General features: G+C 40.4%; 1 protein-coding gene across 1 annotated transcript; it reads right to left on the bottom strand.

Moving 5' to 3' along the window:
• Positions 1 to 13117: 13117 nt before the first annotated feature.
• Positions 13118 to 67924, bottom strand: LOC132365783 (Fc receptor-like protein 2). Its single transcript, XM_059922543.1, has 5 exons — positions 67871 to 67924; positions 18755 to 18950; positions 17148 to 17435; positions 16432 to 16716; positions 13118 to 13446 (listed from the first exon to the last, which is right to left on the bottom strand). Exons 1-5 carry the CDS (start codon positions 67922 to 67924, stop codon positions 13118 to 13120), a joined length of 1152 nt encoding a protein of 383 aa, XP_059778526.1.
• Between the last annotated feature and the right edge of the window lie 4165 nt (positions 67925 to 72089).

The following is a 72089-nucleotide window of genomic DNA, read 5'->3' as shown; positions in this document are numbered from 1 at the left end:
CTGGTGCCTTCTGCGCATGGTGAAAGATGGGTTAAGGTATAATGACTGTCATCAGGGCTGATGGACTCTGCACTGCTGGCCTGGGCTTGGGAAAAGTGTGTTACCTGTGTTCTCAACCTCCTCATCAGTCTCTCTACTCTTCAGACTCTCCATACACCCACCAACAGGGTATTCGTAAAATAGGATGAACAGTGTTTCATATTCTCTTATCAACCTTCAGAGGTTTCCTGCACCAACGAAGTCAAGAGCTCCTTATTGGAGCATTCAGTGCCCTTTACAGTCAAGTTCCAACTTGCCTGTCTAATGTCTCTGTATCATTTTACTCATTGACCTCTGTATCTGTCAGCCCAGGATGCCATACTGAATACCACACACTGGGTGGCTTAAAAAACAGAAATTAATTTTCTCCCAGTTCTGGAGGCTGGAAGTCCAAGATCAAGGGGCCATCAGGGCTGGTTTCTGGTGAGGCCTCTCCTCCTGGCTTGCAGGTGGCCGCCTTCTCACCGTGTCCTCACAGGGCATTTCCTCTGTGCAAGCACACTCTTGGTGCCAGTTCTTCTTCTTCTAAGGACACCAGTCATATTGGTGTCCTTACGACCTCATTTAACCTCAGTTACCTCCTTAAAGATCCAGTCTCCAAATACAATCACATTGGGGGTTGGGGCTTCAACATATGAATGGTGGGTGAGGCACAATTCAGTCCATAACAACCTCTAAACACATTGTGACTTTTCATATTTCTGTGGCTTTTTCGCCTGCCAGTCCCAAATGGTACTATCTTGTTCCTTATTTCCTATTTACTGAACTTTTACTTACTCTGCCCAGTTTAAACGTACCTTTGAGAAAGCCATAGAAAGCAGTGGTTACCAGCTGGGGAGACAGACCTTAGTGTGAACCCTAGCCCACCATCTCTAGTCATGAGACTTTGAACAGGTTACCTACTTCTTGCTTTACAAAAATGGAAAGAACATAATTTTCCTTAGAGGGCTGTTCTGATGGTTAAAAGTCATAATGTTGGTAAAGTTGCTCATCCCAGTGTGGGCACACAGTAAGCCTCTAAGAGAACTATTCTTAGTGATTTTATAGAACTTTAATAAAATTCACTGTCTGTAAAGATAGATTCTATTTCTGTCAGAACACTGCATTTATTTATTTATTTATTTATTTTGGCTATGCCACGTAGCTTTCGGGATCATAGTTCCCTGACCAAGGATTGAACCTGGGCCATGGCAGGGAGAGCGCCAAGCCCTAACCACTGGACCACCAGGGAACTCCAGAACACTGGATTTAAAGAGGAATCTTTACATATACGTGTCTGATACTAGATTATGAAACTCCCTAACAGTGAAGAACTATGTCTGACTCATCTTTCTCTCTCTATACCTTAGGCCATGCATATTATATAACAGAAGTTTCATAACAACAGCTCCAAAGAGTTTGCAGTTGGTAAGTCAGTTCTGAACATTCCAGCAGACGTTTAGCACCGAAAACATCACTTTCTCTTTGAGTATCTATTCAGTTCTTTGCTTGCAGAGTCATGAAGACAAGAATCTGTTGAAGAATGCCTTCTGCATTCTCCCTCCTTTTGCATAGGGAGAAGGCAGGTCTGTTCAGGGCAGCTCCAGTATCTAAGAACAGAAGCCACTGGTAGCTATGGTCAGCCTGACACAAAAGGACAGCTTAACTTAATGTGACCTCTGTAAAAACTGAGAAACAATGTGCCCTTTCAGGATAAGTTTTCTCTACTTAGCATCTGGTTGCTTATTTTACCATCCAGGCTTAGGAAGGGAGAGAAAGAGGTGTTTTGAGATTGATTTTTCTTGCCTTGCTCACCGAAACCGACTCTGTGAGAGAATGGAAGTTCTCAAGAAGATTGAGGGATGTGGGTTAGATATCTGATCACTTGGAAGACAGAGATTCAATCAACTCCCACCTCAACACACACTAGTGCCCTTTTTCTTGCAGAGTGGAACTGTCCATGTTCAGCTGTGTGAGTCAAGGGCGGAGGTTCATGTCCCCCATAGGGACTATGTCGTGTGAGTTGGAGGGGTTCAGTAGCCCACTCTGTGGTTCCCATGGGGCTCAGAGCTCACAGATTTGAGCTAGTGGGGACCACAGACAGACTCCCTGATCTAAGAGAGAACTTCAGTCTCTGTGCTGATGGGGACACTTTTCTAGGAGTGACAATGATACAGGGAAGAGGGGAGAACTATGATGAAGGGAGATTGACAAGAGTTTAGAATAAAAGGTAGTGACAAATGCTGTCCTTACTGACTTGAGGCAAGGAACAGGAAAGGATAGGAGTGACTCAGAGATGGCAGCTGGGGCCAGTGAGAGAATGTTGAAATCTACAACAGAAATAGGACATGAGGAAGGGAACTAGTTCTGTAGAAGAAGAGGTTTTTGATTCTAGATGAGATGACTGAAGTTGAGATGACTGAAATGCCTGAACAAAACTTCTAGTAGTGGAACATTCCTTTAAACATGGAGCTCAGGAAAGAAGTTAGGGGATACAGATTTTTGAATTATTTGCATAGAAGCCATAGTTAAAGCTTTGAAAGTGATGGGATTCTTGAGAGTAGAAAGGCTAGAGGGAAGAATCAGGCCCTGAGAAACAATCCGTCAAAAGGATGAAGAAGTCCACAAAGGACAGAGCAAATGTGAGGTTGGAGTAAGACTGAGCCCCGAGAGATTTAGGGGAGCAAGGGAAAGATTTGCTAGAGAGATGAGGTTGCAAACTAATAGTCAGTCGCTGCAGAGAAGGTAAGAATGGGAAGTCCTATCAGGCTATTGTGGTTAGACATTAGGTGGTCATGAGTAAGCTTTAAATTGACCAACAGGATATAACAGAGGAGACTTGCTATGGGCTGAGTCATACACTCCAGAAATTCATGTGTTGAAGTCCTAACCCGTAGGACCTCAGAATGTGACTGTATTTAGAGATAGAACCTTTAAAGAGGCAATTAAGTTAAAATGAGACTATTAGGGTGGGATGTAATCCCAATATGACTGGTGTCCTTATAACAAGAGGACATTTGGATACAGACACATACAGAGAGAAGCCCATGTGAAGACACAGGAAGACCATGACCATCTGCAAGTCAAGGAGAGAGGCCTCAGAAGAAACCAACCCTGCCAACACCTTGACCTTGGACTTTCAGCCTCCAGAATTGTGAGAAAGTAAATTTCTATTGTTTAAGCCACCCAGACCCTGGTACTTTGTTACGGCAGTCCTGGAAAACGAATGCAAGATCAAATATAGTTTACTCATCACTCTCTTTTCTGGATCCAAAGAAAATCAGAATATCAGCAGCGTGGAGGATGATCTAGTGAATGACGACACAATCCGTCTCAGGGCCAGCAATCAATGCAGGGGTCTGTAAGATCTTAAGTAGTTTTCAGTTTGTCTAAATATTAGAATCACCTGGGGAATAAAATGAATTAGAAAATCTTGATTCCCGGGCATCACGTCAGATTCTTAAAGAATTTGGAAGGGAGACCCAAGCATCCATACCTTTTAAAGCCCCTCAGTGATTCCAATATGCAGTCAAGATTGAACAAATGACCTCATGAGATATGCATCCACCACAGGCCAGGGAAACAGACTGCATGTCTGAAAGTCCCCTCAGGCGGTGAAGGCCTAGCCATGCTGGGAAGTCCACAGGGCCTGGGAACTCTAGGAGACACAGACTCAATGATCACTGCATTTGGAAGGCCCATGGCATGGGTAGGACTTTTAGGTGATACAAGACACACTCTTTCTTTGTCCCCCAGAATGTAGTGAATCTTTGAGAAGTTGTCAGGAGGAAAAGGTGACAGGTGCGGACTGAGCAATAAAGATAATATTTAATCTTTACTCCAGTAGCCTCTAAGAGAATCAATAATTGGTGGAAAAGAAAGAGAACCAATGCTTAGTAAGGCAGTTTGTATCTTCACATTCAAGTCCATTTCCCATTTAACAAACTAGGAATTGACATGCCCGTGTTATAGAAGAGGAAGCTGAAAGGCTCTGCAGGATTAGATAATTTTCCTAAAGACACATGTCTGGTAGAGATGGATTTTGAATCCAAGTCTGTCTGACTAAAAAAATTCATGATATTGCCATCATATCGTGCTTCCTCCCCAGTTAGGGGGAGTAGCTCAGGATGGGAAGTGTGGTAGACTTACACTGTGTCAACTTAGTTAAGCAGGAATTAAATTTCCCAGAATTCCCTCCCCTGCATAGTTCCACGTAAGTGTGGACCACACGAGATATTTGTGCAAGGTTCGCAAGGTGGAAGTAAAGTAGTGGCTCTCTATTCTTTTTCTGCTTTGAGAGGCATAGCTGTACCCAAGGCCCTGTGTGGTCCTCTCTCTAGTAGCTCACTTTGCTGGTGTGGGGCAGCAGCCTGCAGCTCAGCTCCTACCAGATCGTCTCCTTCAGCTCTCTGACTCCTGGGCCTCGTTCACGTCTAGCTTAGTGATGAAGGGTGCTGACTTCTCCTGCAGGGCAACCTCATCATCAAAGTGAGTGGTTTGCAATTCTCAGCGACTAATGCAGGTCTCAGCTCATTCTCATAGGTGCTACTCATTCGTGCAGGTTCCAGAGTGCCCTTGCTTCTCCTAAATGCCTGCTCTGTGGACTTCAGGCTGCCACACCAGACACAGAAAGCTCTTTAACCAGTCCATCTTCAACCCAACCATAGAAAGTTTGACAGTTCCCAAAATTGTGTAATGCCAAATCCCTACAGTAATATACTTTAGTCTATATATTGCCTAGTGGTTCTGTTTCTTTAACTGAGACCCGATGACACAGGAAGCATGGTGCCCAAAGCTTTTTGAGTGCGCAAGCTAGAATCACTATACTGAGAAATCTTGTTCTTAGATATCTCTCACTTGGGCAACTTGTCAGAGGTACTGCCACATGTTCTCAAATCAGACAGTAGTTTTGGGCCACAAGGGTAGAAATTATGTGTCAGATCAGTGGCTTGTGGCTCATGGCCCAGGGATAGCCAACCAGTGACAAAAAGTGTCTCTGCTTCACTGCACTGGGTCCTGGGGCCTTTGTCAGCCTCACAGGCGTAGTTCCCAGACGCTCTGGGTCAGAGAGAGGTCAAAGGATGGTCCTTCTCCAAAAGGGGCTGAAATGCTCCCCGGGGTGACATCCTCATGATAAAACTGAATACAAGATTGAGGGAGAGACTCTCTCTTTAGGCCTGGCAGTGAAGCTCCACCATGTCCCCCATGTCATTCTGAATCCCAGGAGCCCTGATGGTTATGGCAGAGTGAGAATCTGGAGATGACAGAGATAAAGGAGCTGTTAGAAAAGCCCTCACTGTTTCCACAAATATCCCGTCCCATCTCTCCATCTACTCAAGGGGGCTAGAGTAGGCAAATAGTCCATTCCTAATATACAGCATCCCACAGTCCTGACCTTACGTTCAGAGCAATCACCCCTAGAGCTCTTATGAGGAATTTTGGACAGCATTTTTCTGTGCAACCCTCCTGATCTTGGATTTCCATAAATTCCACATGGCGATCTTCCCAGGGCCCTTCAGTACCTTTTTTTACCATCACCACAAATAATAGCAGTAGCACCAAGGAGGTAGCAAGGTATCTCATAGGCTCTGCCATGTAAAGTAGCTAAATGTGGACTTCGCTGGTGGTCCAGTGGTTGACTCCGCGCTCCCAATACAGGGGCCTTGGGTTCGATCCCTGGTTGAGGAACTAAGATACCGCATGCTGCACGGCGTGGCCTGAAAAAAGAAAAAAGTAGCTAAATGTGTTCTATAGGACTGGTCTCTGGGTCATCCTTGAAAAGTTCTCATGATCTCTCTGGGGACAATGACCCTAGTTTGGGAATTGCTGGTTGAGATGAGTGAACGCAAATGTACTTCTCATAGTGACATTTACCCATCCCCTAAAAATATGGTCATGGCTATTCCCAGCTGCACAGAATCACTCTCCCTCACAACAGTTCACTCTCTGGAAGTACCGAGTGCTCCTCCCCAGAAATTCTCTCTGCCTGCTGTGCACCAGGAGAACGTGTTGTTCTTTTTCACTGAGAAGACAAGAAAAAGCTTCTCTCAATAACTTACCCCTGCTCTGGGGAAGGGGCTGGGCTGGGACTCAATGATCACTCTAGATTCAGAGCTCACTGGGTGAGCACAAGATGTCACAGGTTGGGTTTCCAGAGAAGCAGACCTTGACATGGAAATTAGCATGTAGGAAATTCATCAGGGAGTGATCTCAGTGTCAAAAATTGCCAAAGGAAGCAAGCTTGTATAGAGGGAGAAGCTGAAGCTGAGCTTTGAAGCGGTCTCCACAAAGGTCTCAGCCAGCCCCCATAGATAGCGTGGGCTGGGATGTTCTCTCAAAGTGGTCCTGAGTTGGAGTGAAGGGGTTCTGCTTCTATACCACAGTGACTGATGATCAACCATTGGATGCATTACTGTGGGAAAGGAAAGTGATCTTAAATAAAGTGACCAAGGCACTTTCCCAAGAGGGCCGATGACTGCAGGCTTATCTGCCAGTGGAAATCCCAGCACCTGGGGGAATAAGTCCTCCATTCCTGACAGGATCTGGGTGGTGTATCACAGCATCCATTACACAAAATCAGAGGCAATTTAAAACATATATCTGTGGAGATGGGCGGAATTCTTACCTCCTTGTTTAGGAACATATGGCCTCCTGAAACAAGAACTCATTTCAGGAATTCTGATTTCCCTAGGAGGGTCAGGGTGAGCAGCTACAGTGACATCATTGGGCATGTGCCTGGGGGCTTATCGGGTAGATCTGGGGGAGGACACTGGACGACATTAACCCTCATTTGAAGGACACCCCAAAGACCATAAATCCCTCTTTCTTCTCATGTTTCCACACTTAGCTCAAGCCCAAGTGTTTCAAGTGTGGCCATGACCCCGTCTTCTCTCTGCTCCAGTCTATACTGTCTCTCTCTCTTCTGTAATGTTCCAGGTTTGTGAGTGGTGGCTCCCAATTGTTTTCCAGCTTAGTGTCGGGAGGGATCACTCCTCATACCCCCACAACCTCTGTGGTCAGCTGATGGGCACCCCATCCCCATAATTACGGTAAATACTTGGTGGTTTGACTGATTGGAAGGATCAAGGTTATAGGGATGCAGAGGAATGATAAATCTTGAGATTACTGTAATATCATGATAGCTTCCCCAGTTTTATGCACCGATGGGAAATAGAGGAGACCAGGATGGCTGACAGGACCTATCTGCTTTTAAGCAGAGTCCTGTTTCCAAGACCGAAACTGAAAAAGAAGAAACAAATACAGTCCCCCTCTTCTCAGCGCCAGTCTGGCAGACTGGTCCCTCCGACACTGCTTATATGAGCCTGGGATTATTGACTCTCTTCCCATACCCGGTGAGCTTTGCATTCTCTCCCAGTCATCACTACGCCAGAGGCTTTTTTCCCCTCTATCCCCAGAATGTGAAGCTCCTGGGGTTTGCTTCAGCCTTTTGCCACAGCTCTGCCCTTTTTGCAGGATCTGGAGTAAAGTTGAGTTACTCATATCTGTAAGAATCTGGTGCTTGAACTCCTCCATAGACTACTAGTATCTGAATATATATATATATCTGAATCATTTTGCTGTACACCTGAAACTAACACAACACTGTAAATTAACTATACTTCAATTAAAAAAAGGTTTAAAAAATGGGCAAGCAGTTATTTCATAGAAGAGGAAACCCAGAAGGCTAACAAGCATGTGATAATTAGAAAAATGGAAACAAAAATGCCACTGAGATCTCTCTTTATGCCCACTGAGTTGGCAAAATTGAATCACTAATTAATGCCAAGGGTTACTTGGGATGTCAGGTTAGGGGATGGTCATGCACTGATAGAGGCAGTAGCAATTTGGGGGACCACTTGTCAGTACTTGTTGCATTAATCCCACTCCTGGATATATATTCAGAGAAATTCTCACACAGGTCCTTGGTGGGACATGAAAAAGGAAGTTTGTCAGTGTTTGCAGTAGTGACAAGTTGGGGATAATCTAGGTGTCCATCACTGGGGGATTAGATAAGGAAAGTGTGGTGGAATAATGTGCAGAAGTTAGGAGCAATGAACTAGATGTACACACAGCAACATGGGTAGATCAAAAAATAGCACCAAGTGAAAAACAGAGCAATACCATAGGTAAATAAAATATTTAGACTCACCGAAAATAATATTCAACACATGTAAGTGAAGGAAACACATCAAACATATTAGAATGATTGGAGGCTAAGGAATGAGAATAACAACTAAAGATACAAGGCCGTAAATAAGGAAAACTAGAGAAAATAGGTATGGCCCCACAGCGGGAGTGAGCATGAGCTGAGAAGTGCGATTAACTAGGCACCAGAGGTGACAAAATAGAGAGGAAGGAAAACAAAACAAACACAAAAATGAAGGAAGTAATAAGAAGAGAAAATATAGAATAAAAAAGCAAACTGTTAATAAAATAAATGTTGTATTCAGTACAAAACCAAAAAACTATATGTTACATTAACACAACACTGTAAATCAACTATACTTGGATAAAATCAATTAAAAACCAAAACCAAAACCAAAAAAAAAAAAACCTATATGCTACATATAAGAGACATATCTAAAGGAAAGTTGCTCAGAAAGTTAGAAGTGAAAGATTGGACAGAGACATATGAAGGCAAAAAGCACTGAATGAGAGTGGAAAAGGCTAAAATATGTGAGAAAGCTCTAAGCCTCATAAATCTTTGGAATTAAATATCATGCCATCAAAATACTTGACACATGGGCTGCAGGAAATGGAAGGAGAAATAAACTTAATCACAACGACAAAAACAAATGATGCCTGTAGACCCACAGCAGATCAAGTAGATAAAAAATAAGGGTGCATATGATTCTAATGATATATGATTAATAAGAAGTTCCTAATGAATATATATTGAACTTCTGATTCTGGTAACAGAGAATTCACTTTCTTTTAAGTACTCATAGATGATCTATCAAAATTGACCATATTTTAGGTCACAAAGAAAACCTTTAAATATTATAAAAGCAATCAAATTATTTTAAAAATCACAAAATTAAGGGAAAAATCCTTTCATCAGGTGATTAAAAAAAATCCCTCTTTTAAATAATTTTCAAGGTCAAAGAAGAAAATAAAACTGATATTACAGACTTGAAAATAATTATAATCAAAACACTACCTATCAAAACTTATGGGATATGATTAAAACTGGTCTTTAAACAATTGGAAAGAGTACCAACAAGGAAAAATGAAAAGAAATGAACTAAGCATTGAAATTAAGAACAGGAAAATATCAACAAAACTAATTAAGATAAAAGCAAACATTACTGAATAAAACAAACAGAAAAATGCCAACAGAATATATGAATAAGCTCAAAAGCTTTTCTATGAAAAATAGATACACCACTGAATAGACTGATCAAGAAAGAGGGGACAGGGCTTCCCTGGTGGCGCAGTGGTTGAGAGGCTGCCTGCCAGTGCAGGGGACACGGGTTCAAGCCCTGGTCTGGGAAGATCCCACATGCCGCGGAGCAACTAGGCCCGTGAGCCACAACTACTGAGCCTGTGCGTCTGGAGCCTGTGCTCCACAACGAGAGAGGCCACGATAGTGAGAGGCCCGCGCACCGCAATGAAGAGTGGCCCCCGCTTGCCGCAACTAGAGGAAGCCCTCGCACGGAAACGAAGACTCAACACAGCCATAAATAAAATAAATTAAAAAAAAAAAAAAGAAAGAGGGGACAATGAGTAAATACACAACTTTTGAAAACCTACATTAAATGGATGACTTTCTAAAAAATATAAATTACTTTTTTTTTTTTTTGGCAAGTAGAGGCAGTTAAATAAACAGAACAATAATCATGAAAAACAATGAGAACATTGTTAGGAGCCACATGTACGAACATATCAAGCCAGATGGTTTCACACACTAATATTAATTAGTCTTCAAGGAAAAGACAAATTTAGTAGTATTTAAAATTTTTTTGAGCAATCACAGAGAAAGAAAACTTCCAAAATAATAAGAAACCCTAATATGTATAAAATGGAAAACTAATAAGAACCTGCTGTATAAAAAAACAAATAAAATACAATTCAAAAAAAAAAAAGAAACCAACACAGCATTGATCAAAGCTTTTCAAAGAAAGCATAAAAAGCTACAGAGAAATCCTCATTATGAATATCTATGCGAAAGTTTTACGTAAGATATCAATACTATCAAATTGGATTCAGTAGGATATTAATATATGTCACAGCCAGGTAAGATTGTGATAATTATTCATTATTAGGAAAACTGTTAATGAAGGAATATATATTTTCAGTTTTCTTCTTCCCATATCCACTAAGATTCAAAACTTAGTTACAAATTTCTAAAAGAAAACACCCACTCAAATATTTTTTGAGACTTAGACACTACTGAAGTTTTGGGGGGCTCACAGGATGGGTTACATCATGGAGCACATGGCTTTTTCCTTTTCTTCAGTTTGCACACCCAAATCCAATCAAGATACTCAGCAGAATAAAAGACCTTATGAATCAACATTCTCCTGAGGGGAGCGATCAAGATGGTTGAATAGTAGGACATGAAGCTCACCTCCTCCCACAAACACATCAAAAATACATCTACTGATACATGTGGAATGATTCTCACAGAATATCTACTGAATGCTGGCAAAAGATCTCAGACTTCCAAAAGGGCAAGAAAATTTCCACGTAACTGGGTAGGACAAGATTCTCCTGAGAGGTCAGTTTTTGTGAAAACACACACACACACACACACACACACACACACACACACACACACATATGTATAAAATATAAAAACACATATACTCATTCATATATATTTATATATTCATAGAACATTTTAGAATTATCAGAATATTAACAGCAGTTACTTCTGAGTATTAAAATGTTGGCTAATTTTCATTTTCTTTTTTGTATACTATTCTTTTTATAATACGCTTTATATTTGTAATTTAAGAAAATATTTTAAAAAGAAATTATTTAGGACCTAGTTTCTTCCCAAGTCACTTGGAAACAAAATTAAATACTGTACCCACATTTTCTTTTCTTTTCTTTCTTTCTTTATTTAAAAAATTGTATTTATTTATTTTTATTTATTTTTAATTTTTGGCTGCATGGGGTCTTTGTTGCTGCGCGTGGGCTTTCTCTAGTTGCGGCAAGCGGTGTCTACTCTTTGTTGCAGTGCATGGGCTTCTCATTGTAGTGGCTTCTCTTGTTGTGGAGCACAGGCTATAGGCACGCGGGCTTCAGTAGTTGCGGTGCGTGGGCTTCAGTAGTTGTGGCACGCAGGCTCTAGAGTGCAGGCTCAGTAGTTGTGGCGCATGGGCTGAGTTGCTCCACGGCATGTGGGATCTTCCCGGACCAGGGCTCGAACCCGTGTCCCCTGCATTGGCAGGTGGATTCTTAACCACTGCGCCACCAGGGAAGTCCCCACATTTTCTTTCATTTTGTCTGTTTTATATGCCCACATGTCTACCATCAGATGTAGGGCCCATCTCAATTAATTCCTTGCTTGTTTCACCTCAAGAGCTGCTACATCTGCCCAAGGAAGTAGTATTGGATTCCCAGGCAGTTCTGGAAGAGACTGGAAAAGCCAGGGCCGGGGCCAAGGTGTCAGTATGGAGGGAGAATTCTTCAAGCTTGGCTTCTTTGGGAGCTGGATTTTGCCCCAGATGCAGGCACAGTTGAAACTTTGGCTCAGAAGAGCAATTTAGAGTCCTGTTGAGGGGAGCTGCAATGGAGCCGCAGGTAAAGCATTAAGGTCTGTCCAGAACTGTTGGACCAACCAGGTCTGGGAGGCCAAAAAGGAGAGAATCTGAGGCCTGCTCAGTCTCCAGTCTCTAGTCTCCATATCTTCAAAAAGAACTAGGCCAGAATGCTGTAGAGAAAGGGAAAATGGTGGTAAGAAGAGGGAGGTCTGAAAAGGGATTTTCCGGACAAACTCACGGGGTCTCCCAAGAGAGGTGAGGGCCAGTATAAGGAAGAAGGCCAAACCTGAGCCCCAGACCTGTCCCTCTCATGGAGACCATCCCAAATCAGTAAGCTGGAGCAGGCCCTGGGGCTTCTTCCTGGACTTTGCTCTTTCCAAAAGGTCTTTATGAGTGATGAGTGTTCAATCTTGTCCCAGCTCTGTAAGGAAGCTGGGCCAGGTATTATCCCACTTTTCTGACAGAGATAATGAGCTTCAGAGAAGTTTGCTGCTTCTGTGGCTGGTAAGTGGGTGAGGCAGACAGGTCTCAAGCTCTGCATAGCTGACTATAAATCCTGAATCCTTTCTGGTTTCCAAAGCTGATTCATTTCCCTGAATGAGCCACAGGCCTTTAGATGCTCCTAAAACTGGGCGTGGGCTCAATAGTTCTAAAGACCCTTCTTTTCATCACCTCTCAAGGGCTGCTTCTGCACTCCTGGCCCAGGAGACTGGGGTGCTCCGCCAGAGATAGGGTCTGCGGCTGGGCCTGAGGGAGCAGTCCCACTGGCTTCTGCTCTAGTCACAAGTGTTATAGAGGCTTTGGGATCTGCAGTGGGCTTGCTTTATTTCACTTCCACCCTCAGTTTGTGGCCTGGTTTCCTTGACGGACCCAGAGTCTTTCCAATGTCCTTCCCATCCCCCACCCCCGTCCCATCAGGATCTTGAGAGAGAAGGAGCACCTGGATCTTCCCCACCCAGTGCTCCTTCTATTCTGGGATTCATTTTGATGAGTAGAGTTGTTTAGGGGAGAGAACGCAGAAGAGCTGCTGGGATTATAGAACAATATAAGCAGTGTGACCCGGATTAAAATCACTCAAACTGTGTAATTCTATGGTTTCATAATTATTTTCCTGGTATTATGGCCAAACTCATGGCTGTGAAAATGCCAACATCTTATCTTTTGAGGTGGCAGATACAGGCTAATAATAGCATGCATAAGCGAGTCCTTTATAATTCTGGACTACCTAATGTGAACTAATGGTGTTGTCCTGACCACATGCTAGTGTAGAATGGGTGAGTGGTTCTAAAGGCGGCAGGGGCGATGGTGAGTATCAAGGTGGATTGGAGGCAGCATAGAGAAGGGCCTCGGAGGCGGGTAAGCCAGTTCCCATGCCCCAGGCCCTGCCATCACCCACCTTCACACACTGCGCCTGTATCCTCATCGTGCCCACAGTCAAAGGTCTCAACCTGTTCACATCCAGCCAGGGCCTCTTCTGTCCCATTGCACAGGGCTACCTGAATAAATACAGATTGGTCCTCTTCTGCCACTGGCAGATACAACATGCCTACAGGTGTGTGCTTGGCTGCTCCACGGCCCAGGTCCCGGCGCACCACGGCCGCATCCTTCATGTCCCAGCCGTCATCACACACGGTGCCCCAGCGACCTTCCTTTTCCACCTCCACCCGCCCATTGCAGTGGTGGGCACCATTCACCAAGCGGATTTTAGGTGGATGTTCTGCAAACAGAAGGGGTCAGAGCGCATTCAGAAATGTCCTCTTGGGCTTCCCTGGTGGCGCAGTGGTTAAGAATCCACCTGCCAATGCAGGGGACACGGGTTCGAGTCCTGGTCCGGGAAGATCCCACATGCCTCAGAGCAACTAAGCCTGTGCACCACAACTGCTGAGCCTGCGCTCTAGAGCCCGTGAGCCACAACTACTGAGCCCGTGTGCCAAAACTACTGAAGCCTGCGTGGCTAGAGCCCGTGCTCCGCAACAAGAGAAGCCACTGCAATGAGAAGCCTGCACACCACAACTAGAGAAAGCCCTCAAGAAGCAACGAAGACCAAACACAGACAAAAATAAAAAAAAATAAACAAATTAAAAAAAAAAGAAAGAAAGAAAGAAATGTCCTCTTAGGGCAGTTCCCAGTGTTAAGAGAGGTTGTTTGATAGTGGTGGTGATATGTGGTGTGGGGGTAGGGGGCTTGCTGAGTTGGGAACCACAGAGCTTTGCTATTGCTAATCCCATGCTATTACCATCTCCTAAGAGCATCCCACCTCACCTAAGGCCCTCACTCAAAGACACCTAGGAAAAGTTTCTGCTTTCTGAAAACAAAGGAATATGGGCACATAGAGACTTATGGTTTGATTCATATGAGCTCAGAAAGATCTTAGAAAAAGAGGAGGTTAGAACTAGATCTTTCCCAGAAATGGACACCGAGGCTTAGAATAGGGAAAGGCCTAGAATAGGTCAATTGAATTACTCAGTTTTCTTTTGCTCCACGCTGTTACTGACTTCACCAATCACAGGCTCATGTTCTCTGCAGAAGGAAAGGGGTGAACACATCACACAGAACGGTCAATCCCTAATCTCTGCCTATTTATTTGGTTTTTGTTTTTTAAACTGGAGTAATGTGTAAAGAGACTCTTTTCTCTGGGACATCTAGCAGAAAGGAGGGATATAAGCCTGGAGATGTCAGTGGCCAGCTTTGCCTGTCTGAAAATTAAGCTAATGGAGAAATGCAAGGGGAAGAGGGGAGGCAAAGACAGATTGCTTGGCCAGTTGCACATTAGGCCATGTCCATACCTGACCCTTCCCACCAACTTCATTTCTTTTTTTTTTTTGGACCAAGCCCTTTTGTATGGGATTTCTGTCATTAACAACCAAAATGCCACATCTTACACAGTCAATTACCAAGTTCTTGGCAAAGCCTCTGTAAAAAGCTAAATTTAAAAGAATTATAGGTAATAATGTGAATATGATTCTCAAAAACTAATAGATTAAAAAGAGCAAACATATGTAAGACTCTATAGAAACTGAATAAATCAAGCAGCTAGCTTAATTTAATAAAAAAATAAATACTGAACTTTGTATATCCTAAACAGAAAATTCACGTTCTTTTCAAATTCCATTTATAGTATCTAGAAAACTGTTGACTGTGTGTTAGGTCATAAAGAAATTCTCAGTAAATCCCCAATGTAAAAATTATGCAGACCATATTCTTTGATAAAATTTAATACAAGGATAATAAAAAAAAATCTATAATGAAAAGTTTTTAAAAAAGAAATCTATAAGAAATTAATAAAATAGAGGATAAAACTGTATTCATAAGAAATTGTTGTCTCAAGTTATAAAATAAATATGTGAAACATATTTCAAATGCTTAGACAAATTAGACAAAAATATTATGCATCAAAACTTGTAGGATGAGATAAAATGGTACTGAGAAGAAACCACACAGTTTTAAATGCATTTATTAGGAAATAAATAAAGATGAAAAATGAATAAGACATTAAAGAACCACATAAAATAAACTTAAAAAGGAAGAAAGATGTACTGAAGTTAAGGAGAAATAAATGAATTAGAAAACCAAACACCAAATAGATTTGAATAAAAAAAAAAACCTGGCTCTTTAAAAAGAGGAATAAAGACAAACCTCTGGCAAATATGATTAAGAAAGGGGTCACACAAACCAGAAATGAGAAGAGAGCATAATCACATCTGTAAAGGCTGTCTGAAAATTCGATGAGAATACTATGTATTAAATTTGGGTAAAATCATCCAAATTGTTTTAACAAAGGACAGAAAATTTGGAGAATAATAAAAAAGAAGATTTGACAATGGAGGTAAAGATCTAACAGGCTCAGAATGTTGTTTGGCCTAGTTCCAAAGACTTATCAAATAGCACATAATTCCAATATGGTTTTAAGCTGCAGGGCACAGAAAATATGGAAAACCGCTGAAAACATTCTTATGAGGCTAACCTATCCCTGAAACCAAAACTAGTTCAAAAAATAAAACTCACTTTTAAATAAAGATGCAAACATTTGAAATAAATATTAGTAAGTTGTATGTAGCTGCTACCTATGATGATGTAACAACTAAGAAGGGTTTATAGCAGGAATTCAATAATTGTTCCATGTTAGGAAATCTATTAATGCACTTCTCCACAATAATAAATTAAAGGGAAAAAAATTATATAACCATCATATTAAAATAGTGGCAGGGAGCAAAGTTTTTCAATTCTGTAGCCCTAGCCTAAAGTTCTATCTTTGCACCTATTAGCTGTGTGACGGTGGGCAAGTTACTTATTCTAAATTTTGTTGCCTCATTAGTAAAATGAGAGTTGTTAATGGAGATTAAATGAGATAATCCTAGTAAAGTTTTGAATCCGAGAATCTGGTTTGTTCATGGGGTTTCTACTTTTTCCTTAAGTATTTACAAGGTTTGGTTGTAACTCCTTGCTCGCTGAGAGCTCTGAGTGTACACTTACCCCACTTCCAGTACTGCCTTGATCCTAGTACAGTACCTATTTCACACCTATCTGATGAGGTTAAGTGACAGGGAAACAGGAAGGCCAGTAATGCTGTTGTTTAGACCAATGAGAAGGAGAGGCTGGGAGAGCTGACAGCCTCTCTAGGCTAGCTTCGATTCCCTGAGGGAGAGGAAAAATCCATGGAAAGGACGCACAAGCCATGGTTTGGCATAATGGCAGCTAGTACTGTGGAAGGAGATGTTGGACATGTCCTTCCCGTGACGTTGGGCCCCCAGGCCGTTGTCGGCTTTGCAGGCGTAGTTCCCAGAACGCCCTGTGGTCAGAGAGAGGTTGAAGGATGCCCTTCCTCCAAAAGGCACCGAGGTGCTCCCCAGGGTGACAGTTTCATGATAAAACCGGTATAGGATGGGGGGAGATGCTCTCTTGTCCTCACAGTGAAGCTCCACCACGTCCCCAGTGAAGGCCTGAGCCCCAGAAGTACTGAAAGTGAGGAAAGGATGTGACACTGGAACTGATAAAGGGAGGACGGTCCATCAAAGAGGGTCTCTCGTGCCGGCACAGACTTATAACCCACTCCATCCTCACCCAAGTGTCCACACAGTATCCCTCGAGCCCCGGGGATTCTTTCCCGCTGTCGCACCTCCTGATCTAACACTGCAGAGACAGTTCCCGTAGAGCTTTGATAAGTTCTGGAGCGCATGCCTCTGGCCGTGCCACATAGCCTGCCTCCTGTCTCGCCTTGCCATCCTCCTTTAGCTCTTCTGCCACTGTAGCCACTGCCACCGCCGCCACCACCATGGCGGTAACAGACCTAGCATGTTCAGATGGCTTCTTAACCTCTTCACGGCCCTGTTCCGTATCATCCTTGCACCATCCTCACTGCCACAGAAGGAAACTGACCCCAGTTGGGACTCTCTGGATAATTAGGAGAGTGCTACTTACTTCTCATGGAGACGTTCACCTCCTCGCTCTGGATGATGCCGTAGCCGTTGTCAGCTGTGCAGTAGTAGCCCCCTGCGTGGCCCTCCCTGATAACAGGGATCTCCAGCTCTGCTCTCTGGGAACGCTGACTTTTCTGCCCCAGACTCTCCTTTGTGTCCTCTCTGTGCCAGGGGAACGTGGTGTCCCCTGTGCCTTCAGCCACAGAGCAGACAAGGACCGGCATCTTCCCTTCGACCGCCTGGTCCCCCTGGGGCTGGGTCTCCAGGAACATGCCAGACACGGGGATTCCTGTGTAAACATAAGAGGGCAGGTGAGGGCCTGATGTGGAGGCTGTTACCACCTGCTGAGCGTTATGGCAGGTGGAGCTGGTAGAAGGTTTCAGCAGAGGCATATTTTTTATCGGGGAGGTGTATGCTGAGGGCCTTCAGGAAGGATCACCCTGCTACCAAACAAGCCAAAAATTCAAACTTGCACTTTCTCCACACTCATCAGCCTTCACTAATGCCCACAGCCTACAGTGATCTTGCTCCGTCCTCATCTCCAGATAAACTTGGGGCAGTGGGTATGGTGGGAGGGGGACAGACTGGGGAGTCCCCACCCACCTCTGCCACTTATTCATTGCATGATCTTGGTAGATAAATTAATCTCTCTGATCATCAGTTTTCTCAAAGATAAAGTGTGGTTAATCATACCAATTTCATAGAGTTCTCATGAAGATGAAACAAGATACAAGAAAGGTGATACAAGATATAAGATGTATAAAGAACCCATTACACGGGAGATGTCCAGCAAATGGTAGCTATTACTGGTACCACCCTCCACGGGCCTGGTTGAGGTAGGAAATGTAGCAAGGTGGTTAAAAGGGCAAACACTGGTACCAGAGTGCCTGGGTTTAAATTCCAGCTGTGCCATTTATTTGCTGGGTTCCCTTGGGCAGGCCATTTAAAAGCTCTGTGCTTTCAGTTCCTCATGTGTAAAATGGGGATGACAGTAGTATCCACTTTACAGATACTTTCACCTTACTTCACAGGGTTGCTGTGAGGACTAAACATAAAACTGCTCTGAGCAGTGCCTTCCTAGTACTTGGTAAACTTTCTACAAGTCTTCCCCTCTGCAAATATTTCTGAGCATCAGAGGGGTTCTGAATTGAGTACAACAGCTGGGGTTCAGGCTTAGCATTTAGTAAACTTTTTATAAATGCTGGGGGTCGTTACTGTTGCTTCTGTCATCATCATCATCATCATCATCATCTCATCATCATTATCACCGTCATCACTTTGTTCCTTCATGGCTCTACCTGGGTTAAATGTTCCTCCTAGTTAGGGGTCATTCTCTGCAGACAGAGACCATGATTTATTGATCTCTTGGTTCACTGAGCATACTTCAGTGCTAGGCATACATAAATGCTCCAGGGAGGGATTATTTTCTGAGAGGGAGAGCAAAGCTATTGGGAAATGATGCCATGGTAGCAGGTAATAAAGCAGAACCCAGATGGGTCATTGTAACCCCACACCCACGGGGATGGGGGAAGCACAGTTGAAAAGACAAACACAGGTCTGAGTGGGAGCTACTGTTCTTCTCTGCCCCACCCAGCCCGGCAGTCCAGCGCTGATGTTCAATCTGCACTTGTATATAGGATCGGTGACTCTGCTTTGAGACACTGTGAGATGCTGTCGTCACTTCACACCAGTAACATCCTGAGTCTTCCTTCCGTATTGATGAGATCCAAAACTCTGGTGAGCGCCAGTCTGACCTCAGGGTGTGGCCATCCTTGAAGAAGAAATAGCCAGCCACCACACTGCTCTGTGACCCAGCCCTACAGCCTTTGGGCTCTTTTTGGGGAAATTTTTCAGTTGGCAATGGAGCTAGAAATTATTAAAAATCAATTTGGAATTGTAGCACATTGGGATGAATTGCAGAGAAAATGTTTGTTGTTCTGATAAAAATCTTAATCCCAGGCCTGAACTTTGGATCATTCCCCTTCAGTGTAAAACAGAGGTGGTGTCAGACATGAAGGAATGGAATGGAGAAAGAGACTGGACTTGAGAGGGTTTGCTTAGGCTGTCTGCCCAGCTCACCCCTCCAGCCACAAATTTATGGTGGAGGGAAGGAGTGCCAGCTCTCAGGGTCTTCTCTCATTGTGTCAAGATCCAGTCTTCAAAGTGGGATCTGTGAAAACTCTAATTCAAAAAGATACATGCACCCCGAAGTTCATAGCAGCACTATTTACAATAGCCAAGACACAGAAGCAACCTAAATGTCCATCGACAGATGAATGGATAAAGAAGATGTCGTATATACAATACAATATATACAATGGAATACTACTACTCAGCCATAAAAAAGAGTGAAATAATGTCATTTGCAGCAACATGGATGGACCCAGAGATTATCAGAGTAAGTGAAGTAAGTCAGAGAGACAAATATCATATGATATCACTTATATGAGGAATCTAAAATATGATACAAATGGACTTATTTACAAAATAGAAACAGACCCACAGACATAGAAAACAAATTTATCGTTACCAAAGGGGAAAGGGGGAGAAGGATAAATTAGGAGTTTGGGATTAGCAGATACAAACTATTATATATAAAATAGATAAACAACAAGGTACTACTACATAGCATAGGGAACTATATTCAATATATTGTAATAACCTATAATGAAAAACAATATGAAAAAGAATATATATGTTACATATATTCAGTTATATATGTATAACTGAATCACTCTGCTGAAAACCAGAATCTAATAGAAAATAGGAAATCAACTATACTTCAATTTTAAAAACATGCAAAGTGGGATCCATAAGGAGGTGTAGAAAAAGCATTTAGAGCTTTCGTATTATATTAAACATTGTCTCATCTTTCCTCATTAAAACATTTTCTGTGTTTTTTTAAAATTTTTAAATTTATTTACTTTTTTGGGCTGCATTGGGTCTTTGTTGCTGCGTGTGGCTTTCTCTAGTTGCAGGGAGCGGAAGCTACTCTTCGTTACGGCGCGTGGGCTTCTCATTGCGGTGGCTTCTCTTGTTGTGGAGCTCGGACTCTAGGCGCGTGAGCTTCAGTAGTTGTGGCACGTGAGCTCAGTAGTTGTGGCTTGGGGTTTCTAGAGCACAGGCTCAGTAGTTGTGGCACACGGGCTTAGTTGCTCCATGGCATGTGGAATCTTCCCGGACCAGGGCTCAAACCCGTGTCCCCTGCACTGGCAGGCAGATTCTTAACAACTGCACCACCAGGAAAGCCCCAAAATGTTCTGTTTTTGTGTATGTTTTACAACATTCACCATCAATATAGGGATCTATATCTATGTAATACATTTAAAGTGCATGCTGAAAATTTTTTTCTTGATAGAGCAAAGTGATCAAATAAGTTCAGAGACAACTACTATATACTTTTTAGCCACTTTGAAAGTTCCACCATTAGACTAGGAGGTTGGGGTGGAGGGCAAGGGGGCATAAATATTGATAAAGAAAAAGAAGTCTTAAGCCCTCCTGGAGGCCAAAAGTTTTCTTCCTCCACATTGAGACTGGGCAAGTTTTCCAGTAAAGATTATAGAGATGAAATCTATTTGATTAAAGAAATACTTGAGAAATAAGATTTATGTGACCAACTTGGTAATAATGACAGGGCAAGAGAGAATAAGAAATGATGACTCCAGGTTACACTGAGCCTGGAACAAGGATTGGACCATAAGTGGCCTTTAACCTTGACATATTACTTACAGACCCTTTCCCTAGAGGAAGGTACAATTGTACATATGCACACATTTTACCATGATTTCAGGGAGTTCACTGGATCCTATGGGGCTGATTCAGAGACCCTCTAATGTGTTAAGAACACTCTTGCTTAAAATTATGTTAGATATAATGCAATTTATATCATCAGACATAAAAGTACTAGATTTATAAGTATCACTTCCCCTCCCTATAATAGAATGAATACTCTCTCAAAGGAATGATTCAGGAAGAAAATGTAACTTTCCAGTCTAATATAAAACAAAGCTTTCCTCTTTATTTCATTACATTAGAATTCTAATTTAAAAAAAAGGAAAGGAAGGAAAACAAGTTAGGCACAGGTAGTTTGCAATCCAAATAAAAGACTGAGGGAAGTTCTTGTTTGATGCAGAGCATCTCCCTAGCCCACTGGTTTTCTCTCTGTTATAAATATTTTTCCATTACTGCCTCCAGTGCTTCTGGTGGAGGCCGTTGAGCTCCTGTGGCCAGAACCAGGAGAACATTTTCCCAACAGTGCATTGCATTGTTTGCTTTTCCTTCACAGTTAACTTCTTTCCTGTCCCAGGGCTTAATAGTAAAGGGAAAAGAATTCATTGCCTTGGAGGGTCAGGGTAGGGTCTTTCTCCCATCAAGCAGGCAGGTAACAAAGATGAATGTGACACTGGAGTATTCCTGCCCCGGCTGGGACTAGGGTGAGACACTGGCCTCCTGCTCTCTTTACCCCAGTCCAGGCCCTGATCCCTGGGAGGCTGGGAGAGGCGGTACCTTCCTTGCATGGAAGAATAAGTATGATTCCCAGAGACTGAAAAGAACGAAAAAGCAAGTAACTCACCTGACTGCACCCTGAGAGGAGCTGTGAGAGAAGAGTCAGAGAGTTAGTTACCACAGGACCAGGATAAAGATCTTTTTTAAAAAAGTTATAACCCTCTAAGAACCTTCCCAACAACTCTCTTCTCCCCTTTCTTTCTATCCCTTCTTCCCTCTACCCCCAGCCTCCCTTCCCTTCTATCCTCCCTCCCTCAGTTCCTCTCTTTATTTTCCCTTCTATTTTTCCCCTCCATCTTTCCTTCTTCCCTGACTCGCAAGCAACACTCTCGTAGAATCAAACACTTGTTTTGTAAGACCCACGGTTTATAAATACAGTCCATCTCACTTACCAGAAGTTGGTTATTTTGTAGGTAAAATCTCAGAAGTTTTGTGATTTATTTTCTCCTCTTCCACCTTCTCTTTTTAAGACTTTTTTTTTTTTTTTTTGAGATATTTTGCCTGCCTGGTGACAACACACAAGCCAGGAAGGGTCAGGAAGGAAATGGAGGTGTCCTCTCACATCTAGTTGACACTGTTTCTCCCTTTTTCCCTGTTTACATCTAGTACTGTGTTTGTATCCATATACAAGAGTCATATTTTTCAGCAAAAACCACAATCTCATCTCATCATCTTTGAAGCCTCTCCAAAATTTAAGTCTAGGAAAGTTAGAGCTTAGCCAAAAATGTAGTAGCTTGAAGTGGAAGTGGGGTTGGGGGCAGAGTAGGATTTAAATGGGCTAGAAATAGAATTTATCCGAACAGAAAATTCCTTTGATGTCCTTTTAAGAAGTTTTCCAATTTTCCTAGAGATCAAAGTAGAAATGGTTATTAAACAAAGGGAGAAGACATCAGTATTTGGAAAAGAAACTCACAGTACTTTGTTTTTCCTGGGAACCCTGCTCTGCTCAGTACCCATCTGCATATTACCTATCGGTCCTGAGTTAGAAGCTGAAGCCCATCCCTACTCATCCCAGCAGAAGAAGAAGAGGTTCTGGGATGCCCAGTCACAGGTGGTTCTGCCCTGTCTGCCCCCAAATCCTGCTCCAGCATCCTACCCACCAAGGACCAGAAGCAATGGCCACAGCAACATGAGGTTGGAGGCAAGAAGTTCTCCCAGTGACAGGTGCAGCTCAGGTCCTAGAGCAGAATCCACAGACTATCCCCATGGACTGGGAAGCCGGGATTGGGCACTGTGGTTCAGCAGGGATTTTATAGAAACAGAAAAAACAGAAGTAGGAAAGCTCCCTGTTTGACAATCAGCATTGTCCCCACCCCCAGCCCCACATATGCTGAGAAAATAAATGTTCTTCTTTACAGAGTTTCTCAGATATGTGTGTATTGATTAGAAATTCTCCTTAAAATGTAAGATGTCTTCACCTTATAGCTAAGGTCCCTCTAGGGAAGCTTTCCAACTTGTTTTGGCTTTGTTGATTTAGTTCTGTACCTGCTAAAATTCAAATTACCTGCATGGTCTCTTTCAAAAGGAAAGCCCCCTTACTACTCAGAATGCATGGTCTGTTATGCAATTCCTAATATTGTGACACTACGCTAACACTTCATGGATGCTGCTCTTTGGAGATCTGCCCAGACCACATGAAGAAATAAATAAGCATTTGTTAAAAAATAATGGTGGATTAGGATGATATTAGTTGGTATTATGTAGTCCGGGGACTCAGGAAGATACAAATTCTGCCCAACCCAAGTCATCCCTGCCCATGAGATGTTCCCGTCTGGAACAGAATGGAAGAAGTAATACACTCTATGGTATTAACCTTGAGGCATTAGCCCCAAATTACTTTACAGTGGTCTGAAGAGCTTTAACACACACAGGACAGGTCACATCTGTCTCCTCACACTCCAAAGTTCAAGAATAAATTTTGAGAGAGAGCTCTTATATCAGGCTGGAAATAGAATCAGCCTAGTGCTTAAAAGAAGGGACTTTAGTGAAAGGACTGACTCACAGAGATGGGGACAGGGTTGAAACAACAAACTAAACATGATGGGTCACCCCGAGGCCAGTCACAGTGGGACACTGTTTCAGCTGAAGAAGCAGCGTGAAGAAGCAGGGGGAGGAAGGAGAGTTACAAGAGCCCAGTGAGAACTGGAGTCACCACGGAGGGGCCGCCAGGTGGAGCTGTGACTGTGGAAGGATGAAACTACTGCTGGAGATGAGACACTGAAACTGAGAGGGAGGGGGAGAATGCCCTGGCCTCACCTTGCTGCCTGGTCTCCCCTTAGCACCTCCTACTGATGGAGTCCAACTGTACACCAGAGAGGCTGGCTGATGCAGTCTGCAGGGGTCAGCATCCCAGGGCACAGAGCAGCAGAGAAGGGCAGAGCATGGGTCTGGGGTGGGGTGAGAGTGGCTCAAATCGAGAGTAACTAGTGTAGACCTAAATGGGGGGAAAAAAGCTTATACCAGCATTAGAAGCTCCTTCCCAGCAAAAACCTTTCTTTTTCCATGTTCCCCACCTGATACTGTCAATGTGTGGCTTGTTGAGATGAGACCAAGAAGATATTTGGGTGAGGCAAAACTGAGCACCTTGATCATCCTCAGTCAGCCACATTAGGGAGGAATACTGACAATGGAATAAACAAGGCAAATGAACTCTTCTTCACTAGCAATTTCTTGGCTCACAAATGGCCCCTGTACATGGAGGGCAAGGAGAGACCAAAGAAAGAGGCAGACCACTCCACACGGGTATGTGACAGGTTTAATAAGCAAGGCAACTTACTCACGAGGCTTGTCTTGGGTGGCCACAAGTGAGTGATTTTTGCCCTTACCCACCATATCTTGAGTTTATTTAGATATCTTTATTTATTTATTTATTTATTTATTTATTTATTTATTTATTTATGGCTGTGTTGGGTCTTCGTTTCTGTGCAAGGGCTTTCTCCAGTTGCGGCAAGCGGGGGCCACTCTTCATCGCGGTGCGCGGGCCTCTCAGTATCGCGGCCTCTCTTGTTGCGGGGCACAGGCTCCAGACGCGCAGGCTCAGTAGTTGTGGCTCATGGGCCTAGTTGCTCCGCGGCATGTGGGATTATTTAGAGGCCTTAACTGGGTGTAGGCACATATACTGTCAAGAGAGTCTCAGGAACACATTGCTCTCTCAAAGGCTGTGTCCTTGAAAATGGCTCCCACTGTGGGAACACAGGGAGGAGGTGGGGCGCCTACGATTGTCTGGGTCCGGTTCTTGGGTCAAGTGGCAGTCATGTGCTCTGGTTATTTCCTCCAACATTTTACCCCTCGTGATCGACTCTTACAACTTCACACAGCCCCCTCTCCCACGATGTGCCCTGAGTGGTCAGCAAGGGGTCTCACCAGCGTGGAGGTGGCTCGTTTAGCGGTTATCTGGCTGCACCAGAGTCAGATACCACAGCAGCAATACGGGCACCTGTAAGAGAAAACACAGATCAAGATAATGATTCCTAAAATAAGTAGCAGTTTTTTCCACTAAGAGCCCCATGATCCAAACCACTGATTTACTAAGTCCCCTAGGCTGGGGGTCCGATCATTCAGGATGTTTGCTTACTTGTGTTTTTATATGATTTAAAGATGATAACATTAGCAGATCCAGCTCTGAACATACAACACTCTTTGGATCATGGCACCAGGTTTCTCCTTGCGAGTCAATAATAATGTTCAAGGCTATTTTATTTTGGAGAGCAACTTTTCTCCTCCATTGAGAGCATTTCAGTGTTCGGTAAGGACAGGCTTTGCTGGCTGTCATTTAAGCCTTGCTGGGTGAACTTTGTAAGAACTTCTGTATATGCTGTAATGTCCTCCAGGCCAATGGAGGGAACAAAGACAGCAGCCAAACTGACCGTACTAATGGAAAACAGAACATGCCCACCTGACCTCGAGGAGAATGAGGTTGGCAGCTTTAGGAACTTGACTCGGCTGTGCCCTGGGTGAGGCCGCACTGACAGGCATGAGGAGATGGTCTGAGGGTAGGATATGCCAGACCAGAACCCTTACCTCTTCTCCTCTTTTAATGTTGTGTATCCCATTCCAGCTACAGTGTGTTTCAACAAGTCCAGTTTGTAGCAGGACAATTGGACCCCAATGGAGATCTAGTAGTTCTCCCTCACCCAGGGGTGCAAAGTATCTCACCCATTCTGGTGGGACTGAGACAGGAAGACAAGAATGCAGCCATTTTGGAAAAGGACCAGGGAACGGCCTTGGGCAAAACAGGCCTTGCCAGCTAAGGAACAAAGGCCCTGGGGGCCAGAGTTCCAGAGACAAAAAACTAGGCTCCCAGGAATAAAAAGTTAGCTTTATCTCTGTTACACTAATGAGTATACCTGGTTGCCACAAGACAAGAAACTCAACTATAAATTTTAAACTTACCTCTTCCTGTGCTTTCTTGCAGAAAAGTCTCATGCATTTCTTTCCCCTCACAGAAGCACTCCCTATTCCTGATAGCCACCCTTTGATCACCTGCTGCAGATCAAAGAAGTCTGATGATTTCTGGAAATGAGACAAAACCTCACTTTTGTTATAAAAGCAACTTGCCCCTTCTACTGGGGGAGCTGGCACTTTTTTTCTGCCTTCGCCCTTCTGCGCAAGTTATCTCTTTTAATAAAAAGCTTTGCTTGCCTAAGACTCTTGTGGAGGCCATATTCAATTCTATGATATTGCTGTCTAAGAATCTGGAAAGGGCCCGATGACAAGATGTCCCACTGAAAATTTCAGTAGACAATTCCTTACCTAGGCGTGATGGGGTTTGATGTTCTCAGCAGCATAGCTCATTGATCCAATGGCTGTTTCTCGTGATTCCCATACCTTTATGATATTTAGTGCCTCAGCAGGGGTCCCCAGTCTGGCATATAGGGCAACAGGCCCTGCTGGTTAATCATTCAAACGTATGAAAGCCTGGGACGTGACTTTGGTCCACCCAGCCAAGGTGGGTTTACCTGTTAGTAATTTAATCTGCTGTTTTAATATTCTATTTTTCTTTTTTATTAACCTGCTGCTTGCAGGTTATAGGGGAGATGGAACCTCCATTTAGGGTCTTGTTCTTCTTCCCATGTCATGACTTTTGAAATGTGACCCTTAAATAATGTCTGTTTGATGAGGGTACCTTTACATGGTTCTCAGCTTCTTTAATCCGCTAATGGTGGTAGCCTGATTTGCTTGGCAACAGGAAAGATCTTGAGTTAAGCCAGACACAGTATACACACAAACCAAGGCATATTTAGAAGCCTCACTCAGAGGGAGGGGGGCAATATAATCAATCTGTCAATCCCTCACAAATTGGAAACTCTGCTGGATGGTTCCAGACTACTTTGGCCGTTGCCTTGGATGTTGTTTAGAGTACACAAAACACGCTGTTACTGTATTAACCAAGTCACTATATTTTAAAGGCAACCTGGCATCCTTGGCACTATGCCATCCTACCCAGGTGTTGCGGTGGCCACTCTTTTTATGCACTCAATCTGCTGTATCTACTGAAGGGACAGTTGCTAGGGCTTGTACCTAAGCTAGGACAACAGCTTCCTGATTGCCAAGAGATGTCAGTGTCTGATGAGCTGGAACATGGAAGACAGTGAGGATGGCCTCAGGCTCTTGCAGGTGAACCCAAATGTCTTTCCACATACCCTGACCCCCAAGGGCTTATTTATGATCGTCCACCCTTTGGCTCCCCATTGTTCAAGCCATTGGGTTAATCTCATTAGAAAAGCCCAGCAGTCAGTACAAGGGATTAATGGCCCGAGTTCATGAATGATCGCCAGCCAAACTGCTTGAGGCTAGCCCACTGGCTGCTGTATTTGCAGACATCTGAGTACCAGACATAGAGGGAATTTTATTCATTCACTTTTTATAGACTGCAGGAGGCTACCACAGGAACAGAGGGGTGGTATTTGGAGAAACTACATACACTACAAGGCCTAGTAGTGCCCGTGTTTTTAGAGACCGTGGGCTGGCAGATAGGGTGCTCCTTTGCTGTAAATAGGCTGCAGCTTAGTTAGAGTGGGGGTTTGAGCCATGGCAGAGGTGGGTTGATGGAACATATTTTTAATCCACGCCCTGATAGGAAGGGAAGTTCTTACCGTGATGTGCTTTTCCTTTGTGAGATGCCGTACCTTGAGGAGTGCTGTGTACACTGTTAGGGGCTGTTGCTCTGTGGGAGTCTGTCAGGTTTCTGCCTCCTTCCAGAATCCTAAGTATACTCTCTCCTTCTTTTGTCTCTGCCACAGTGCCGAACTCACACCTTCCAGGATCACCGATACATCTAAGTCAAATGGTAGCCCCGCTTGGGAGATGCCCAGAGCTTTAATTTGTTTCATTAGTATTTTTACCTTCTCAAAGTTGGCTTGCTGCTCTGATCCCCAGCCCCCCATATGCCTTCTTTTTACTAGGCAGTATAAGGGACAGAGGCACTGTGCCGGGGGGAATAAAATTCTTCCCAAACCCCCAAATCCCTGCAAAGGTTTTCATCTCTTTTACATTCTTAGGAGTTCGATAGGCTTGCATCTTATCAATTACAGCTTCTGGGACAGCGCACATCTTACCTGACCAAACAACTTCCAAAACTTCATGGTAGTGCCTAGGCATTGAATTTTTGCAGGTTCACTACTTATCCTCTGTCTTGCAGATGTTTCAGCAAAGCCTACAGAGTGCCCTGCAGCAGAGGCAAGTCTTCACATTAACATTATGTTATTAATGTAATGGGCCCATTTTACTGATGTGAGGAAGAAAAGGAAAGACAGATCTTGAATTACCATCCCGTGACATATTGTGGAACTGTGCAGGTAACCTTGGGGAAGTTCTTGAAAGGTCCACGTGAAGGCAAAACGATCTTAGTTATCAGAAACCTTATTTGTAAGAGTCTTTCCCATGAGTCTCTTGAAGATGAAGCACTTTTGTAAGAACATTTATGTTAATAACATATATTTATATAAAATAAACCTAAAGAAAGTTTAGCATCAATTTTTATTTGACCAATAATATAAGAAAACTTTGTCCTTTTAGTAGATGAAATAAAATGAAGTTTCAGTTTTAGACACACATACACAAGATTTCTCCTAGGTGTTTTGGGTTATATTTCTCTGTTATCGGAAGTCTAGATTAATTGTTATTTAAAATTTTCCTTTGTATGAGGGCTCAGATGGCATGAGGAGCTCCGTCTGTTTTATGGTCAATCATCATAATATCCTTCCCCTTGTTCTGCTCACTTTCCCAGGGATTTTACCTCTTAACATCTTAATCAGGCTTTGTCACAAGCACTTGGACCTTAACCTGTGGCAGCTTGTGCCCTCCTAGCTTTGTAAAACAGCGCGTCAAGGTCTCCAACTGATTATTCTGCTCTTCCACCTTTCTGCCAGCCCTGAGCTAGCACAACAGTGGACAACAGCACATCCTTTTCTAACTTCACCTCTTGTTCCAACTTTCTAATTCAGGCTTCAGCCTCCAGTTGGGTATTGGTGGCCAGCCTAACTGCCCAAGTAGAGGCCAGCCCACTGAAGCAGCCATTCATTTCTCTTCTTTGCCACAGTGCATTCACTATGTGTAGTTTCTCAAACAAATGTATTAAAGCAGGTGGCATTTTCAGGGCGTCCCTGTACTCACTTGGCAGTCCACACACATCTAACACAGAAGCCACCCCTCCACATGTAGAGGTCGATGGCCAACTCAGGATTTCCCCCATAGATGTCAGTTTCCCAAGGCCCGTTACGTTGGTCTCCTGGCTGGCTCACCAATTGTTGGTTCACAAACTGGCCCCCATACACAGAAGGCAAGGAGAGATGGAAGAAAGAGGCAAAGCACTCCAGACTGGTAGGTGGCAGGTTTAACAAGCAAGGAAATTTACTTATGCGGCTTGTCTTGGATGGCTACAAGATGAGTAGATTTCTGCACCCTCTTGCCAAATCTTATAAGTTTATATAGAGGCCTTAACTGGGTTCAGTCATGTATACTCTCCAGATGCTCTCAACAACACATTGTTCTGTCAAGGCTGCATCCTTGAAAACAGCTCCCACTGTGAGGACAGTGGGCAGGATGTACACTTCAAATACAGTGGAGGGCATGAAGAGCTTCTGATTGCCCAGGTTCAGGTTTCAGGTCAACTGGAGGTCATGTTCTCTTGGTTACCTCCTCCAACACAGTTTCAGATCCAGATTCCAAAGGTAGCTCTTTTTAGCCTAGGCTATAGACCTTTATGACTTTACAATGCCTTTTCCCTGAGTCAGTCTACCCCTGGAATACAGATGTGTGCATAAGCATTGAAACAAGCTAGAGCTTGTCTTAGCTACTAGGTGCATGTCTTTCTCTGTTGATTTGTTTATATTTGGCATCTGTGGGGATCAGGAGGCTGGAGGAGGCAGCATCTGAGGGCACAGACTCCAGGCCTGCCTTGTTGAATATATGGAAGAAGAGAGGGTAACAAAGAAATTCCATCCATATAGATACATATACATTCTGTTTTATAACGCCTTTGACATTTCACCCTCTAGAAGAGTGACAAATAAATGTTCTGGGTAAGCTTTTATTCAGAGGTAGATATATAAAGGTGATTTAAGTCAAAGCAATGTTTGAGAAAGAACAAGATTATATGACAAAAATGGGAATGAATGACAGAACCAGGGACAGAGAAGAAATGGTGCCACTGGAACATTCCAACCATGAATCAAGGATTTAATAGTAAGACATGACAGTTAAGGAGCAGATGAATGGCAAACTTGATGGATATTCATTATTACATGTTTCTCTGAGATCTTGCTATAATATATGGACACTTTATCTTCTCAAATATACAAAGACACAAAGGTAGAAATTTTTCAGATAACTTGGGAGGCTCAAAACTTTCATAAATGATCCAGGGACATCAGAATAAGAGCCACTAGCCTACTGCTGTGCAGCACAAAGGCTAGATAAGATAGAGATGGACTATTATACAAAGGACAAATTCCTGAAAAATACAACTTTCTTAGTGGATGGTAAAAACTGGCTCTTCTCTTTGTTAATTAGAACTTTAAGACATGAAAAGAAACCTGGTTTGCTTTTGCCAGTTTATTATCCAAATAAGAGAATGTAGGACTCCTAAGCTTTCAGAGTTCTCATGGCTCCTATTCTCCAGAACATCCTCCATTCCTCTTGGTAAGGACGCCCAGCTAGGGAAAATAGAGATCTTGGAGCATCTTTTAGCCCCACATCCTCCAGCTCCACACACAACGTCTTCTCTATAGATGTTGTGACCCTCCCAGGTTGGGTGAGGAAAACCTCACTTAAAACCAAGAGAATGGGCAAATGTCAGAGGTAGGGACTAGTATGTCCTCAGAGCAATCATAACCTGGAGAGCAGGAGAGCTTATTCCTGTAAACTTTGGCAAAAGGGACTGGACAGTCAATTGCCACTGAAAGAGGCATCTGATAGATTTCTGTCTTATGGTGCCATAGTACCCAGAGGTTCAAAAGAATGAAGAGGAGGGGAACTCATGAAACTATTTATACACTAGGGGGTGAAGGTTCTGCAATTTGCATAGGAAGGACTTTTCAAACTTTAAATCTTGCAATGCTCTGAGAAATTTTGTGAATGTTTACCTGTCTTGCCTCCATGTCTCCAGAATGGAGGAGATTGCCAGGAGAATGGGAAGAGTCATGAAGGCAATGAGTCAATTCTCTTGACAGCAGACCTTGTTTGGCAGGTCTATCATAATCACTGGAGCAGAGAGACTGTGGAGCTTCAGGGAAAAGATCCAATTAAATGTGAAATAACCCCCTCTCAGGTTCTAGGGAAATTTGAGAGAGAAGTAATCTTTCCCAGGATCTCTAGGAATACTGCAGGTGGCAGACTTTATAAGTGATATGTCCAGTCTCTATCGGTGCTTTCCCTACAATGGTCTCCTGTCCTCCACCTAACCCAGGTCACTGATGTTGTCATAGAAATATTTTCAAAATCTTCCTTTTTCCTTTGGAGTGGTATCTCAAGGTCTAGTACAGAATGTGAAGGGTCAGCCTGGAATCTGTGGTACATTTGGCCAGTAGGTGATGTATTCTAGGTTGTATTCTAGATCTGGCCATTAGCCTAAAGTAAACATGGGGAGACCCATGGTGAATTCAGTGACTACAGCAAGGTCATATTTATAGTAACATCCTAAATCCTCAAAGTTCTGATGCCTCCTTGCACTAGTAGGAATTCCTGTCTTTCTCCAGGACTGAGGATGATCAGGAAAGGGTATAAGTACAAGCACAAAGGCTCTGAGTCAGGCTTCAGAAGCAGGTGTCATATACGTATTGTCCAAGATGAGGTCATGTTGGAATATGGGGATATCAAAGTCCCACTTCCAAGAGTAGAGATACCAAAATAAAATTTAAACTGATGTTCAGGCCACAACTAGAAATATACAAATTATGAAAGGAAAAATCTCATTGGTAAAGGTAAAATATACAGTAAAAGTAGTAAATTAATCACTTATAAAGCTAGTAGGAAGGTAAAAAGTCATAAAATCATCTATATCCATAATAAATAGTTAAGAGATACACAAAATAAAAAGATGTAAAATATGATGTCAAAAACAGTAAACACATGTGTGGCAGGTTGTAAAAATGGAGGGTTGTTAAAATGCATTTGAACTCAAGAGATTAGCAACTTAAAATAATCATATATATATATATAAAATATCGCTATATATAAACCTCATGGTAACCACAAACCAACGATCTGTAATAGATACTCACACAAACAAGAGAAAGGAAGTCAAACATAACAATAAAGATAGTCATCAAACCACAGGGAAGAAAGCAAAAGAAGAAGAAGAAAGAAACAACAACAAAGAACCCTGCAAAAACAATCCCAGAACAATTAACAAATTGTACTTATTAACAAATTAGTAAGTACATAGCATGTGTTAAATTTATATTTCTACCTGTTTGCTGTCAGTATACAGAAATGAAGTTGATTTTTGCACGTTGATCTTGTATCCATTGACTGTACAGAACTCATTTATTAGATCTAGGAGGTTTTTTTTGTTTGTGTGTTTGTTTTTGTTTTGGGGGTTTTCTTTTTGTATATTCTTGGGGATTTTCTATGTAGACAATCATGTCATCTGCAAACAGAGGCAGTTTTATTTTTTTCCTTTTCAGTTTGTATGCCGTTTTCCCCCTTGTCTTATTGCAGTGGTTAGGACTTTCAGCATTATTATTATTTTTTTTAAATTTATTTATTTATTTATTTTTGGCTGCGTTGGGTCTTTGTTGCTATGTGCAGGCTTTCTCTAGTTGTGGCAAGCAGGGGCTACTCTTCGTTGCAGTGCATGGGCTTCTCATTGCAGTGGCTTCTCTTGTTGTGGAGCACGGGCCCTAGGCACGCGGGCTTCAGTAGTTGTGGCATGCAGGAAAGCCTACACTCAAGCAGCTGAACAGGGATTGAGAAAGATTATGTTCATTTTCTCTTAAAACGCACCCAGTGATTTTCCATCTCACATTAGAGAAAGAGTACAAAGGTTTTCACACTGTTCTATTAGACTCTACCAATGTCATCTAGCTATCCAGATATACTTTTCTGACCTCATCTCCTAATGCTTTCCCCTAATGCTTTCAACTTCAGCTCCAGAAGCCTTCATGTTATTCTGTGAAAATGCTCAACACACTCTTGTCTCAGGGCCTTTGCACTGACTGTTCCATCTGCTTAGACTATTTCCCCCCTAGATAACCGTGTGGTCTATCCCTTCATTTTCTCACGTGTCTGTTCATAGGGAACATTATCAGTGAGGCCTTGCCTGACTAACTCATATGGAATAGCAACTTTCTCCTCCATCTCCTTTACATTCTTTAAAAATAGCATTTATCAATATATGAAATGCTATATATTTTGTTTACATTTTCTCTTCCCACTAGAATATAAGCTCCACAAGGGCAAAGACTTTCTCCTTTGTTTCCTGTTATATCATCCAGGTCTAATAGTGCCTCCTACATGCAAGTGTTCAACATCAGTGGAAAGAATGAATAATATCAGTGTTTGAGAGTTTAGTCTTATTGTACCCTCAATTCACTGACTTGGAAAGGGATTACACTTCAGCTTATGTCAAACTCCATATGTTACTTCAGATGGCCCTATTCAGGGTGTCTCTGTTTTTTCCTTTCTACCTGGGAGGTGTTCTGTGCCTAGAAAGGAGAAGATAGGACAGTACATATGAACTGCTGACAGAGACTAGTGTAGCACAGGCAGAGTAGATTGGACTAGAGGCACAGATGTCAGGAGGTATTGCTGAAACCACTTCCTTTTCTCTACCCCCCAGGAAGCAAATATCTGGGTACAGAACCAGTGCACAACTTCTGTGTTTCTGAATAAAGCTGCTGTAGTTTCCCAGAAGGAACAAGGACATTTCTGATTTGTGAGAGGCTGCGTGTGAAGGAGGAAGCTCAGGGATCCTGCAGCCCCTCTACTTCTTCCCTCTTCACTCTAACAAAATGTAGTCATGATGACCTTGGAGCCAGGGTTTTTGTTGCGTCAGGACTGATAAATTTCCAAAACTGTCATCTAGAGACAGAAACCATGGGTTAGGAGAGGCATTAGTAACTGGGTAGACGGGATTTCCAGGGATGAGTTGTATCTTTTCCTAGGGAGATACTTCTCAGTAGGCAATTATCATTGCTTTCCCTTCATGGAACAATACTGATTAAAAACTTGATGCTAGGGGCTTCCCTGGTGGCGCAGTGGTTAGGAATCCGCCTGCCAATGCAGGGGACACGGGTTCGAGCCCTGGTCTGGGAGGATCCCACGTGCCGCGGAGCGGCTGGGCCCGTGAGCCACAACTACTGAGCCTGCGCGTCTGGAGCCTGTGCTCCGCAACAAGAGAGGCCGCGATAGTGAGAGGCCCGCGCACCGCGATGAAGAGTGGCCCCCACTTGCCACAACTAGAGAAAGCCCTTGCACAGAAACGAAGACCCAACACAGCCAAAAATAAATAAATAAATAAATAAATAAATAAAATAAAAATAAAGGAATTCCTTTAAAAAAAAAAAACTTGATGCTAAATACAGTGTCTTTATGTTTGTAAATTCCTAACTTAAAAAATCTAAAGTACTGTATGTCCTGCATTTAATCCCAAAATATATCAAGCTAAGGTGGTTGCAAAAGAACTTCATTATTGGGGTATTAATTATACTAAAAATAATGAAACTGTCTAATTTTAGGGAATTGGTTAGATTAATTATTGTACATTCAAAAAATGAAATGTGTTGTTATGTATGAAGGAAAAATCCTTTTTTTTTTTTTTTGATGTAGAGCTATACATGTTTGTTTTGTAACTAAGCAAACAAAAGCAGGTTGGTTATAAAGCAGCATTATAGTCTGATCCTATTACATGTGTTTGAAGAAATTACTAGTTAATTTCAACTTAATGTCAATATCAACTTATATCAATTAGTCTAGAGATTGGAAACAAAATTTATCTTAGGAAGATAACAGCCCTTTTATTAGAGAAAAATACTTTACTGTGCTCCTTGATTATGTTAAGAAATTTAACACCTTCCCCACTTCCACCCTAATGCCACGTCCAGGTAGTAGAAGGTAGACAAAGAACAGTTAAAATTCTTCTGAATGTTACAATAAAAAGTTAAGCAATATAGAAAATCATTTTCAAAAATATTATACAGTTGCTTTTCTCATTGTTGGGTTAGAAAGTCAGAGATCATTCTTTCAGGCTGGAACTTCCTTATGTGGTGGTTGTCCTTTGTAGTCATACTCATGACAAACACAACATATACGCAGCGCTTCACAGGTACAAAGAGCATTCACATCATTTGAAGTATTGGGTCTTCAAAACTGCCTATAAGATTGGCAGAGGAAAACACTCACTATCATTTGCTGAATGAAAAGATCATATCCAAGAGTTTCAATGACATACCCCAAATCTCAGAGCTGGTAACTACTAAAACATGTTTGTGTATGTTTTAGATTTAGTAACTCAAATTTATTAGTATCAGAGCTAAACACATACAGCTTGATTAATTCTCATTGGCCAGACTCACAGAAGACACATTTACAAACCCAAATATCATTTTTTAAAAGTTTTGCGTATTGAATATATCATTCAAGGTTTAGAACACTTGTTTGAACTATTATAGCTTAGTCCCAAGGTAATTGAAAGATATAATTAATTAATTAATTCAGTTATTCATTAAAAAATTTGAATATTTACTGATCGCCTACTTTATGCTGAATTCTGTGGTAGATGCTGACTTTTTAGTAATATACAAAAAATATATGGTCCTTATTCCCATGATGCTTAGAGTCTAATGCAGGAAGACAGACATTAAAAATTGTGATAAAGTGATCAAAGGAATATTATAGGGTGCTAGGAACAAATCCAGTGGTGTAAACATTTGTACTGAGCTTAAAGTTGTCAGGGTTCTTGATCGCAAGTGAGAAAAATACAGCTCAGCTTAGGTAAAAAGAGAGAAAACAGGAGAGAAAGTGTGATGGCTGTTTAGCCCTAGGTTTCTAGACATTGGAGCCTGAGGCAAGGATTAAATTGTTGACCCTTTATTTGGGCAGCATTAACTCAAGTGGACAAGGGCTTGGGAGAAGGGCATGAGACCAGTGGAGATGTGAGACCATGAAGTGGTGCATTGTCATGCTGGTCTTGATCATAAAAAAGGCGTGAAGAAAGGCAGTAAGGTCACAAAACAGGTACAGCCACTTGGCTGGCAAAAATTCTCTGGAGAGGCTGCAGTGAGACATCTTGCTACTGAGTGGTCCATGAGAACAACGAGGGATGGAGGATTTACCTGCTCCTCCCACATCCTGTGTTGGGGTGTTTCATCCAGCCATAGGAATGTTTAAAAGACATAGAATCAGAGTAAAGGGCTTATGATAGATAAGTCACTTGGACTGTGATAGATCTTGATCTCCTCTCCTCTAAACAGACTTTCCCAACTTTTGTTATACTGTGACCCAATGCTCCAGGTGAGATATTGATCCCCTAAGCCCTTAGTTGATTGGGGTGGTGTCTGAAGTTGCTGGAACCCCTGGACCACTCATTTCCTGCTGCAGCAGCCTCACTTGGGCCTTCAGATCCCCTCCAGTTTATACCAAATTACCCCCAAAATGTCATGACATGGAATACCTTCGGAAGCATTGACTGGAAGTACAAGTTTTTTCTAACTTTGTCTTGTATCAGTTGAGAAGGATGTTTCTTCTCTACAGATTGTGCTGGAGACGCATATACACATACTTAAACTTTGATCCTAGTGTAGGGCAGTGATTCTCCAAGGCTACGTAGGGTGATGGTGAAGTGACCTGGTGGTATGTATCAATATCAGAATCTTGGAAGAAAGTGGATTTTTCTGACTACACAGGTCTTAGAAGCTCAAGGAGACTAATTTGCTGTCTTCTTCTCTTTTTACCTTCCACCTACTACCCATCTTTGCACATCCTTGCCACATCCAACTAATTGAGAAAAACTTTTCTAGTTCTAGTGAGCTTCTCTGCCTGATTGGAGCATATGATATCCATTAAAAGTATTAGGGAGGAAAAATGACTGAGAACTATTGATAGTCAATCCAGATATTTTACTTGCTATTTGATATTATGGTTTCCAACATTATAGCTCACTGATTGCCACTTGTTACGTTTTAGGTGCCCTCTTGGGAACTGGGAACTACCAAACTTTATCAAAACAAATCTACATATGACTCTTCCGGACTCCTTTTGGGAAGAACTAGACCATGGCATATTCCTTCTATTATATGTTGAATCTTGTGTGCTTACATTTCACAGCATGGGAGTACTTTATTTTTATTCAGATTCTGGGGCTGCATCCTATATAGACAGCTCCTATTATTATTTTGACTGTGAATCAGGTATCGTATTTATGACACCCTCTGTCACCTCACTTCACAGTGCACGGCTTCAGACATCATTATACATTTTGACATTTACTTTCCTCTTGGGGGCATATTTCTGAAATGGAATTACTGAATCAGAAAGAATTTGAACGGATCCTTTCACATATTGTAAAATTATTTTTCTGAAAAACTACGATTTTCCAATGCCACTAGTGATATAATTGTTTCTGAACAATCTGCTATCACTGCAATGTATTCTTTATGTTGATTTTTGTTAACTTAACGGCATTGTGCCTAGGAAGATATTGAAATATAGCTATACATGCCCTTCCTCTAGTTCCTCTTTCTAAGTAAAATTCATTGCTTGCTTTGCTCAGTGTCCAGGCCTGATTGAGGTCACAGGAACTAGAAGAAGCTGAGAGGGGAGTGATTGATTTCCAGAGAAAGAACACAGTAGAAAAAAAAAAAATTCTGAACGAAAGAGACTGGGAGGTTAGAGATAGGAGAAGAGGTGATGAAAGAGAAGAGTTAGGGAAAACAGTGTTGGAAAAGATATTTCAAAAGTTTTGGAAGGAATAGCTATTATGCTGAGTGCAATTTTGAGGGAGAAAGATATAGAAAAAAGATACTGAGGAAAGGCTGACTTGGTGTTGTGCAATGAAATTTTTTTAAATGTAGTTAGGAAAGCGATAACCTTCCCCATGACTCCCACACTCTTTGGCTTCTAGTATAAATAAGTAGAAATATATCCCCATTAAGTTACAATGGTCTTCAAAATACACCCTCAAATTTAAAAGGATATTGTAGAGAAAATTATGATATCTTAATAATGCTCATTGAGGAAATAATTGCAGTTTAAATCTGGTTATATGAGATGGAGAACCAGAATTACAGTGTTCAGTGAGTTCTTTCATATGAAGTCTAAGTAACTCTCCCTACAGGAATTTGTTTTTTAACTCACTTCCATGGAAATACAATTTCCTAATAGAGTCTTTCTTAGAAGGAGAAAGGTTTTGGGTAGCTCTTTGCCCTTCTGCACCATGTAAGACAAGCCTTCTGGGGACTGAATGGTTGTTGTGTGCACCATTAAACAAATACTGGAACCACAAGTAGAGACCATGTGTTACCATAAACAAGAGAAACTCATGGGGGGAGATGGTAGAGGAAGACACGGAGTAGTGGTAAAACCACCCCCCTAAAGCTTACAGGTTGGCCAACCTTGGAGGTAGAAAAATATTGCAGATTAAGTGAGAATCTGCAAGGCCCTGTTGATGCCTGCAATGCCCCCCATGACTGGCACAGAGTTGGTAACAAATCCTGGACGTCCCAGGATTTGGGAAGCTAAGGGTACCTGCATTAGCACTGACCTTAGTTTTGGAGAAGAGCGACACTTGGTGGCACCCATGAAGAAAAAAGTGAACACATCCTCTTCCTCACTCACCAAGAGGCCTGATATTGTCAGATATTCATACAATAGGAGCCAGATATATCTGGTAATGTAATTGTTTTTTGAATTTTATTTAATTTATTTTTTATACAGCAGGTTCTTATTAGTTATCCATTTTATACATATTAGTGTATATATGTCAATCCCAATCTCCGAATTCATCACCCCCCACCACCACTTTCCCCCCTTGGTGCCCATACATTTGTTCTCTACATTTGTGTATCAATTTCTGCCCTACAAACTGGTTCATCTGTACCATTTTTCTAGGTTCCACATATATGCATTAATATACGGTATTTGTTTTTATCTTTCTGACTTACTTCACTCTGTATGACAGTCACTAGATACATCCATGTCTCTACAAATGACCCAATTTCATCCCTTTTTATAGCTGAGTAATATTCCATTGTATATATGTAACACATCTTCTTTATCCATTATTCTGTCGATCGGCATTTAGGTTGCTTCCATAACCTGACTATTGTAAATAGTGCTGCAATGAACATTAGGGTGCATGTGTCTTTTTGAATTGTGGTTTTCTCTGGGTATATGCCCAGTAGTGGGATTGCTGGATCATATGGTAATTCTATTTTTAGTTTTTTCAGGAACCTCCATAGTGTTCTCCATAGTGGCTGTATCAATTTACATTCCCACCAACAGGGCAAGAGGGTTCCCTTTTCTCCACACCCTCTCCAGCATTTGTTGTTTGTAGATTTTCTGATGATGCCCATTCTAACTGGTGTGAGGTGATACCTCATTGTAGTTTTGATTTGAATTTCTCTAATAATTGGTGATGTTGAGCAGCTTTTCATGTGCTTCTTGGCCATCTGTATATCTTCTTTGGAGAAATGTGTATTTAAGTCTTCTGCCCATTTTTTGATTGGGTTGTTTTTTTTTTATTATTGAGCTGCATGAGCTGTTTATATATTTTGGAGATTAATTCTTTGTCCGTTGATTCATTTGCAAATATTTTCTCCAATTCTGAGGGTTGTCTTTTCATCTTGTTTGTAGTTTCCTTTGCTTTGCAAAAGCTTTTAAGTTTCATTAGGTACCATTTGTTTATTTTTGTTTTTATTTCCATTACTTTAGGAGGTGGATCAAAAAAGATCTTGCTGTGATTTATGTCCAAGAGTGTTCTTCCTATGTTTTCCTCTAAGAGTGTTATAGTGTCTGGTCTCATATTTCGGTCTCTAATCCATTTTGAGTTTATTTTTGTGTATGGTGTTAAGGAGTGTTCTAATTTCATTCTTTTACATGTAGCTGTCCAGTTTTCCCAGCACCACTTATTGAAGAGACTGTCTTTTCTCCATTGTATATCCTTGCCTCCTTTGTCATAGATTAGTTGACCATAGGTGCATGGGTTTATCTTTGGACTTTCTATCCTGCTCCATTGGTCTATATTTCTGTTTTTGTGCCAGTACCATATTTTCTTGATTATTGTAGCTTTGTAGTATAGTCTGAAATCAGGGAGTCTGATTCCTCCAGCTCCGTTTTTTCCCCTCAAGACTGCTTTGGCTATTCAGGGTCCTTTGTGTCTCCATACAAATTTTAAGATGTTTTGTTCTAGTTCTGTAAAAAATGCCATTGGTAATTTGATAGGGATTGCATTGAATCTGTAGATTGCTTTAGGTAGTATAGTCATTTTCACAATATTGATTCTTGCAATACAAGAACATGGTATATCTCTCCATCTGTTGGTATCATCTTTAATTTCTTTCATCAGTGTCTTATAGTTTTCTGCATACAGGTCTTTTGTCTCCCTAGGTAGGTTTATTCCTAGGTATTTTATTCTTTTTGTTGCAATGGTAAATGGGAGCGTTTCCTTAATTTCTCTTTCAGATTTTTCATCATCTGTGTATAGGAATGCAAGAGATTTCTGTGCATTAATTTTGTATCCTGTTACTTTACCAAATTCATTGATTAACTCTAGTAGTTTTCTGGTAGCATCTTTAGGATTCTCTATGTATAGTATCATGTCATCTGCAAACAGTGACAGTTTTACTTCTTCTTTTCCAGTTTGTATTCCTTTTATTTCTTTTTCTTCTCTGATTGCCGTGGCTAGGACTTCCAAAACTATGTTGAATAATAGTGGTGAGAGTGGACATCCTTGTCTCGTTCCTGATCTTAGAGGAAATGCTTTCAGTTTTTCACCATTGAGAATGATGTTTGTTGTGGGTTTGTCATATATGGCCTTTATTATGTTGAGGTAGGTTCCCTCTATGCCCACTTTCTGGAGAGTTTTTATCATAAATGGGTGTTGAAATTTGTCAAAAGCTTTTTCTGCATCTATTGAGATGATCACATGGTTTTTCTTCTTCATTTTGTTAATATGGTGTATCACATTGATTGATTTGCATATATTGAAGAATCCTTGCATCCTTGGGATAAATCCCACTTGATCATGGTGTATGATCCTTTTAATGTGTTGTTGGATTCTGTTTGCTAGTATTTTGTTGAGGATTTTTGCATCTATATTCACGAGTGATATTGGTCTGTAAATTTCTTTTTTTGTAGTATCTTTGTCTGGTTTTGGTGTCAGGGTGATGGTGGCCTGTTAGAATGAGTTGGGAGTGTTCCTTCCTCTCCAATGTTTTGGAGGAGTTTGAGAAGGATGGATATTAGCTCTTCTCTAAATGTTTGATAGAATTCACCTGTGAAGCCATCTGGTCCTGGACTTTTGTTTGTTGGAAGATTTTTAATCACAGTTTCAATTTCATTACTTGTGATTGGTCTGTTCATATTTCCTATTTCTTCCTGGTTCAGTCTTGGAAGGTTATACCTTTCTAAGAATTTGTCCATTTCTTCCAGGTTGTCCATTTTATTGGCATAGAGTTGTTTGTAGTAGTCTCTTAGGATGCTTTGTATTTCTGCAGTGTCTGTTGTAACTTCTCCTTTTTCATTTCTAATTTTACTCATTTGAGTCCTCTCCCTCTTTTTCTTGATGAGTCTGGCTAATGGTTTATCAATTTTGTTTATCTTCTCAAAGAACAAGCTTTTAGTTTTATTGATCTTTGCTCTTGTTTTCTTTGTTTCTATTTCATTTACTTCTGCTCTGATCTTTATGATTTCTTTCTTTCTACTAACTTTGGGTGTTTTTTCTTCTTCTTTCTCTAGTCCCTTTAGCTGTAAGGTTAGATTGTTTATTTGAGATTTTTCTTGTTTCTTGAGGTATGCTTGTATTGCTATAAACTTCCCTCTTAGAACTGCTTTTGCTGCATCCCATAGGTTTTGGATCATCATGTTTTCGTTGTCATTTGTCTCTAGGTATTTTTTGATTTCCTCTTTGATTTCTTCAGTGATCTCTTGGTTGTTTAGTAACATATTGTTTAGGCTCCATGTGTTTGTGTTTTTTACGTTTTTTTCCTCTGTAATGATATCTAATCTCATAGCGTTGTAGTCAGAAAACAGGCTTGATATGATTTCAACTTTCTTAAATTTACTGAGGCTTGATTTGTGACCCAACATGTGATCTATCCTGGAGAATGTTCTGTGTGCACTTGAGAAGAAAGTGTAATCTGCTGTTTGGGGATGGAATGTCCTAAAAATATCAATTAAATCTATCTGGTCTATTGTGTCATTTAAAGCTCGTGTTTCCTTATTAACTTTCTGTCTGGATGATCTGTCCATTGGTGTAATTGAGGTGTTAAAGTCCTCCACTATTATTGTGTTACTGTTGATTTCCTCTTTTATAGCAATTAGCAGTTGCCTTATGTATTGAGGTGCTCCTATGTTGGATGCATATATATATATATATATATATATATATATATATATATATTTATTTATTATATTATTATTTTAACAGAAGTAAAGTAAACAAATTTTAATTTGTGTGGACTATGTCTCAGAGAAATGGGACCTAAGAAGTAAGAAGTGGCCAAAGCAAGCAGCTTTTACACTTTTTAGACAAAGAATCAATACATTTGAAAGGAATGGAAAGTACAAAGAAATTTACGTTTTGTATACACAATTCATGAAGAATTTAAACAGAGTTTGAGCTTGAGATGGTAAATTAAAGTAACCAAGTTTTATATAGGCTTCTCATCTAAATTCCCTATCTCTGTCAGTAAGGATGTCCTCTACCTACAGATACAGAGGGTGAACTTTTAACATGGGAGATACATTTCCTGCTTTCAGGAAGACAGAAAGGAGGGTCTTGCACTGGTTGTTTCTTAAGTAACTTTAATACAAAATAATCGTATACCATTGTGACATATTTGGGGGCAGCCCACCTTGAGCCCCAATACTGTAATAAGAAATGTAAAAGTTTTGATAAATATATTTCAGGCTTTTAATTTTAAGGGGATGTGTCATTCCTAAGTCAGAGATAGTTTATTTGTAGTCAAGGAATAAATAATTTTTTCTCATACCACCATCAACTCAATTTCACTTGACCCCCCACTGTTTCCATAAAACCTTGTGTTTACCTCTCTCATTTACAATACCACGATGCAACTATAGATTTATGTTCAGTCTTATCCACTAGGTGGATATTTCTAAGGGTAAGAACTGTGCCTTATCCCTGTATATATCCAGGACTTAGTATGATACCCAACATATAATAAGAACTTAAAATGAGAAGAACAAGACCATCTAGTATTAATAGCATACCATTGGCCTAAAAACTGTAAATCATTATTTTGTTTAATCCTTACAATCCAGTGAGGTAGATATTATATTATCTCCACGTTGCAGATGTGAAAATTGTAACTTAAAGAAGAAAATATATTTGTCCATAATCACAGAAACAGTAAATTGTGGATTTGGCAGCCAAAGAATCTGACTCCAAAGTCAGCGTACCTAACCGCTTGGTTATATCATCTTTTCCTTTAATAGGCATTCAGTTATTGTTTACTCAATAAATGAAGCAACTAAAATAAATGCTTATATGATTATAAATGAAAATCATATTCCTGGAATCTATATAAAAATATCCTTATTGGAGAAGGACAACCACACCCTTACAATACATTGATGCATAGAGTTATCTAATAAACATAGGACACATTCACATTTTGATTTTAGTTTTTTCAAGAGTCACAGAAACAGTGTGTATTAGTTAGGGTTCTCCAGAGAAAACAGTCAATAGAATACTGGATAAATATATACACACATATACACAAATTTTATATATTGGAAATATATAGGATATATTAGACAAATATATATAATAAAATATATGCATTTATGTAAGATATTAAATAAAATATATATAATATTAAATATATATAAAATATATAATATGTATAATAGTAATCGCTTCACACTATTATGGAGGCTGAGAAGTCCCATAGTCTGCTGTCTGCAAGCCGGAGAACCTGGAAATCTGGGAGTATAATTCTGTCTTAGTCTAAAGGCCTGAGAACCAGGGGAATTGAGGGTATAAATCCCAGCTTGAGTCCAAAGGTCCACAAACCAAGAGCATGAATGCCTGAGGACAGGAGAATGTGGATGTCCCAGCTTAGGCAGAAAGATCAAATTCACCCTTCTTCTGTCTTCTTGTTCTATCTCGGCCCTCAATGGATTGGATGATGCCTACCCACATTGGTAAGGGTGACATTTTTCTCTCATTCTATACATTCAAAGGTTAATCGCTTCTGGAAGTACCCTCTCAGATGCACTTGGATATAATGTTTTACAAGCTATCTGAGCATCATTAAGCTCAGTCAAACTGGCACATAAAATTAACCATCACAGGGAAGTTACATGAAAATATCAAAAATGCATTAACACACACACAAGCATAAAACTCACAACTCCTCTCCTAGGAGGGAATTTAATGGAATTAGAGACCTTGGAACTAGCTTGAAAAGTTGATATGCTATTTAAATTTTTTGTGTTTTGGTCATGGGAGTGGGGAGAATATGTGCATTTAAACTAAAGTTGTGGGGGAAAAGACAGTATTTGTAACTTTTCAGAAATATGTTCTATGTTTTGCTATTCTTGGAAATATAACTGATGTTCAGTTTTTATACTGCATATGTTGTACAGACTCACACCATTTGTCTTTTTTTTTTTTAATTTATTTTTGGCTGTGTTGGGTCTTCGTTGCTGCACGCAGGCTTTCTCTAGTTGTGGCGAGCAGGGGCCGCTCTTCCTTCAGGTGTGTGGGCTTCTCACTGCGGTGGTTTCTCTGGCTGCAGAACACGGGCTCCAGGCCCACAGGCTTCAGTATTTGTGGCTCGCGGGCTCTAGAGTGCAGGCTCAGTAGTTGTGGCGCAAGGGCTTTGTTGCTCCGCGGCATGTGGGATCTTCCCGGACCAGGGCTCAAACGTGTGTCCCCTGCATTGGCAGGCAGAGTATTAACCACTGCGCCACCAGGGAAGCCCCCATTTGTCTTTTATACCAAACAAATAATCTTACAAAGAATGCTCATCTTGAATATAGGTTTTGCTTTGTTCTTTTCCTTTAACTCTTTACTTTGCTCTTGTCGTTCTCTATTTCATTTCTCCAGCTTAAGGAAGACATTTGCCTCCATATGAGATGTAGTTGGAGAACACTGTGTCCTCTGAAGCTATCCAGTGACGAATGTGCTTTCCATACCTTTGGCTTCATTCTTGTTTTTTCGTTTGGAACACATTCCTTTGTTTCTTCATTTTGCTTCACTCTCTGTGATGGTTTCGATGCATTTGGTAAGACAGGCACCTCTCCCAGTCTTGAAGGAGTGGCCTCGTATAGGAGATAAATCTTATCCTTCAACCTTGCCCCAGCTCATGGTTGTCTGTCATAACTTTTCGATGTATATATATTTATTATTGTTATATCTTCTTCTTGGATTGATCCCTTGATCATTATGTAGTGTCCTTTCTTGTCTCTTGTAACATTCTTTATTTTAAAGTCTATTTTATCTGATATGAGTATTTCTACTCCAGCTTTCTTTGGATTACCATTTGCATGGAATATCTTTTTCCATCCCCTCTCTTTCAATCTGTATGTGTCCCGAGGTCTGAAGTGGGTCTCTTTTTTTTTTTTTTAATTAATTAATTAATTTATTTATTTTTGGCTACTTTGGGTCTTCATTGCGATGGGCGGGCTTCTCATCTTGGTGGCTTCTCCTGTTGTGGAGCACGGACTCTAGGCATGTGGGCTTCAGTAGTTGAGGCTCATGGGCTCTAGAGCACAGGCCCAGTAGTTGTGGCACACAGGCTTAGTTGCTCTGCGACATGTGGGATCTTCCTGGACCAGGGCTCGAACCCATGTCCCTTGCATTGGCAGGCGGATTCTTAACCACTGCACCACCAGGGAAGCCCTGAAGTGGGTCTCTTGTAGACAGCATATATATGGGTCTTGTTTTTGTATCCATTCAGCAAGTCTGTGTCTTTTGGTTGGAGCATTTAATCCATTCACGTTTAAGGTAATTATCGATTTGTATGTTCCTATTACCATTTTCTTAATTGTTTTGGATTTGTTTTTATAGGTCCTTTTCTTCTCTTGTGTTTCCCACTTAGAGAAGTTTCTTTAGCATTTGTTGTAGAGCTGGTTTGGTGGTGTTGAATTCTCTTAGCTTTTGCTTGTCTGTAAAGCTTTTGATTTCTCCATCGAATCTGAATGAGATCCTTGCCGGGTAGAGTAATCTTGGTTGTAGGTTCTTCCCTTTCATCACTTTAAATATGTCATGCCACTCCCTTCTGGCTTGTAAAGTTTCTGCTGAGAAATCAGCTGTTAATCTATGAGAGTTCCCTTGTATGTTATTTGTCATTTTTCCCTTGTTACTTTCAATAATTTTTCTTTGTGTTTAAGTTTTGTCAGTTTGATTACTATTTGTCTCAACGTGTTTCTCCTTGGATTTATCTTGCCTGGGACTCTCTGTGCTTCCTGGACTTGGATGGCTATTTCTTTTCCCATGTTAGGGAAGTTTTTGACTATAATCTCTTCAAATATTTTCTCAGGTCGTTTCTCTCTCTCTTCTCCTTCTGGGACCCCTATAATGTGAATGTTGTTTCATTTAATGTTGTCCCAGAGGTGTCTTAGACTGTCTTCATTTCTTTTCATTCTTTTTTCTTTATTCTGTTCCATGGCAGTAAATTCCACCATTCTGTCTTCCAGGTCACTTATCAATTCTTCTGCCTCAGTTATTCTGCTACTGATTCATTCTACTGTGGTTTTCATTTCAGTTACTGTATTGTTCATCTCTGTTTGTTTGTTCTTTAATTCTTCTAGGTGTTTGTTCTTTGATTATTCTAGGTCTTTGTTAAACATTCTTGCATCTTCTTGGTCATTGGCTCCATTCTTTTTCCGAGGTCCTGGATCATCTTCACTATAATTATTCTGAATTCTTTTTCTGGAAGGCTGCTTATCTCCACTTCATTTATTTGTTTTCCTTGGGTTTTTATCTTGTTCCTTCATCTGGTACATAGCCCTCTGCCTTTTTGTCTTGTTTATCTTTCTGTGAATGTGGTTTTTGTTCCACAAGCTACAGGATTGTAGTTCTTCTTGCTTCTGCTGCCTGCCCTCTCCCTGGTAATGTATTTTTTCAGGACTGTTACAAATTTCCAAAATATAAAATTTTCTAAAGCAAATTTTGCCGACAACTCTGGGCTGAATTAGTCAAAACTACCCCTAAAGTTGATGGAGAGAATCCATGAAAACCCAGTAAGAGCAAGATAATATCAAGGATGAGAATGAAGTTTGAAATTGAAGGGACTCTAAGACACCCAATGAGATTTTTTAAACTTCTTTTAAAAGATTACAATAGTTTTCCTGGGTAGAAAATTGTTCAGGACAAAACCTAAAGTGTTCAGTTTCCAGCATTTCCCTCATCCTTGCTTCTTGTGAAAAATTCTTTGTTTGCACTGCTCTGATCAATATAATCCAAGGAGAGTGTCAATGTGAATTTTGGAATTTACTGAAAGTAGATTGAGGACACATAAAATTCTTTGTAGATATTTATGGTTAGATATTTTAAATGTACTGAGTAACAACAACAGCAAAAAACCCAAACAATAGGAAAAAAACACCAACAGAAAAACAAAAATGATACTTAACAATGTAACTTTATGTTAATGAAAATTTAACAAGTATTTTTAAGCGGGATTTTTATAGCTTAGTTAATTAAATTTCCTAGACATTTTCAACTGCATTGATAAATTTAATGTACTATATTCTTTTTTCTTTCCTAGTAAATCCTCAGTCTAACAAACCTTCTCATGTACTTAAGTAATCACAAATCAAATAAATTGCTCTTAAAAGTATGGTGACTATGATGTTCTCCTCAATGATGTTTACAACAGTAAAATTCTCTTATAACATTCAACTTAAAACAACAATTCTATTAAACAAATTCTCCCTAAATCATTTAGTGGTTTGTCTTACTTAACTGGTCTCCCAGTAGGTCTGATCCAGGAAATAAATGGTTGTGTTTTCGTTTCTCTAAATCCAGAGCATTATCAAGCTGGGTTGGTCAGATCCTATGCTGCCACTTATCATGCTTGCCCTATGTTTACCCAAAGAAAATTTCTAATAGAGGTTTGGAGCTCTGACACACTTAGTTATGATACTTGTTTCTCTAAAGGTTCCCTGGCTCCCTTGCATTTAATGCATCTGGCAAGTTAGTTGCTGATTGCATTCCACTGGGTGTTCTTATAAATTCAGAGGTAAGGTTTATGCTCTTGTTGAATTTGGCTGTTCTATGGATTCAATTCTTTATGATATAAAACAGAAAAATGACAACTTGTATAAAATAGTAAATGAAGAGACAAATGAGAACCACAATGAAGAGAAAAAGAACACACACAAGTCATCACTTCAAGATCATCAGATTTAATCCATGGAATATTAGAAAAAAAGGTGCTGTCTTCAAGAAAATATGCCAATTATTTAGAGTATTTGGAGCTGTTTCCTAAGATTTAATGAATATTCTTCCTTAATTAGAAAATGTTTAGAGAATTAGGTGCAAAACACATTAGAACTCAAATATTTATTTTTTTCTCACCACCCCCAATTCTAAATCACTTACTTATTACACATTTTAAATATTGAAATCTCATAGTTGTTAAGCATTTCAATATACATATTATATTAAATATTACAGATGTTTTAAACATTAAATAGTTAAAGATTATTTTTCAACATAGAGAAATATTAATATGTTTTTTTTAACTTCATCATATCAATCCTTACTTCTCTTTTTATTGGAATAAAGCCCCATATCCATTAAAGAAACAATTTTAGCATTTTGACATAATTTGAAGTTACTAAATATTAGGAATTTGATTAATTGCCTGTCACAGAAACGTAAATGATGATGGCTTTAAAATGTGCGAAATTTGTTTTTCTTTACCTAAAAGATGCTTATCCCTGCAAAAATTAAGTCTTTGCCAAGAGGTTCACAAAATGTAATTGGGTTATGAAGGGTCCCTACCACTTCAAGTTCTACCCTTCACTCATGATATTATCTTCCTCCTACTGAATTTGACTTTTACAATTTTTTCAACGTCTGTGTTCCTTCTAGTTTTCTTTGCTGTCATGATTAGCACATGGATTCCATCCTAAAGGTTGCCTCAGGGTTGTAGCAACAATTTTCCCATTTGAAGTAGGAAGAAAGAAGAACAGAAAGCCTTCCCTGTTGAGTCAGCCTCATCCTCTCTGAAGAGTTTTCCCAGAAGTACCACCCAACAACTTCTGCCTACATACCATTGCCCAAAATGCTGTCATATGACTACTCCTATCTGCAAAGGGAGTGGGTGGGGAATATGGATGTTCATCTGGTCACATTATTGCCCCCTGTTGTTACTGAATAAAGAAAGAGTGAACATTTGGTGGGCATCCAGCAGTCTCTGCCATAACCTGTCAAGCACCTTGGCTTTATGGTGTAGGTGAACTGATATTGCACATGGAACAGACCTCTAGGTTTAATTTTCTCAAAACTGTGAAAAGTTAGTCAAACCTTGTTTTAAACTCTCCATGCCAATAGATACTTCAAATCCATGCCCTATAAATGGGATAGTCTTGCAGCTCACTGTCCTTGAATTCATCTTGACAAAATTTCAAGCCTAATTTGGGCTTATGACCACCCCCAACCACTAGTCCTCCATCAGGCCTTTTTGCCATTAGATTGGATTCAACTAATTGCATTCCAAGTTCTCTCTACATTTTTAATTGGCAGGAGTACAATTCTCATAGATACTTGGATAGCATATGATTGTAATCAGCATGTCTTACATGTCAGCTTCTGGATCTGAAACCACAGTTTCTAGAGTCTTTCTAACGAAAAGAGGAAACTTGAAGGTACACAAACGTAAGATATAGAAAAAAGCTCTAGAAGGTAGGACGAGGGGCAAGAGAAATAAGGAGATTGGGAAAGATGGTCAAGAGTGAGATCAGGAAACTGGAGATTTGGGAAAAATCAAAAGAGTTTGGGGTAGGCAGATGCTGTGATTAATGCACATTGTGGAGAGAGATCTCTAAAGGGGAATTTTGGAAAGTTGTACTGTGTGCTGTATGTTGCAATATCCATCACGTCTTACTGCTCCCCACTCTTGCCACCTACTCAAGAGATAGTCTATAAAGGTCTGTGTTACTGTTTGATAATTTGGGGGGTTAAATTTCTGTATTTTTTGAAAGTGCCAAATTGCCAAAATGGATATTGAGAGATATTAGAGGCCCAATTTATTGGGGTACACTAGTGTCATGACTTGTAGTACCCAACATCTGTTCTAGGGAATTCAGTGAAGACACAATTGTGGGGTAGATTCCATAAACCTCCAGATAAGTTATGGGAAATCCAATACTCATGGCAGATTCATGGCCAGAGACATACGTATAAGTAATATGATAGAAATTCTCTATTTTACCAAAGCACGGAAGTAGGTTAGAGATGGCTGGGCAGAGACATCAAGGAACAAAAAGTCCCTCAGTTAGCAAACATTTATTGAGCATGTATTTTATTTGAGGTGTTATTCTATGTTCTGAGAACAATTATGAACAAGATAGACAGCATTCCTTCCCCTCAGGAGCTTATATTTAGTGAGCTTAAGGTAGCACACTAAGTCTCCTGAAGGGACCATATTTGGGACAAAGAAGCAAAGTGCATGGAATGATGATCTAAAACCTATAGAAATATGGACACCTTAAGAGATGCCAACATGGAGGAATGATCTTGAAGACCGAATGGCATGAACCAGATGTCTACATGGACTAAAAAGGGACTTTTTAAAAAGGACTAGACCAGATACCCAATATATGCCTTTCTGCACTGTGTCCCACACACACCTGATCCTGGAATTATTCTCAGAGATAAGTGGGAGGGGGAAATATTGGGTTGAGTGAGAAAACTCTGATATATCTGAAATTAACCAGAATTGGCACGATTAAAGACTATTTATTTGGCAGTATGCAGAATGGAGATTAGAAATAGAAGTTAAATTATAAAAAAATATGAGAAAATTATCATTGTACATTTTAGTTTGTGACTAATTATATTTTTATTCTGTACATCTGGTTACAAATCTAATTGAACAGGAATCATCCAGAAATCATTTTGGTGTCAGTATGTTTCATGGTAATTAAGATTAGCATTTGGATTGGCATCAAAATATATTCTAGAAGATATTAATGACCAGGATCATTAGAAAGTTTTTCATGTGATTTTGAATTAAATGAGTCTAGTATTAGAATAAACTCACTTTTATGTTGCTGACAACTCAAGGATCACTGCAGATGTAAGAATGGAGTTTCAACTTTTCAGTGAGATTCAGGTAAACTCTAATAATAGAGTGAGTATTACATTTATGGGAGTTTTTTTTTTTAAATTATTTATTTATTTATTTATGGCTGTGTTGGGTCTTCGTTTCTGTGCGAGGACTTTCTCTAGTTGCGGCAAGTGGGGGCCACTCTTCATCACGGTGCGCGGGCCTCTGACTATCGCGGCCTCTCTTGTTGTGGAGCACAGGCTCCAGACGCGCAGGCTCAGTAATTGTGGCTCACGGGCCTAGTTGCTCCGCGGCATGTGGGATCTTCCCAGACCAGGGCTCGACCCCGTGTCCCCTGCATTGGCAGGCAGATTCTCAACCACTGCGCCACCAAGGAAGCCCTTATGGGAGTTTTAAAGGTAGTGTTTTAACCAAGTGCAGTGTAGGCAATGTCAGTGATATCCTTGCTTTAGGACTGGTATCTTGAGATTTGAGTATATATGAAACACTTGACTCCGATTTAAGGCTAGGAATGATGAGTATAGGAATGATGAATAAGTGCCAGGTTTGGGCTCCATCAGATTTTGAATCAAGAGTAAAAGAGTCTAGATGCAGATGTTTACTTTACTGTCTTCTTGAGGATGTTAAAAGGCAGGATGTTGTGTAATCAAATACCCAATATGTTGGGATCAAGTTGAGAGAGCAACTCAAGTTGCCTACCATGGGTTCAGGCTTAGAGAAGATCAGGAAATGGACTGCTATGCTATACAGTAGGTCCTTGTTTTTTATCTGTTTTATATGTAGTAGTGTGTATCTGTTAATCGCCCAATCCTAATTTATCTCTCTCCCTGTCCTGCTATCACCTTTGGTAACCATAAATTTGTTTTCTATGTCTGTGAGTCTATTTCTGTTTTGTAAATAAGTTTATTTGTATCATTTTTTTGGATTCCACATATAAGTAATATCATATGTTACTTGTCTTTCTCTGTCTGACTTACTTCACTTAGTATGATAATCTCTAGGTCCATCCAGGTTGCTGCAACATGGTATTATTTCATTCTTTTTTTGGCTGAGTAATATTCATATACATATACCACATCTTCTTTACCCATTCATCTGTCCATGGACATTCAGGTTGCTTCCATGTCTTGACTACTGTAAATAGTGCTGCTATGAACATTGTGGTGCAGGTATCTTTTTGAACTATAGTTTTCTCCAGATATGTGCCCAGAAGTAGGATTGCTGGATCATACGGTGACTCTACTTTTAGTCAAACAACAGATTTTTAATGTAGGTGAAACAGGCTTATACTAGAAGAAGATGCCATCAAGGACTTTCATAGCTAGAGAGGAGAAGTCAATACCTGGCTTCAAAGCTTCAAAGAATAGGCTGATCTCTTGTTAGAGGCTAATGTAACTGGTGATTTTAAGTTGAATGCAATGCTCATTTACCATTCCAAAATCCTAGGGCCCATAAGAATTGTGATTAATCCAACATAAATAACAGCAACACCTTTTTTGACCCACCTCCTTGAGTAATGAAAATTAAAACAAAAATAAACAAATGGGAACTAATTAAACTTAAAAGGTTTTGCACAGCAAAGGAAACCATAAATAAGATGAAAAGACAACCCTCAGAATGGGAGAAAATATTTGTAAATGAAGCAACTGACAAAGGATTAATCTCCAAAATATACAAGCAACTTATACAGCTCAATATCAAAAGAACAAACAACCCAATCCAAAAATGGGCAGAAGACCTAAACAGACATTTCTCCAAAGAAGACATACAGATGGCCAACAAACACGTGAAAAGATGTTCAACATCACTAATTATTAGAGAAATGCAAATCAAATCTACAATGAGGTATCACCTCACACCAGTCAGAATAGCCATCACCCCAAAAAATCTACAAACAATAAATGATGAAGAGGGTGCAGAGAAAAGGGAACCCTCTTGCACTGTTGGTGGGAATGTAAATTGATACAGTCACTATGGAAAACAGTATGGAGTTTCCTTAAAAAACTAAAAATAGAACTACCATATGACCCAGCAATCCCACTACTGGGCATATACCCAGAAAAAACCATAATTCAAAAAGACACATGCACCCCAATGTTCATAGCAGCACTATTTACAATAGCCAGGACATGGAAGCAACCTAAATGTCCATTAACAGTGGAATGGATAAAGATGTGGTAAATATATACAATGGAATATTACTCAGCCATAAAAAGGAATGAAATTGGGTCATTTGTAGAGGCAAGGATGGACCTAGACAGTGTTATACAGAGTGAAGTAAGTCAGAAAGAGAAAAGCAAATATCGTATAATAATGCATATATGTGGACTCTAGAAAAAAGGTATAGATGATCTCATTTGCAAAGCAGAAATAGAGACATAGATTTAGAGAACAAATATATGGATACCAAAGGGGGAAGGGGTGGGGAAGGAGGAATTGGGAGACTGGTATTGACACATATATTATTGATACTATGTATAAAATAGACAACTGATGGGAACATACTGTATAGCACAGGGAACTCTACCTAATGCACTGTGGTAACCTAAATGGGAGGGAAGTCCAAAAGGGAGGGGATATCTGTATGTGTATGGCTGATTCATTTTGTTGTGCAGTGGAGGCTAACACAATATTCTAAAGCAACCATACTCCAATAAAAATTAATAATAAAAAAAAGAATTGTGATTAATCTACTCTGCCTGTGTTCTGTGAATAAAACAACAAAACCTGAATGACAGCACATCTATTTATAACATGGTTTACTGAATATTTTAAGCCCACTGTTGAGACCTACTGCTCAGAAAAAAGAGTCCTTTCAAGATATTACTGCATATTTTTTTTAACATCTTTATTGGAGTATAATTGTTTTACAATGGTGTGTTAGTCTCTGCTTTATAACAAAGTGAATCAGCTCTACGTATACATATATCCCCATATCTCTTCCCTCTTGCATCTCCCTCCCACCCTCCCTATCCCACCCCTCTAGGTGGTCACAAAGCACGGAGCTGATCTCCCTGTGCTATGCAGCTGCTTCCCATTAGCTATCTATTTTACATTTGGTAGTGTATATATGTCAGTGCTAGTCTCTCACTTTCTCCTAGCTTACCCTTCCCCCTCCCCATGTGCAAAAGATTGTTATCTTTGCAAATCTGATAGTATTTCAGTGTATTTTAATTTACATTTTTCCTAATATGCCTGAAGCTGAGTGCCATAGATATTTTTATTTTTTAAAATTGTCTCTTAATTTTGTTGTTTCCACCCCCTCAATTTGGACACAATTTTATTCTTTTCAGGTCTCCACTAGAGTTCCCAATCTGATTAATTGAGTAATCAATCTTTCCCCCATTAATATTACATCATTACCATAAACTAAATTCACATGTAATTTTGATTTTTTACATTATAATTTGTGACACTCGTTTCTACATCAACGCAGTTCTGTTTTAATGATGAGAATCTACAAAAACTTCTTATTAGTGAAGAATAAAATGCACAGATCTCAAATGTTCAGTTTGATGTATTTTGACAATTGTATCTACTTATATATCCACCTCCCCTCCAATATAGAACATATCCATCACCCCAAGAAGTTCCCATATACCTCTTTCTGATCAGTGTACAATCCCCATCCTAAAGCAATCTCTTTCTGATTTACCACTACAAACTAGTTTTGCCTGATGTTGGATATTATATAAATAGAATCATACATTATCTTCTCTTTTTTCTTTTTTAAAAAAATTTGACATAATATTTTTGAGAAGAATAAATGTTTCTGCATATATCAGTACTTTGTGTTTTTTAATTGCTTAGTATTTTACCACTATATGAATATATTATCATTTATTTATTCATCCTCCTGTTGACAAACATTTGGGTTGTTTTTAGTTTGGGACTATAATGAATAGGTCCTTACAAACATTCTTGTACAAGTCTTTTTGAAGACATATATTTTTATGGGATATGGGATAAATATCAAGGAACATAATTGCTGGGTGACAAGGTAGATGTGTGTTTAAATTTAGAAACTGCTGAACAGTCCTTCGAAGTGTTTAGATCAGTTAATACTATCACTAGCAATGTATGAGAGTTCCAGTTGCTCCACATCCTTACCAACATTTAATGTTATCAGTTTAAAAAATTATTAGCATTCTGATAAGTATTTCATTGTATATTTTATTGTGGCCTTAGTTTACCTAATGATTAGTGAATGGTCTTAAGCACATTTTCATGCATATATTGATCATTCATATATCTTCTTTTGTCAAAGCATGCTCAAAAGTTTTGCCCAGTTTTAATTGGATTGCTCATTCTTATTTTTTTGTAAAAATCTGTTGTAGAGTCTAGGTACAAACATTTTTTCCTATTCTGCCTTTTCTATTTTTCTTAATTGTGTCTTTTTACAAGCAAAAACTTAATTTTGATAAAGTCTGACATCAAATGTTTTTAATGGTTAGAGCTTTTTGTGTCCTAAGAAGTCTCTAAGCAGATCTTAGGTCATGAAGATATTTTCTTAAGTTTTCTTTCAGAAGTTTGACAGATTGTGTTTTATATTTAAGATTGTGACACATCTCAAGTTTCTATTTCTTTAGGGAAAATAGACATGTTACCAGTGTTAAGCTTACCCTTTCACCGTCTACCTCTCCATTTATTTAGGTCTTTAATTTCTCTTAGTGATATTTTGTAGTTTTTGGTGTAGAGGTGTTGTATATATGTCATTAGATCATTTACTACGTACTTAATGTATTTTGATGCTATTGTAAATGGTGTTGTTCGAAATTTTTTTATTTCTTTTTTTTTTTTTCTGGCCACATTGCACAGCTTGTGGGATCTCAGTTCCCCAGCCAGGGATTGAACCTAGGCCCACAACAGTGAAAGCGCCAAGTCCTACCACTGGACCTAACCACTTGCTGAAATTTTATTTTCCATTTTTTGGTTCCCAGTATATGGAAAAGCAACTGACTTTGTATTTTGACCTTGAATCCTCTAGTATTATTAAATTATTAGTTCTAGTAGGTGTTTTTCTTTTGTAGGTTACATAGGTTTGCTATGGACACAATCATGTTGTTTAAAAATAGCAATAGTTTTACTGATTTATTTTTCTAATTTGTATGCCTTTTATCATTTTTGTCATATTGTACTGGCTAGGAAAGATGGTACAATGTAGAATACAAGTGGTGAGGGTAGACTGTTAACTACAGTTTCTTCAAAGTTATCCTTTATCAGCTTAAGGAAATTTTCTTTCATTTCTAGTTTACTGAGAGTTTTTGGTTTTGTTTTTAATTATGTATTGAGATTAAATGGAGCTATTGAGAGGATTCCACTCTCTGAATCTTACTCTCCTGGAGTGTGTGGGAATAAAGAGTGCTTGAATTATGTTCCCTGAACCCCATAGGGGTCATCCATGTGAGAGATCTGACTGGTGGAGAGAAGTGAACAGACCTTAGCAGAGAGAAGCGTCAAGACTTTTGCTTGTTGTATTATTTGTCTTTTTCTTTAACGAGAAAACTAAGGTCCAAAGAGATTATCTAACTTGTTCAAGACCATACATGTCAACGTAGTAGTTGTTAACACTTGATATGTCCTCAGAAGAAGCAGTGTAAATGCAAGACTGTAATATAAACTGAGAAGAGAGTCAAAAGTGGACATTTGTGGTCACTGTCCCACAAATCTATACCAGTGCTCCCTGACCCAGAACACTCCCTCCATGTTAGAATCATTACATTGGTCAGTTAATGCAAATCTGCTGAAGACCCATCTACAGTTGTGTGTTGTGTAACAGGGTGTGGGGAAAATGTACCACAATGTGCTAGAAGAAATCAGAATCCAGGGCTCTAGAGGCAACTCTGCCACTGCTGCATTGTGTGACCCTCGCCACTGTCATTGCACCTCTATGGCCTTCAGTTTCCATTTGAAGAGAAGGGACCTGAATTAGACCAAGAGACCTTAATGGATGGTTTATAGGCTAAAAACCACCATATAGTCCCCTTCAAAGAAGTGAAACAGTAATGTATAAGCCATTGGGAGGGCTCTCTGACTCAAAAATCTCTCCTATTCTTTCCCTCATTCTTCTTCCCCCACTTCTAAAATATCATCAGCACTTTCTTTTCTGCAAGGCTGAACCTAGTCCTTCTTTTATTGGTGGAATGAAGCCCCTGGACCAGGTAGTTTTTAAGTTTCCTTCCAGCTCCAATATTCTGAATATGTGGGAGGATCTTCCTTTTGGTCTTTAGGAGATTTGAAATTCTTTCATCTAATTAGGGTCTGTTAGTTACTACACCAAGTTTGCTTATCATAGGGTAATAAAATTACCCACATAAGTTAATTCATATAGAGCTCCTAGAACAGTGTCTGGCATTTGTTAAGGGCTCTGCAAATATAAGCTATTTCCATTACTATTTCTTTCACTGTGACAGAAATTTATAGATTAGAGTTGTTCAAGTGTTGAACAACTTCTGGAGAAAGGATCCAGAAGAAGGAAGTCCCCGGGAGTGGGTGCAGACATGGTTAGTTCTTAGGAACAATCTTCCGGATCTGAGCCTTCACAGCTGGACCCTGCCCAGGGTGTGGTTCTTACGTTGGTGTGCTTCACTTTGAGTGAGACTTGGGCCTTAAATGGACTTTGCCATCTCCAGTTGTTAATATCAGAGCCTCCAAATTGGATAGAACTTTTTCAAATCTGAAGTTCCCAGGCTTGCTGAAGTTCACATCATGCCCTAATGTGGTGAAAATGTTTAGAATTTCTTGGGTACAAATTTCTCCCAAGATTTCCCTAGTAGCCAGTTGTTTTGCTTAATTGCAGAAACATGTAAAATTTGTTGCTACTCTCAGTTACCCAATAGAGAAGACAGTGTTCACTTTTGGCTCATTCTCACCAAAACCACACTGATTTTCAGATCAGACATAAATTTTTCTTATGACTTCATCAAGGCTGAGAACTTCAAATTAAGATGCGATCAGTTATATAGATAAAAAGGACAGTTTAAATTATTTCACATCTGAGTTGTGGTATGAAAGCTTTACTCTATCCTTCACATATGACTGATATTGAAAAGCATTGTAAAGTACCCAATATCAGACTATATGTGTTTTCAAAATAAACATTTATTAGCCTAATCCAGAGTTTTCATTTTGAATGGGAGTCACATTATGATCAGCATGCACTTTGTATCCTGTCCTTTTCTCCCCTGTGACCTGGATGGTGACCATCTCTGCTGCAAACTTTGTTCTCCCAATGCCCAATTTTACAGTACTCATCTCTTCTTCTCATTTCCAAAGTAAATACCCTCTCCACAAAGCATTACTGAGTATAACTTTATTGAGTTTATTAAAGTTCAGTTTATTAAATTTTTTGGTAGGGTGCAAACAAATTAATTTTATTATTTCCAATAACTTACCCTAACTTTATTGAATCTTTTTGTTTTTCACCACTAAAAGAAATCTCTAGCACATCTTCTAAATTTTCCAATCACTTTCAGATATCAATAAGTAGTCATCTCCTCAGATAGTAAAAAAAAAGAAAAGAAAAGAAAATGACAGGGAATTCCCTGGCGGTCCAGTGGTTAGGACTCCAGGCTTCCACTGCAGGGGGCACCAGTTCCATCCCTGGTTTGGGAACTAAGATTCCTCATGCCGAGCATGGCATGGCCAAAAATAAATATCAATCAATCAATAATTTTTTTATTTTTTAAAAAAAGAGAAGAAAATGATGGAACAAATCTGGTCCATTCTAGAACTTGACTTTCTCATCTGATGGTGTCTTCCTCACCCCTCTCTCAGCTTAGGGCTGACTCTTATTTGGAAGTCTGCAGCAAGGAAATGAGATCTAATCAGTGTCTTTTTTCTTTTTTGCTTCACTTTCTTCTCAATACATTAGCTGCTCTTTGGGACCCCTCAGGAAGTAGGGAGGAGCAGGGCAGGAAGAGTTAATGAAAAAAGACAAAGTCTTCTGTGAGGAGTAGGGCTGTTATATATCCTTGTCTTGTTCCTGATCTTAGAGGAAAAACTTTCAGCTTTTCACTGTTAAATATGATGTTAACTGTGGATTTTTCATATATATATATATATATATATATATATATATATATATATATATATACATCATATATATATATGATAGATGGTTAGATAGATAGATATGACCTTTTTTATGTTAAGGTACATTCCATCTATATTTAATTTGTTAAGAGCTTTTAACATGAAAGGATATCCAATTTTGTCAAATGATTTTTCTGCATCTATTGAGATGATCAGGCAACTTTTAATCTTCATTTTGTTTCTGAGCTGTATCACATTTATTTTTCTTTTTAAAATGTATTTATTTATTTATTTATTTTGGCCATGTTGGGTCTTCATTGCTGTGTGCGGGCTTTCTCTAGTTGCGGCGAGCAGGGGATACTCTTGGTTGTGGTGCGCGGGCTTCTCATTGTGGTGGCTTCTCTTGTTGCGGAGCATGGGCTCTAGGCGTGTGGACAGTTGTTGTGGCACGTGGGCTCAGTAGTTGTGGCTCACGGGCTCTAGAGCTCAGGCTCAGTATTTGTGACTCAGGGGCTTAGTTGCTCTACGGCATGTGGGATCTTCCCAGACCAGGCCTTGAACCCGTGTCCCCTGCATTGGCAGGTGGATTCGTAAACACTGCACCACCAGGGAAGTCCCTGTATCACATTTATTGATTTGTGTAATGTTGTGCTATCCTTGCATCCCAGGGCTAAATTCCAGTTGATCATGGTATATGATCCTTCAATATGCTGTTGAATTCTGTTTGCTAGTATATATTATTGAGGTTTTTTGCATCTATGTTTATCTGGGATATTGGTTGGTAATTTTCTTTTCTTGTAGCTTCCTTGTCTGTCTTTAGTCCCAGGGTAATGCTGGTCTTATAAAATGAATTTGAAAGTGTTACCTCCTCTTCAATCTTTTGGAAGAATTTGAGGAGGATTGGTATTAATTCTTCTTTAAATGTTTAGTAGAATTTTTCTGTAAAGCCATCTGGTCCTCAACTTTTCTTTTTGGGAAGTTTTGATTACTGATTCAACCTTTTCCATTGCTATTGGTTTCTTTAGGTTTTATTTTTCTTCATTATTCAGTCTTTGTAGGTTGTATGTTTTAGGCAGTTACTCATTTCTTCTGGGTTTTCTAATTTTTTGGCATATAATTGTTCATAGTAGTTTCTTATGAACCTTAGTACCTCTGTGTTATCAATTGTAATGTCTCCTCTTTCATCTGTGTTTTTATTTATTTGAGTCATCTCTCTTTTTCCTTAGTCTAGCAAAAGTTTTGTCAGTTTTGTTTATCTTTTTTACAAAACTAGCTCTTAGTTTCATTAATCTTTTTTTAATCACCTTTCTAATCTCTATTTCATTGATTTCTGCTCTGATCTTTGTTATTTCTTCCCTTCTACTAACTTTGGGTTTAGTTTGTTCTTTTTCTAGTTCTTTGAGGCCTAATACATGTTCTATCCTGGAGAATGTTCTACATGCTCTTGAGGAGAATGTGTTTTCTTCTGATGTTAAATGAAATGTTCTGCATATATCTATTAGGTTTGGTCTATTTGGTCTAATGTGTAGTTTACATCCAATATTTCCATATTGATTTCCTGTCTTGATGATTATCCATTGTTGAAAGTGAGGTAATGAAGTCCCCTATTATTATTATTATTTTTGTCTATGCTGTACAGCATGCAGGATCTTAGTTCCCCAACCAGGGATTAAACCCGTGCCCCCTGCAATGGAAGAATGGAGTCCTAACCACTGGACTGTTGGGAAATTCCCCCCTACTATTATTGTTTTGCTGTGTAATTCTCCTTTCATATATGTAGATATTTATATTATAAATTTAGGCACTGCAATGTTGGCTACATAGATATTTACAATTGTTATTTACTTAATTTTTTTTTTTTTTTTTTTACTGAAGTATAATGATGAGGCAGCACAGTGCAGTGATGTCTAGTAACCCCTGGGAAACTGCCCAATCTGTGGCTGGTTCATCAGACAGCTCCTCTTGCTGTCTTCTCATGGGCCCCATACTGACCATTTATTCTTATGCTACCAGAATAGGGGCATTTTTTAAAACATGGGAATACCTGTCTTTCATAGGGACTAGGTTTAGGATCAGGGATGTCCAGGGAACCAACTTTGAGGCACAGAAAAACTAATAAAGGCTAATTACCATTAGGAAATGAGCTGGCCTTCTGTGCTTGGTGCTTATTGGAGGAGTCACTCTATAAGCTACTTGCTTTGCTGTCATTTTTGATTTCCCATTTAAAAAAGGAACATGAAAGTGGATTAAGCAAGATTAAATTAGTTAAATATTTATTCAATAAAAGGCAGAAATGAAAACTGATCATTCTAGCAAAAAAGGTATAAATCCTCTTCAACAGAACTACCCCAAAGGGTCAAAGTAACTTGTTCAAGGCCACATGGCTATTAAGTGACAGAGTTGGAATTTTAACTAGGTCCACTTGCCTCCAATGCACATGCTCTTAGCCTCTGCACTGTAATGCCTCTTTGTAAGGATGATTCCAGGAAAGTCCAGAAAAGCAGGTTGAAGTGCCCTGGCCAGAACACACACCAAGGACATAAGGACAGCTAGGGCCAGTTTTCTGCCAGCAGGAAGTGGACAGCCAGGCAGGATGCACACAGGACAGCCAGGTTTATAGGGTTTCCTCCCTGCAGACTCTACTCTTTTGGCTGCCATCACCCATTCTCCTCTCTCTTGGATTTCTTGCTTCTGGTACCTGAAGGGTGAGAGGCCATTAAGCCTTTGTTACATCCTGAGAGAGGCCACAGCCCAGGTGTCCTGCCTGTCCTTCAGCATGAACAAGGGCCCTCAGCCCAACAGAGGTGATGCTGGAATTTTAATAAGGATTTAGGATCTTTTTCCTGACCATGTTTAGAATATTTTTGCAATTTTGAGACTTGGTGACAACAAAATAATTAATAATAATCACCCAACCATAAATAATGGAATCTATTAACAGACCATATGAATAAACATCTGCAGTTATAGATCATGTCCTCTGGGACAATCTGCTTTGTCTTCAGATTTTTCTCATGATGAGTTGAAAGTAAATGTTTTCCGTAAGTGTCCATATGTAAGTCTTGTTATCTCCTCAGGAATACCACAAAGCAATTTTCTCCTAAATACCTGAAGACTGTGCTCATGCTCCCTCAATCCCAAGTCCTGGATCTATTCCTTATTTTGAGCTCCTTCTCCATCCTGGTCGCTATGGGGGAGGGAGGCAGATAAACAAATGAGAGCAACAGAAGGGAATCAGTGGTGCTATTTACAGGGGTTTACAGATGTACACAGGAAAGGACAGCCATACCCACCAGAAGCCTGATTTCAGATCAATTATTATAGAAAGGCAGCCCGTGAGCCCCAGTCATTCTGACAACCATCTCAGGATGTCAGTCTTTACCTTCTCCCACCCAGGAAGCACACGCCAGTGACTCTCACCCGTGGGTTCAGCCCCACCCAGTTCTAAAGCCAATCCTGCGTGAGATAGGTACACATTAAAAACCTTGTCCCACCAAGAGTGACTGAAACGGGTCTTCCTGGAAAATATCTATTCCATTATTATGGTGGTAGACACCTGATTGACTTAGTATCCTATTAGCTCTTCAGATCATCCTTTGATTATGCACACCCCAGATAGACAGAGTACTTATTCCATGCCAGGTTTTTCTCTTAGGGACTCTAAAGTCTCTATCCCTCAGCCCATACAAGACAATGTGGACATGATGGACAAGAGATGATGTTTCTTCCTCTTTAAATTAATTAATTAATTAATTATATTTTTGGCTGCGTTGGGTCTTCGTTGCTGTGTGTGGGCTTTCTCTAGTTGCGGCGAGCAGGGCCTACTCCTTGTTGTGGTGCACTGGCTTCTCCTTGCGGTGGCTTCTCTTGTTGTGGAGCATGGGCTCTAGGCATGTGTGCTTCAATAGTTGTGGTGCATGGACTCAGTAGTTGTGGCTCACGGGCTCTAGAGTGCAGGCTCAGTAGTTGTGGCACATGGGCTTAGTTGTTCCACGGCATGTGAGATCTTCCCAGACCAGGGATTGAACCCATGTCCCCTGCATTGGCAGGAGGATTCTTAACCACTGCGCCACCAGGGAAGTCCCGAGACGATGTTTCTTATGGTTCTAACTGCTCAGTGATGTTCTTTGGCTGGTAATATAATCATTTATTCATTCACAGAGTCAACAATCACTTATTGCATGTCAAACACTGGGAATGCAAGGGGAACAACTCAGATGGTTTCCTATTCTCACAGAGACCACTAATAATTGACATACTCAGTTATTTGTCAGAGGGATTTCACCTTGATGCTAAACCAGCAGAGCATGTAGCTTATCCTTCATTACAGTACCCCAGAGAGGGTCTTCTATGTTCTTATATGTGTTATATACTGATGTTCTCCAGACACTTGTCTACTTCCACACAGCTTCGGACTTACCACTCCCTGCATCCCACCCCATCTTCCTCACCTGGATAAGCCTCCTACTGATAATCCCTTCTCAATTCCCTAAACTCCTCAGCTTCTGAAACTTCTACCTTCACTCTCTTTCAGTTCGCTGACTTGGGACTTGTCATTGCCCAGAACTGCTTCTCCCCTAAAACCCTAACCACTCCTCTCCAAATCTCTGAACAACTTTCCATCACTTGAACTTTCTAGCACTTTCCTTTTCCCCAGCCCTTCCTCAGTAAGATCCTCTTTCCTACCACTTATTTCTGTTTTCACTTTTTATCAACCCATTTCCTGATCTCTAAGTCTTGCCAGCCACTTGAGTTGCTTTCTCATCTCAAACTCCCTGACTCTGTCAGGCTCCCAACATACTTTTCTTACAATGCTCCAACTTTGAATCGGTCAGGCTGATAATCTCACACTGACCTCCTGATTGTAGCTTGACAGGGCACATTTGTGCCGCATAGCAAATGCAGGTTTTCAATCCAGTGCTTGTCTTTATCCAGGGTCTCCTTCCCTCTCAGTGATTATTTTAGACCCTTACCGTTTTTCAGAAGCTTCCTCTCCAATCCAGACTCCCTGGCTCCTGTTAAGGAACTTATCTTCCATTTCACCCACAAAACACTATGAGGTGTAGTGTCCTACTTTCTACCTACTGTAGCTGACATTTATTTTTATTTTCACCTTCTGTCACACTTTTTCTTCCAGAAATCTGAGAATCATCTTAAATGACTATTTACTCCTTACGGTCACATCCAAAGAGCAAAGTCTTCTTATAGAGTCTACAATTAACTCTCTCTCATATCCATCCCCTCCCCTGGACACCCCTTGGCACCCTGGCAGTTTAGACTCTCTTCTACTCTCTCTGGACTGGTGCAGTGGTCTCTTCATGAATCTCCCTGACTCCAGACTTCCCCCATTCCAATTCCTCCTTCAAGCTGCAGTCAGAACGCATGCTCTAAAATACATACCATCCTTCCATGGTTTTTCTTGTTCCCTTAGCATAATGCTCTTTCTGATTGAAAAAGCTTCCTTTTCCTTTCTTCATGTTCTTGACTCTGTTAATAAAATACTATAGTTGGGAGAAAGCTTTTGTCTTTATTTTTTCTCTCCTTTTCTTTCACTAAATCTTCTACATTATATGTGGAGAAATATATCTCAATCTTGAAGCCTGAGCTCTCTGGTGGATTTGTCTGCCCACAGGCCGCATGAAGTCTTTTCTCCTCCACGCAAAAACTCAGTAGGGCAGGTCTGACTTCTGAAGGCTGAAGGTAAAAGCATAGGATCTTGTATCCCAGTTGCAAACTAATCTAGATTCCTCAAAGTAAAGCTGATGTTTTGAGCCTTTTCTGAATTCTGTGTCTCTTACTGCATCATTTCAGAATCTGCAGAAGGTGGAATGTGAGTAATTAGCATTTACAAAACCATTTATAATGGACTCTCCATCATCTGGATCCTATTGATACCTTCATATCACCTAGTGTCTTCACATTTCAACACCAATATCTCCTGACACCTGACCACCAAGCAGGCTGTGACCAGCCATTCCAAACTACCTGTCATTGCTTAAATAGGTAATACTGTTTCATTTGTCTGCATATGCACAGCAAAGTCTTTTCCCATTCTGATTCTCCCTTCTACTCATCCTTTAATTCCTGTTCAAGTGTCATCATCTCTCTAAAGTCTATTATTAGCACCAAGTAAAGGTGACCATTTCCTCCACTGTGTTCCCAAAGTTTCTTATACTTTCCTCTCTTACAGCTGTTTTTACGTGCTATTACAATTACTAGATCATATCATTTTGGAGCACCAAACTCTCTCTTATTCATCAATGTACTCCCTTGACCCAACACATTCACCTAACACACATGGCAGCTAAAAACTTTCTACTGAATATAATAATATGTACATTATAGGAAGAAAAACAGGATTAAAAATAAATACCTATAATGAACTAATCTTTGTATAGAGTGATCCAAATATTACAAAGAAGCTAAGATGTTTCATTAGAGAGACAAAATTACCCTGTTTGAAATAGTAGGGAGTGATGCTAGCATATGTAGTTGAGTTCTTGAGTAGTCTAGAGTTGAAACAAAGCTATACTTAATAACAAGGCAGGGGGACCTGGGAATACTGAGGGTCTTGCTACTCAATCCCTGCCCACCATATCTTAGACTTAAGAATGACTTGATTTCATTACCATAAGGACCTGTTTCCATTCAACTTCCAAAGATGGGCATAAATGAGGACAAGCATAGAAGAAAAGCAGATCCAAGTCCTAGGCCCTCTGCTTAGCACTGGAAAATCTGGTTTGAAGGAAATAAATCCAGCCCTATTTGCAGAGATTGACACCTTGACTCTGGACTACCATCTTGACTCTGGATTATGGTGCCTACAAGGGCAACTCTGGAGTTGTTCTGTGATCTCTGCCTTCTATATTTTCTAGTCACTTCCACCTGGAAGGAAAAAATTGAAATTGGCCTATTGCCCCCCACAAACCATACATGGGGGACAAGCATTGCTTGATATTCTAATGTGAAATGACCCCATTCTTGGTACTTACCTTTCCTTATGGGAGTTGTTTCCCCTGTTTACATAGTGAAGGGACTGAAGCAGAGACTGATGGAGCTGGGATTACAGCTGAACCAAATCATAACAGCTTGGGAATCTTTTGATTGTTTTCTTTTGTTTTCAGCATCTTTCTGCCAGTTCCGGCCACCTCCCTTCCTCTGGGGACATGCTGAATTCAGCAAGTCCAGCTCTATCAGTTCTGCCCCCTGAGCCCATTGGCTTCTGGTCATCTGATAAAGCCTCTGCTGCAGGCAGGACCTGCCTCCTTCCCTCCTCCCAGCATACTTGCAACCAAAGCTGAATATTGCTGTTCTGTGGCTTCCTTCCAGCCTTACGATTCAGCTCACCATCTTCAGCTACCTGGGTCATGGCTCTGCTATTCTTCTTGATCCTTGGTGAGTATTTCTGCTCCTTTTGGTCTAGGCTTCAGAATACTCTGGAACTTTGATTGGGGGAATCCTCTCCTTGCCCATCTGGTGCAGATCTATGTATCATTCAAGGAAAGGCTCTTCCTTGCTCTCCTCTTTTCTCTATATCTGGCAATTATTCTAAATCCCCAAAGCCACTTAATCTATACCCAATTTATAATCCACCTTGATTACCAGAAAATTTCCTATTTCACTATATTTGCACTAACAAGTTTGTAATAATTTATCCCATTGCCTTATCACATAAATTTTCCTAAATGCACTATTTATAAAAAGACAAATAAATGGACCAAGGTTAGCAGCAGGTAAAGCAAGAAAGGGAAGTAGAACTGCAGGACAAACACCTTTCATTTATCATACTGTACAATTTCCTTTCAAATGTGCTTCATATAATGTTTCCCTAGTTTTTCCCAGCTTCTTATTGCTTAGATTAATTTAGAGTAAATGGGGATTTTGGAATCAAAGAGATCTGAGTTTCAATCCTTGCTCTTTGATTTCTTAGCTGTCTGAATTTTAAAGTTACCATATCTCTCTGAAATCTCATTCTCATCTATGAATAAAGATAATGGTATGTTCCTCAGACGTTTGTTAGGCACATTTTCACAAGATAACAGTGCCTGCTAGGTCCCTTCCCTAATCAATCACATCCATTTTAATTATCTTGATGATCCAGTACATCACTGAAACCCACACTGGTTTCTCAGTTGGGCACTTGTGTGTTCTATGCAGGGTGCTGGCCACATGCTTAAACAACTATACACCCCTTATATCATCCAACAGATAGTCCCACCCATTATGAAGGTGCTGTTGAATTTCTCAGGCTTACCTTCAGTCGCACCTCCTTCATGAAGCTTTCCTGATCTGTGACACCCATAGTCATCGACCCTGCTACAGAGTATTCAAGTCACTTTTGGGCTATGTCGCTTTCACACCTACATATCAGGTTCATCACATTCAGTTTCCTTTGCATGTACACATGTTTTGTGTTCTTTATTAGACATGTAGGGTGTTATGTATAATATAATTTTGAGTTTTAGACAATTACACACAAGGTCTCATTGAGTGTGGGAGTGGCCATATCCTGAAAACTAAGGACATGGGGTTATTAAGAAATTATTTGGAAAGCAAGTATTTGGAAGAAAATATTCCAGGACAAGCCAATGAAATACATAGATTTACCTAAAAGGCTCTAGGCTGGAAGTCCAAAGATATTAACTCCTTCAGAAAGATCCTATAAGATGGGATGGCAGGCGGGTGTTGGGAATGATGAGTTCTGCAGTTCAAAGGCCACTGACACTCAGCGGTGTTCAGGACTCTCTCTACAGCATTAGGAGGGAGTCTAATGAATAGAAGAGTCTGATCATGTAGATATCCTGTAGGAAGAAACTCTGATGGTTCAAAGATGTGCTGGTGCTTAAACCTGGAAGTTTGGAACTCAACATAGGACTGTTTCTGACCTATTAATCAGGGTTCAGCAAACTACAGACTGCAAACTAAGAATGGATTTTACATTTGTAAATGGTGGAAAAAAATCAAAAGAAGAATAATATTTTGTGACACATGAAAATGACATAAAATCTAAATTTCATTGTCCACAAATAAAGTTTTATTGGAACACGGCCATGCTCATTCATTTATATATATATGGCTGCAATCATGCTACAATGACAGAGTCGAGTAGTTAGAACAGACTATATGGCCCACAAAGCCTAAAATATTTACAATCTGGCCCTTTCCAGAAGAAGTTTTCTGACCCTGGTCTAAATGCAGTGTCAGTGAACACAGATATATCCTGCCATTTCTCCCTATGCTTTGTGCTGCCTCCCATGACATTTTTATCTTCCCCAACCAGTGTGTCTGCCCAGAGGCCTCCAGCATGCTTTCCTTTTGAGCCCAGATGCTGCATCACCACACTTTTACTGTAGGTGGTAATCACCAATCAGTCTAATTGACTAGAATAGAAAACCATATCTATCCATGCCTGGGGTAGAGCCAACATCAGATGTAAAGGGAACATGACGGGTCAATTAGCTATGGTAGAACTGGTTTTGTGGTTCCTACTCAGTGCTCATGTGTCCTTTGAGACTGCTCATTCCAGGAAGAGAAGGTCCCAACAAGGACTAACTTTGGAGGCTGCATATCTACCACTCTATCTGTCCCACAAAGTTTGGCAAAGGCTTTCTAGAGTTGCGTTTTTGAACAAAGTGTTGGAAATTGACTACATGATCTCATTCACTTCTCTCTTTTTTCCTCAGCCTTTTGCAATGGACTTGGCCTCTTAGGTAAGATTTTTGGGTTCCTAAGAGGGAGGACTTTAGGCTCTGGAGAGTGGAAATTCTGAAACTTCTCTGGGCCATGGAGAGAGCCTCTGGTTCAAAACAGCCCAAGTAGATTTCCTTTCTGGTTTCCCAACCCACCCACTCAGTCTCATGTGGGTAGATATCCACATAAGAAAAAAGTTGGGTGGTTTATTTTGCAAGAAGATTCCTCTCCACTTGGCTTCTGTGACCCAAGGCTCTCGGCCACCTCTAAGTAGCAGATGGCTTTGTTTCAGGCTCAGAAGACACCTCACCCCCTGGGAAACAAACTTCCTTTTGCCCTGCTGAATTCTACCATTTCCAGTTCTCTCTGCCAGCTTTAATGGTACCATTGAACTAGAAATGCATCCGCTTCTGTGCAGCATATGGCTTCACCAGCAGAGTGCAGGCTGGATTTCAGCCACCACTGGCCATTTCTGTGAGGAGTCTTTGGGCAGAGCACAAACAGCTCAACTGAGGAGAGAAAGGGGCTGCAAAGAGAGAATTAGTCTGTGGAAGAGGAAGGCTCTGATGGTCCAAAATCAAGGGGATTGGTTGTTGATTATGAGTTTCTATGACATTATCCCTTAAACCTAGTCTTTCTCTTTTTTTAAAAAAATTATTTATTTAATTTTGGCTGCGTTGGGTCTTCGTTGCTGCGCACAGGCTTTCTCTAGTTGTGGCGAGCGGGGGCTACTCTTCTTTGCAGCACGCGGGCTTCTCATTGCGGTGGCTTCTCTTGTTGCGGAGCATGGGCTCTAGGCACACGGGCTTCAGTAGTTGTGGCATGTGGGCTTCAGTAGTTGTGGCTCACGGGCTTAGTTGCTCCATGGCATGTGGGATCTTCCCGGACCAGGGCTCGAACCCGTGTCCCCTGCATTGGCATGCAGATTCTTAACCACTGCGCCACCAGGGAAGCCCTAGTCTTTCTCTTGATAGTAGAGGCTTTACCAGAGAGGGGCAGCTACAAACTCCACTATGAATGTGGAGGATTTTACACCCTGAGGGATGCAGTTTGATTCCTTAAAGGAGTGCTGCTTCTGGGTCTCAGTCCAATACTCAGATTACTTGGTCTTTCTTCTCTGGCCTCCAGGGCTATCCCTTACTGCAAGTGCCGGGAGACACCTGCTCTCTTTATAGCCTTCTCACATCCTAAGATGTTGCTCCTCCATCCCTGGGTCCCTCTTTCAAGACCTCAGCTAATTAAGTAAGCTAAAACACTGCCTAGGACACACTGCACTGACGAGCCCCTCTGTTCTTCTCTCTAGCTTTCAAATCTTTTCTCACACCTTTTCTCCCCTCAAGCTGGATTTCTTTTTCTTTTCTTTTTTTTTTTTAATGTGACTGCATCATGGTGTAAGGGAAGAGGCAGTGGTTTTAAATTTATTTATTTATTTATTTTTGGCTGTGTTGGGTCTTCGTTTCTGTGCGAGGGCTTTCTCTAGTTGTGGCAGGCGGGGGCCACTCTTCATCGCGGTGCGCGGGCCTCTCACTATCGCGGCCTCTCTTGTTGCGGAGCACAGGCTCCAGATGCGCAGGCTCAGTAGCTGTGGCTCACGGGCCTAGTTGCTCCGCGGCATGTGGGATCTTCCCAGATCAGGGCTCGAACCCGTGTCGCTTGCATTGGCAGGCAGATTCTCAACCACTGCTCCACCAGGGAAGCCCCTGGATTTCTTTTATACTTATTCTGTGTTTCTCTCTCTCTCTCTCTCACTGTCTCTCTGTCTCTTTTTAAAGACATATTTCTTCTTTCTTAGGAGGTGTTCTAGTCCTCCACTTCATGAAAATGAAAACTGATTTAAAACCAGAGTTTTATCATTCAAAATAAAATGAAATAACCTATGCATGATTCTGATAGCTAATATTTGCTGGAGTACACAATAATGCCTATCCAAGCTCTAATCTTAGTTACAATGACCCAAAAGTTATTTCTAGATGACTCTTCTTGAATTATATTTGTACTCAGATATATATGCCTTAAACTTTGGTGTGCAAAAATGGAGACTTTTCTTAGTTTTTTATAGTTTTATTTTAATTTCTATCTCTAACCTCCATTCTTCATATTGCTTCCCTCAAGAAATTATGGAAGAAAAGGAGAACAAAAACAAATGAACAAACTTTAGGTTTTCTTTATCACTCTATCACTCTGGGGCTGAGAGGACTTGGCGGGATTGCCTCAAGCCTATTAAATATAATCTCTTTGAGGGCAACAATGCTAACTATTTTGTCATCACTATTCTCTGACTTCATAAAACAATACCTGGAATGTAGTATCCAGACGTTTGTTTCCTAATGGGCTCTTCCCTGGTCTCCCTCCCACAACCATCTCTACTCCACATCTAAGTCTTAGTAGAAGGGAAAGAATTTCTATTAGTCTTTTCTACCTCACGGTTGTAGTCAAGAAGCAGAAACAAGTCCTGGGTTCCTCAGAACTTATCTGCAGACTCTGTGAAGCCTATCTCCTACTCCCAACCTCTAGAATCCTCTAGACTCAGTTTTGGGGCCCTGAGACTCTGAGGCTCTGACTCTTCCTTTGCCCAGTACTCTCTGTATTTCTTCTGAGCTGGGTTCTTGGACATGGGAAAATGTCATAGAAGTAGCAAGGATCAGTGGGGGTGGATCACTGATACTGGGAGAGACAGTCAGGTTGTTCAGCCCAAATTATTTCCAGACACCTTGTCTCAATCTAGCTGCCATGGGGGGAGACAGAGTCATGAGGAAGAAAGAACAAAAACAGATATCATCTCT

The sequence above is a fragment of the Balaenoptera ricei genome, chromosome 1, assembly GCF_028023285.1.
Source record: "Balaenoptera ricei isolate mBalRic1 chromosome 1, mBalRic1.hap2, whole genome shotgun sequence".
NCBI classification, from domain to species: Eukaryota; Metazoa; Chordata; class Mammalia; order Artiodactyla; family Balaenopteridae; genus Balaenoptera; species Balaenoptera ricei.
Note: the sequence above shows the minus strand (reverse complement) of the source record. Positions and strands in the feature narration are given on the sequence as shown.

Excerpts from the sequence above, each read along its gene's own strand:
- LOC132365783 (XM_059922543.1), bottom strand. The coding sequence starts at position 67,924 with ATGACTATGGGTGTCACAGATCAGGAAAGCTTCATGAAGGAGGTGCGA. Across the intron at positions 18,951-67,870 it reads TGAAGGAGGTGCGACTGAAG|AGCAGTGTGGTGGCTGGCTA; the intron begins GTAAGCCTGAGA and ends GCTGGGTCACAG. Across the intron at positions 13,447-16,431 it reads GTCCAACATCTCCTTCCACA|AACATCCACCTAAAATCCGC; the intron begins GTACTAGCTGCC and ends TTCTGTTTGCAG.